Source organism: Pipistrellus kuhlii, unplaced genomic scaffold (assembly GCF_014108245.1).
Source record: "Pipistrellus kuhlii isolate mPipKuh1 unplaced genomic scaffold, mPipKuh1.p scaffold_m20_p_2, whole genome shotgun sequence".
Taxonomy (NCBI): domain Eukaryota; kingdom Metazoa; phylum Chordata; class Mammalia; order Chiroptera; family Vespertilionidae; genus Pipistrellus; species Pipistrellus kuhlii.
The window spans coordinates 3,205,420-3,274,783 of record NW_023425515.1 but is presented as its reverse complement, the minus strand read 5'-3'; the positions used below and the strand labels follow the sequence as shown (position 1 = coordinate 3,274,783).

General features: G+C 56.8%; 1 protein-coding gene and 1 long non-coding RNA gene across 3 annotated transcripts; one reads left to right on the top strand and one right to left on the bottom strand.

The window, feature by feature from the left end:
• Positions 1 to 9,316: 9,316 nt before the first annotated feature.
• Positions 9,317 to 11,149, bottom strand: LOC123652808. Its single transcript, XR_006742301.1, has 2 exons — positions 11,009 to 11,149; positions 9,317 to 9,500 (listed from the first exon to the last, which is right to left on the bottom strand). It is a non-coding gene; the product is annotated as an uncharacterized LOC123652808 (long non-coding RNA).
• RIPK4 (receptor interacting serine/threonine kinase 4) lies at positions 11,019 to 36,713 on the top strand. 2 transcript variants are annotated; one of them, XM_036444333.2, is made up of 9 exons: positions 11,123 to 11,253; positions 21,355 to 21,531; positions 21,657 to 21,948; positions 26,392 to 26,540; positions 28,418 to 28,467; positions 30,571 to 30,729; positions 31,467 to 31,570; positions 33,043 to 33,304; positions 34,321 to 36,713. In XM_036444333.2, the coding sequence occupies exons 3-9, from the start codon at positions 21,691 to 21,693 to the stop codon at positions 35,478 to 35,480; spliced, it is 2,142 nt and encodes a 713-aa protein (XP_036300226.1). In that variant the 5' UTR covers positions 11,123 to 11,253; positions 21,355 to 21,531; positions 21,657 to 21,690; the 3' UTR covers positions 35,481 to 36,713. The 2 variants fall into 2 exon arrangements, with proteins under 2 accessions (XP_036300224.1, XP_036300226.1); XM_036444331.2 differs by lacking the exon at positions 21,355 to 21,531 and having other exon boundaries at positions 11,019 to 11,253.
• Positions 36,714 to 69,364: the final 32,651 nt, after the last annotated feature.

Sequence of the window (69,364 nt, the reverse complement as noted above, 5' to 3'; positions counted from 1 at the left end):
CCAGGCCACCCCCTAGACACACATTTGGTTCTTTTGTTTTGTTTTATTTCTGGTGTTTAGGGGTTGTTTTTTAAAGTCAATATGTTTTATACCATACTAGAGGCCTGTTGCACGATATTTGTGTAAGAATAGGCCTTCCTTCCTCTGGTTTCACTCACAGCCACCCACCCGGGAGCTGGCATGTCCCTGTTCCCGGGAGTCGGCAAACTCCTTAGTCAACAGAGCCCCAGAGCTGGCACCTCCTCGCTCCTGGGCCACCCAGAGCCGGCAAGTCCTTGTTCTGTCTGAAGCACCACTCCAGTGGCTCCCTCTGACGCGCCCCTTCCCCTCATAGCAGGCTTCACTCAGCTCCACACCTGCATATGCAAATTAACCTCCTTCTTTGGTGGGTTAATTTGCATACTCACTCTGATTGGCTGTGGGCATAACGAAGTGATGGTTAATTTGCATGCTTCTCTTTTATTAGGTAAGATTTGCATGGTTCCAGTCTATAAAACGAAGGCGTGTTTCTATTCCAGGTCCTTCTACTCTCCATTCTCATAGTATCCTTCAAAATACTGATGGCTGCCCTAGCTGGTTTTGCTCAGTGGATAGAGCATTGGACTGTGGACTGAAGGTCCCAGATTCCATTCCAGTCAAGGGCACATGCTCAGGTTACAGGCTCCATCCCCAGTAGGAAGCATGCAGGAGGCAGCCAATCAATGATACTCTCATCATTGATGCTTCTATCTCTCTCTCCCTCTCGCTTCCTCTCTAAAATCAATAAAAAAATATTTTTTAAAAAACCACCAAAATACTTATGGCTTAGTCTCTGAATATTTACTTTTCAAATAGAAGCAGCCTAGATAGATGGATAGATAGATAGACAGATAGACAGATGGATAAAAATATACTGATAGATGAGAAATAGTATATAGATGATAGACAGACAGACAGAGAGAGAGCTGGCTGCCTTCCCAGTTCTCTGTCTTGGATAAACAATAATGTACACTTGGGCTTTCCTCCACCTTCCTCTGTTCACAGGGACCTCTTGATTATGGCAGGGATTGTTCTCTTTTTCATGGCTGCGTAGTATTCCTTCGTGTTGGTAGATGATGCTGATTTACTCGGTGCCCCACAAATTTTGGCTGCTTCCCATCTTCTGCTTTTACAAGTTTGTGTAATATTTTAACAGAAATGGGGCTCATTGTGTACTTGCCCACAACTTGCTCCTTTTTTGAATATAATGTGATATTATTATATTTGCCCACAGTGGGAGGAAACTGCAGCAGATGGGATTCATGGCGGATCAGCTGTGTTCAGTGCCTCTCTGGGAGCCCCTGACAGTAGCTCAGACCGAAAGGAGAAGACAGTCAGAGCGGGCACGCACGCAGGACACACGCAGGCACTGCTCTGAGGACACGGGACCTTATCCCCGTGGCTCTGTGAGGCAGAACTCCCTTCCTCAACAGGGGGAAACTGAGGCAGGAGAGCCCAGGAGTGCCCCGGGCGGCCCTGGCTGCTGCACCCTGCTGCCTGCTCCGTCAGGCTGAGCGCCTGGGATTGCACCGAGGCCTGGACTGAGAGACCCAGGGGGGCAGGGCCGTCTGGGACGAGGGCTGTGCCTGGCACAGAGCAGGTGCACCACAAATATTCGTCACGTGGCCACGTGGGGGGACTTGACCCTGCAGCCGGCTCACTCGCAGGGCCATCCTGCTTCCCCCGTGGCCACGGCTGCTGTTTCCACCCTCAGCCCACGGATGGCAGGTGGCCACCTGGTGGGGCCGCTCCCTTGAGAATCTGGCAGCGCCGCCAGGGTGTGTGTGAGAAGTACCCAGCGAGAATTCCTTTCCAAAGAGACATCTTGGGAAGAAAAGTCTTGGCTGGCGATGTGAGATCTGGAGCAGCGATAAGAGGGACCCCCCCGCTGGCAGAGCCACAGGCAGGCAAGGCTCCCAGCCTGAGATGGGCGTGGCGGCCTGTGGGGGGACAGGGAGGAGGGGGCCAACCTTGTGGGGAGGGGAAAGGGGAGCCTGGGGAGGGGAGAATAGGAAGCAGGGAAAGCTGAGCCCTCCACCCCCCCCACCCCCCCACCGACCTTCACACGCTGTGTTTTAAGATTCTTTTCATCCAGCCCATTCGGCTGCGAAGAGAGGAAACCTCGTTTCTCTGCTTGTTTCTGTCGGAGGACCTGTCCAGACAGGGCAGGCTCCTGCCCTTACTGTGCGCTCACTGACCTTGAACATCAGCGTCAGCCCTCGTTGCAGTGGCTTAGAAATGGCTTTTAAAAGAGAAAGCAAAATACAATGTAAACTACGGAACGGCCTGCACAGAGTCGAGTGTACAATAAAAGGACTGGCTGCTTTCGGACAGGGGTGAGGGGAAGCAGGGAGCATGCAGGCCTGAGCCAGCCAGGGTTCTCCCGAGAAACAGAACTGATAGCACATGCGTGTGCTTGCTTATTTGCTTGCTTATTATGAGGAATTAACTCATGTGGTTTGGAGGCTGACAAGTCAGACCAGCGGCCCCGAGGGCCAGCGTGTCCGTGGGAAGGCCATCAGGAGGCGACACAGGAAGTTAACAGCACAGACCCCTCAGGAGCTCATGGATAAGGTGACCAGATGTCCCGCTTTTGGCGGGACAGTCCCAATTTTTAACAATTTGTCCCGATTTTTAAAAATCAGGACCTTTTAAAAACTCCACGGGACGCGGGACAAATTGTGAAAAATCAGGACCGTCCCACCAAAAGCGGGACGTCTGGTCACCTTACTCATGGATCAGCTGTAGTCAGCAGGCCAGCGGGCCGAGCAGATCCTGAGAAAACCAGCCTCCTGCTTTTGGATAAAATAAGGGGCCTCCTCACCATGACAGAGACTGGCCTAGGCCAGTGGTCGGCAAACTCATTCATCAGCAGAGCCAAATGTCAACAGCACAACGACTGAAATTTCTCTGGAGAGCCACATTGTTTAAACTTAAACTTCTTCTAACGCCACTTCTTCAACATAGACTCACCCAGGCCGTGGTATTTTGTGGAAGAACCACACTCCGGGGGCCAAAGAGCCGCATGTGGCTCGCGAGCCGCCGTTTGCCGACCATGGGTCTAGGTAGGTATACTCGTTTCCTGGGCTGATGTAGCAAAGTGCACTAATCGGGTGGCTTACCACAAGCAGAATGTGATGTCCCACAACCCTGGAGGTCGGAAGTGTGAGGTGCAGGTGTGAGGTGCTCCCTCTGGAGCTTCAGGGAGAGCCCTGCCTGCCTCTCCCAGCTTCTGGCTGCCTCAGTCCTGGCAGTTCTGTGCTTTGTAGCTGCCTCACTCCAGAGCTTGGGGGGTGGGAGTCTGCCAGGACCACCACTCACCTCCGGGCCAGGGAGGCAGCCAGCTGTTCCCAGTGGGCACTTCGAATGGCCAGATCTTCTCCAGATGTTCTGTGAAAATAAGCCAGGCCTTAGACAGTTAGGCTCAGGGGACAGAGCAGCGGTCTGCAGACTGAGGGGTCCCAGGTTCGATTCCTGGTCAGGGCACATGCCTGGGTTGTGGGCTTGATCCCCAGTATGGGATCCAGCTTGCATCTCTCTCTCCCTTTCTCTCTGAAATCAATAAAAACATATTTAAAACAAGATAAACCAGGGCTGTGGTCCCTTTCCGGTCCCTGTAACCCTCTGCTGCCAGGCTCGCCAACAGGCGTTGTGACTTCAGCTCTGTCTCTCCTTCCTGGGCTCCCAGGTGCTGAAGGAGCTGCTGAGCTCTGTCCCAGAACCTTCCCCCCGTGGTGGGTACGATGGTCCAGTCGCCCTTTACCTGAGACCACCATTAATGCACGGGTCCTGAGTCTGCTCCTGATAACCCCGAGTAGACAGCCTCATCGTCACGCTGCAGGCCCACGCCCACCCCCGGGAGGTGCATGCCTCCCCGGACCTGCCTGGGAGTGAGGCAAGGCTCTCCCAGCTCCGCTGCCCGGGACCCTTGTAAAGCACCCGGGCACCCACTCACTGCTCCCCTCTTTCGCTGTCTGCTTTCAAGCCCTTGGGTGTATACCTGTGAGGGAAATTGCTAGAGCATCTCTGATAATAAAAGGGCAATATGCTAATTAGACAGGATGTCTGCTGGATGTCATTCCAGATGTCCTTCCTGATGAAGTCGGGGCCTAAGGGAAGTCAGCCTGGGTCCTGGGTGCGTGCAGATGGCCAGAGGAGGGAAGCCTGGGTCCCAGAGGAAAGCTGGTGCCAGCAGCTGGGGAAAGGAAGGCCTACTCTTGCATGAATTTTATATATATATATATAGAGAGAGAGAGAGAGAGAGGGGGCTAATATGCAAATTGTCCCCATGGGAATTTAATCAGTAGACCAATTGCTTGCTATGACATGTGCTGACCACCAGGGGTGGCACAGAGTGAAGGAAGGCCTGCAGCTGGCAGCTGGGGAAGGGAGGAGCGGGCTGGCAGCTAAAGGCCCTGATTGGCCCTGATTGCTGGCCAGACAAAGGGACCCTACCTGTGCACAAATTTCATGCACCAGGCCTCTACTCTATAGTAATAAAAGTGTAATATGCTAATCAGACCGGATGTCCTTCCAGACGACCTTCTGGGTGAAGCTGGGGCTGTGAGGGAAGCCCGGTCCCGGGTGCCAGAGGGAAGCCAGTGCCTGCAGCCGGGGAAGGAAGGCCTATTCCTGCATGGATTTTGTGCATCAGGCCTCTAGGATGGTAACACTATGCTTAACTTTTTGAGGAACTGCCGACTGTTTTCCCATAAACACTTTTTAAGCTGTTTAATCCTAACTAACTCAACAGAGGAAGCTGTTGAGCATTCCTTTGGGCCTAGGCACACTGTGGGAAGATTACTGACATTCCCATAGTGCCCTGTGTGTGTGTGGGGGGGGGGGGGCGCTTTGGAAACCGCTTAGGGATCACTTGCTGTACCACCCAGGCACCACGTGGGGGCGCTCTGGAGGCAATGCAAGCAGGCCTCTCCCTGGCGTGACTGAACCCCCAGTGTTCTGAGGTGTCAGCAGAGAGGGGGTGGCTTGGAGGTGGAGTGGATCAGTGCTGCTTTAGACAAGTCACCTGGGAAGCCGAGGTGTGGCAGTGACATTGAACAGAAAGAGAGAGAGACAGGTGGGACCTGCAGAGGAGTAGGGCCAGAGTCCCAGGAGAAAGAGCCGCACATGCGGAGGGTCTGAGAAGGAATGTGCTTGGGTTTTGGAAGAACAAAAAGACCACTGTGGCTGGAACAGGGAAGGGGGTGGTTATTGATGGAGCTGGACAGGTGGGTGGGGCCCAGAGTGGAGGAGCCAGGTATAGGTCAGCAGCCGCCCAATGAACCCAATAATACAACAAGCACATGCTCCTGAGCCTGTAAAAGAGAAATCTGACTGAGCCTGAGACTTCGGGGGGAGACAGGGAGATGGGCTGAGTGGGAGTAAGCTGATTGTCAGCTGAACTTTCCAGAAAGACAGGACAGCTTGTGCAAAGGCCCTGGGGAGCCTGAGTCAGAGGGCCTGCGAGAAGCAGGGTGGGAGGGGCAGCCGGGAAACCTGGAGCAGCAGAGAGGAGAGGATGAAGATAGAGAGACAGGCCTATTCATCCTGAACGCGGTCAGATCTGCGTTTGACCCAGGCTGGAAATGACAATGACTTAGGCCAGGGGCAGGCACGTGAGATGGAGTCCAGCGAGAGAGAGGTTCCAAGGAAGGAAGAGCTAGTGTCTCAGAGACCAGACTGGTGACATTTCCGCCGGGGAAGGGTACAAACTGAGGCCAACGTGCCACATGTCTAAACCGTTGAAAGTTCTAAATCAAGCTGACACAATCCTATGTGATAAAAGCGTAGTGTGCAAATTGTCCCCTTGTCCAGGAGGTAGACTGGAAGTTCAACCAGGAGGTGGGGCCAGTTGGGGAAGGGAGGGAGGCCCCAGCTGGCAGCCAGCAGCTTCTAGAGACCCTGCCAGTGCACAAATGTCGTGCACTGAGCCTCTAGTTTTAAATATTATAAAATGCACTGTCCTCCTGTTTTGACAAACACAACCTCACAACAACTTGGGAGCCAGATTCCAACTGGAATTCTCGGACTCCAGGTCCACTGGTGGGCATCCCAGCTCCAGGTGGCAGCTACATCCACGTCCCCTGCAAACGGCTTCCTCTAGCCACACCTTGGGCCTTGGGGTACTCACTCCAGCAGTGGGGTCACTCTTTGGATGACAAACCCAGGAGGGCTTGGAATTGGGGCTAGGAGTTCCAAGGTCACAGGTACCTAGAGCTTCATCCCGGACAGTGAGCACCTCTTGGCCCTGTGTGGGTGGGGAGGACCAGACTGGAGCCGCCTCTTGTCCAGGTCAGGGGGAGAGGGGCTGTTGGCTGTAGACTGGATGATCTCACAGGATGGAGTGTTGATGAGGTACTGCAGGTGCTTTGGGGTTCCCGGCCTTCAGCATGGAAGATGGCTTATGCACAAAGATGAGCGGTGGGAGATCTCTGGAAAGAACTAGTTTGGGGGTAAAAAGCACAGGCCCCTCTCTAACGTGCTAAGGGGCCGTTGAGACATCCGTGTTGGATTTTGAGGTCAGGTGCTCAGAGGAGAGACCTGGCCTGGAGGTATAAACGTGGAGTCTTTGTTGAGTAGATTGATACGGAGGCAGAGGCGTGGACAAGGTGACCCAGGGACAGAGAGGAAAGCTGCACGAGGGAGCAGGGGGCCTGGATTAAACACTCCCAGAGCAGGGCCTGCAGATGAGGGGCAGAGGACCATAGAGCCAAGTGCCACTCAGCAAGCATCTGCTCCGCTCCATGCTCCTGCACAGCCATACTGGAAAAGTAACTCAGCAAGCACTGCTCCATGCTCCTGCACAGCCATATGTAAAAGTAATTCAGCGAGCACTGCTCTGTGCTCCTGCACAGCCATATGTAAAAGTAATTCAGCGAGCACTGCTCTGTGCTTCTGTACAGCCATACTGTAAAAATAACTCAACAAGCATCTGCTCCATGCACACAGCTGCAGGAGACCAGAGCTTCCAGACTTGTCTCCAGGGCAGGGAACAAATGACACCCAGGGAGGGCAGATAGGGGACCCCTGGGGCCCGAGAAGCATCTCTGAAAAGGGAGGTTTGTGTTAACTATTTGCTTGAGAAAAGCAGAAGGTGAAGCTAGTGCTTCCAACCTTCCCCTCCTCCCCTCACCCTCACTCCCCCAGTACCAGGGGTGTTTCTGGAAAGCCCTGCCAGGGACCAAGTCACATTTCTCAGAATTAATGAGTGCAGACTCGCAGCACTGAACAAGGTATGTCCTTTGAGCAAGTAACATTCAAATCAGGCAGGAATTTCTCAAAAGCAGCCTTGCGAGTTGCAGTTGGGACAGTCCTTCCAGGAGAGGGCTGGACCTGGAGGAGTGCCGGCGGGGCAGGGCCTGACGAGGGGCGGGGCTTGAGGGGCGGGGCGCGCGCAGGCCGGGCCTCCCCGGCGCAGTCGGATGGGGCTGATCTGGTGCAGGACCTGGAGGCACCGGGCTATGACAGCCCGGACGGTCGGTCAGTCCTGGATGGCTGCAGACCTACGTGACCACCCCCCCGGAGGGCTGTGCCAGGACCCGCTGCTCGGGGACCCCGAAGGGGACAGACGGTTCCCCTGCACGCAGCAGCGCCCCAGAAGTGACCGATAACCGGCGCTGTCATCCCCGGGCACGCCGAGCAAGCCATCTCCTGGGAGCCCACGCCATCCTGTGCGGTGGACCCCAGCCCCCTCCTCTCCCGATTTCAAGGACCCGCAAACTCGCCCATGGTCATGGTGCTGGGACCCCACCACCTCCTCCCCAGGAGGGTCCTCGCACGCGCCTCCTCCGGGGCCTGCGGGTCGGTCCGGTGGACATGGAACACCCGCCCGCAGCCGGCGCGCCCGGAGCCGCGGACAGCAGAGGCGCCGATGGGGATGGCGATGCGCTGTCCAGGGCGCCAGGCAGGAGGAAGCGGGTTTAGATATTTTTAGGGAAAATGCCCGCAGAAGCCCAGGGGCTGGCATCCCCCCTACCGGCCTCCCCTCCTCGCCCGCGCACCCCGCGGGGTAGCGGCCTCTGGTCTGAGCGTCTGGCTCCAACTCACCTGGCCTGCAGCCTGTCTGGGTCCCCATCCGTCCTGACTCCCTGGCACCGCACACCTGGCACTGGGCATTCATTCATCCTCACCATGGCCACTTCCCCCATCCGAGATTCAGAACCTGCACTATTATTCACCTAATATTGTTCACCAACTATTTTCCTTTAACTGGGCCAACTTTTGTTTTTACCTAAAAGGCATTAAAAGTGAAAATATGCTTTGATGAAGGCTTTCCATTAACACTGTAGTGAGCTCAATTATTTCAGAGACTGTGAATGCTTACAAAGCGACATATACGTTTTCTTAAGAAAACTGCTACAGTTCATTCAGATGGAAAATTCAATCTAATGTCCAGTTTGTTTTATTTAGTATTCTGATAAGATTTATTGTATCTTACAGGTAACATTGAAAACGTTAAATTTTAATTTGGATGGGCATAATCTCAGACATAAACTGCTGCTAAGATTTATTTTTTTTAAGCTGATGTTTATTTTTTTAAATATATTTTATTGATTTTGTTCAGAGAGGAAGGGAGAGAGATAGAAAGCTAGAAACATCGATGAGAGTCATCGATCAGCTGCCTCTTGCACACCCCCTACTGGGGATATGCCCGCAACCAAGGTACATGCCCTTGACCGGAATCGAACCCGGGTCCCTTCAGTCCCCAAGCCGACGCTCTATCCATTGAGCCAAACCGGTCTCGGTGATTTATTTTTTTTTAAAAGGTTACAAATAGTGAAATCTCTTCACTTCAAAAAGGACAGATCTTTATATTTTGTGTCTTTTAAATTATTTCAGCTAAGCTATTTGCTGTGTCCATTTTAAATCTTTCCCCCTACTTTGTCATTGTTGCTTGCTATGCTTGAACTATGTTACATGTTTGCACAACAAAATAAGACTAAATCTTTTCTTCTCCTTTGACACTTTAATCTCATAAATTAATGTAATACCAAGTGTTCTCTGTCAACCACGGGCAGACATCTTCTATTTATCCCTTGAGGGTTCTTAGGTGGCCATAGAGAACTAACCATGAAGATGTAACCCCTGGAGTTATAAAATAAATAATACTAAAACAGCCATTAAAATATTACCACCGGGAGTTACTTTCAGACTTGGGAAATACACCTTACCCGCCAATGACCAGTGACCATTAGCTTAACTAACAAGGACTCTGCTATAATCCCAGAGGGTTTAGAACCCTGTCTGTCTTCACAGTCCCGGCAAGGACTTCCTTTTCCTGTGAGAGATTAGGAAACGGACCTTCACGGTGAGTGGACTGAGTGGTCCAGGTGAGGAACAAGGCCAAGTCTACAGGAGGGGCCTGGCCAGTCCATCCAGCTCTGACCGTGATCATTGTCCGGGGACCTTTGTCCCCTCTCTGACTGCAGTTCAGGCCTCTGTAGGCATATCCAGTTCCCTGACCTCGGAGCCCAACGCTGAGCCTACAGCAGATAGTTCATAAATATTTGTCAAGTGAAGCAGGCAGATGGTTAATAAGAGAAATCGGTGTGTCTTACCAGGCAGGCGTGCTCTGTTAGTCACCTGTGCTGCTGAGACTGAGTCTACAGAACGTCTAGGGAAAAGTGCCCTGAGCTGAATCCAGGAAACAGCTCAACTGACTCATTTTCTAGTCCATTCATTTCCCCGCACTGAAATAATGACGTTTACTGCCAAGTTATTTTTATACATTCAAAATCCCAATGATTTTTAAAATTTTGGTTTACATTTTGGCCCCATTTGCTACAAACAATCTTGAAAGAACCACTGGGCACTACCGTCTCCAGGAGGTCCGTTTTGATACCAAGATGATGTGGAAAAGGATGTGGCAGCGCGGGAACAAGCCCCGCCCTGTTCCCACCAACGAGTCCTCCCCAAAGGGAAGCCCCGTGGGGGTGGGGAGGTCCCCGCTGTTTACAAAGCAGAAATGGGACTCCCTTATTGGCTGTGAAATGAGATTCTCATGTGCCCAGTGGAAGGTAAGGGCTGGGATCGGGTGACTAACGCAAAACTACAGTTCATGTCATTAACACGCTCCCTCTTCTATCTCCCCATCCTGCCCTCGTTATTCACCTCTGACGGCTAAGAATAAGCCTTTGCTCACCGCACAGACCTACAGGAATGAGTGGTTTTCAGCTGTGAACGTTTGCAATCACACTTCTCCACCTCTGACCCAGGTGTCTTTTCAAGAGTGGGGTGTGTTCAGGCTGAGGTGCCCCCTCCCCTGCCCACCACCAAAGGTGGAAAAACATCTTTCCTTCTCAAGCGATTTGTTCTATGTTAAAAAGACACTGTTTTCTGGGAAAGAATGGGGAACTAACTCCTGCTATCTGTGGAACATTAGATTTGCTGTTGGGATAATTAAAAAAAAAGAAAGTTACTTCCAAAGGGAAAACTTGGGCGTAAAAATAAAGCAACACGCGAGTCCCCACGAATTATGCTGAGTGGAAAAAAGCCAATTCCCAAAGCTCCCACACTGGATGACTTCCGTGTGCAAACACAACGTATTTTAAAATATCACATTTTTAGACATAGAGGAAAGACTAGTGAGAGCTGGGGCTTGGGAGTTCGGTTACGAAGGGACCACCGGGGGGTCCTTGCCCAATGGAATAATGTTCTATGTGAAGACACGAACCTACGCAGGCGATCACATTGCATAGATGTTAATACACGCAAAGGAGGACGGGTCAATTTGGGGAAATTTTAATAGGATCCGTGGATTTTACAGAAGTCAATATCTTGGTTATAATGTACTTTTCCCTCTTTTTTTGCAGTTTTGGGGGAAAACGGAATGAGTTCCTGCCTCTGCCTGAATGATCTAAAAACTCCCAGCTTCTGCGCACCCAGCCTTTTCCGAGGTCCCCCGTTGGGGCTGCAGGGGCGGGACCTGCGGGGGCGGGGCTTCAGGGGGCGGGGCCTGAGACGGAAATGACGTCCGGGGCGGGGCGCGCACCTGGGCACCTGGGCTGCGGCCGGGGCTCGGGCGGCGCAGGTCGGAGGCGGGCGGCGAGCGGCGATGGAGGGCGACAGCGAGGGCCCCTGGGCGCTGGGGCTGCTGCGCACCTTCGACGCGGGCGAGTTCGCGGGCTGGGAGAAGGTGGGCTCGGGCGGCTTCGGGCAGGTGTACAAGGTGCGCCATGTCCACTGGAAGACCTGGCTCGCCATCAAGTGCTCGCCGAGCCTGCACGTCGACGACAGGTGAGCGGCCCGGGCGGGGGCGCCGCGGCGCCGGGGCGGGCCTGGGGCTGGGGTTGGGGTGCTCGGGCGGGTTCCAGGGGTCCCCTTCTCTCCACCTGAGTCGCTTACGGAGCAGCCTCGGGGGGAAGGGGGGGGCCGAGGCGGGGGGACCGAGCGCCGGGCGAAGCCGGAAAGCCCCGCGGTGCCCAAAGCGGGCAGGTTTGGGTGTGGGGAGCCCGGGTCCGAGGACGCGCGCTGGCCCCCGAGCTGCGGCTCCCGGGAGCGGCTTCGCGAGCCCGCATTTGCCCGAAACGTTGTAAAGTGCCCGGGGGTGCCCCCTGGCTTCCCGGGAAGCCCCGGGTTTTGGGGGTTCGGGGCCGGGAGCTCCCCCGGAGGCGCGCCCGGCCCCCCCGGCCCCCGCCCGGCGCTGCGGTCCGCGCCCGGCTTAGCCAAATTGCCGTGTGGGGATCGGGGCTTTGTGAGCGAGCGAGGCTCCGTTTGACTCACTCACTAATTTACGCCGGAGCACAAATTGGTGTAAGACGGTAATTATTTCGGTCGGAAGCACCGGCTCGGCTGGGTCCCTGGCGGGGCCGGGCTTCCCGGGCGCCTGGGCCTGGCGGTGCGGCCGCCCCGGTTCCATTTGGTGTGTCCATGGCGGTCTGAGGGATTTGGGGGCGTAGGGGTGGGAGAGGGGGGTCTTGAGAAGCAGCTCGTTTGTTTTATGTTCTTCTTCTCCAGTTGCGTTTGCATTTTAATGATTTATATGCAGGCTTCCGCTGAGTCCATTTAAATAAATGACTTCACCTTGGGCTGCCAGTCCCTTTGTGGTGGCGAGGTTGCATTCTCTGTGGACGTTGTGTGTGTATTGTGTGTGGAGATCCCCCTTCTACAGTAAGCGGGGGACCAGCAGGCTCAGAAAAGCAGGTCCGTGTAACCCGCACCTGGCCTTTGCTGGCTCAGAGGCCTGGCTTCTGATCCTCCGCTGCTTACGGGGCGATGAGGCCTCTTTTCACCCTAGGGTGGTGGTGATGCCACTAAAGGGACACAGAAAGGCTGCAGTGTGTGCTTCCCCAGGCCCAGTGCCCTCGCAGGCTTTGTGTTTTCGTCCCGGCCTAGGAGAGAGAGAATACAGCAGATCGGTAGCCAAAACCGGTTTGGCTCAGTGGATAGAGCATCGGCCTGCGGATTGAAGGGTCCTAGGTTTGATTCCGGTCAAGGGCATGTACCTTGCTTGGTTAAGGGCACATCCCCGGTGGAGGGTGTGCAGGAGGCAGCTGGTCGATGTTTCTCTCTCATGGATGTTTCTAGCTCTCTATCCCTCTCCCTTCCTCTCTGTGAAAAATTAATAAGATATATTTTAAAAAATACAGTAGATCGGTGGCCTTCTGCTGAACCCGGTGCTTCCCGGGAACATAAAGCTGTGGAGACATAAAGCTGTCTAACTGGGAGGGCCAGGGCCAGGGCCTTGTGAGGCTGTACAGTTCTTTCCCCCTCACCGCGCTGCAGCCCTGGGAACTGCTCAGGCCGGGAGGGGCGCTGTGGCTATTTTGAAATGCAAACCTCACTTCGAATGCCAGCCAATGGTTAGACCCCCGCAAGGCAAGACCCTCTCCCTCAGGGTGTCTGTAGGCTCTTGGGGGCCTTTGTCCAATGGCGTCTTCTGGCCCCAGTGTTTCGCTCAGCAGAGGCCGTTTTGCCACCAACTCCTTGTGTTGGAGGAGGAACGTAAACAAGCCCGTGGGTCCCCGGGCCGATGAGTCAGCCCGCGTCCCGGGATCTGTTACTTCCAGCCACTTCCAGCCACCGGCCCCTGTTTCTCCGCTGGAAGCGGGTCGCGTAGGCTCTCGCACAGCCTGGTGGGAAAGGGTTCTGCCTTTTAACTGGAAGCCTTTCCTGCCCTGCCCTCGCCAGGCAGGTGGTGGCATGTCGAGGTCAGCATCGCCCAGCAGGAAGCATGCACCGCCTGCTCTTCGCCGCTCCGAGCGGGCTGCCTCGCTGTCTCTGCAGCAGAGGCCGAGTTCTCCAGCTGAGAGGATGCTCAAAGCCTTGCTCTGGGCCAGGAAAGTTCTGGCTGAACGTACTGGCTTCCGTGTGAGCTTCTCCTTGGGATTTGTGTCTCTCACGCTGCAGGGCAGCGCCCAGGGTCCAGAGCCTGTTTTCTGCCATTTGGATGTGTATGACATCATTCGTGAGCCGAACAAAATGATCAACTTAAAAATGAGCCTGCTACCCTTGGTCAAACTTTTAATTAACTCACCCCGAATGCCTTGGCAGGGCCAGACCCAGTGATATACGGCGGACAGGCCAGACGTTCCCCACCCGTGAGCTAGACCTTCCATTGTTTATTAATAGTGAGGATTGGCAGGCTGCCCTCGCTGCTTTTTAAAAATATTTATTTATTTATTTTTGGTTAGTCCTCGCCTTAGGGTATTTTCCCTTTAATTTTTAGGAGTGGAAAGGAGGGAGAGAGACAGAGAGAAACATCGATGTGTGAGAGACACATTGATTGTTTGCCTTCCACTCATACCCCCATCGGGATTGAGGATTGAGCCTGCAATCGAGGTACATGCCCTTGACCAGGAATTAAACCCTCAACCCTTCAGTCTTCAGATCTTATTGCCTTTATTTAAATATATATATATATATATATATATATATATATATATATATATATATATATATATATTTCAGAGAGGAAGGGAGGAGAGAGCTATAAAACATCATTTTAAAAATATATATATTTTATTGATTTTTTACAGAGGAAGGGAGAGGGATAGAAAGTTAGAAACATTGATGAGAGACATCGATCAGCTGCCTCCTGCACACCCCCCACTGGGAATGTACCCACAACCAAGGTACATGCCCTTAACCGGAATCGAACCCGAGACCCTTCAGTCCTGCTCTATTCACTGAGCCAAACTGGTTTTGGCTAAAACATCATTGGTGAGAGAGAATCATTGATCGGCTATCTGCTGCATGCCCTCCACCTGCATGGGGGATTGAACCCACAACTGGGGCATGTGCTTTCATTGGGAATAGAACCATGGCCTCCTGGTTCTATTCCCAATGGGGAGTCCATGCTCAACCATTGAGCCACACCGGCCGGGCCTCCTTGCCTGTTTGACGAGCTGCCTCCCATCCGCACCCTGTTATGTGCGAGCTGGTCCCTCGTAGGAAATAGGGTTTTCCTGGGGGCAGCCCCGGCCCTGGATTCCTGGGCTACGTCTTGACTCCCCTGTTTGAAGGGCACCCCCAACTCCTGCCAAGCCCCCTCAGGAGCTTCCCACGTATAATCTAAGATGGGCCCCCTACGCTGAGGGCAGGGAGAGGCTGGAGGGACAAGGGAGACCACTCCAGAGGGGCAGGGGCAGGTGTAACAAACAAGGGACATGGCAGCTTGTCTCGGTGACTCTAAGACACCTGCCCACCAGGTCTTAAACGTGAATGCAGAGGCCGTGCTGGAGGCAGTCTACAGCCTGGTCTTCTCGACGGCCTCCCCTCGCTCTGGGCCTTCCCCTCCCGCTGCACGTCTTACATCAGGACCCTCTCACGGGCACAGGTGTGGGCCAGGCTGGTTCTCACTGGCTGCTTCTTCCTGCAGGCAGGCTGGGGCCTCCTGGCTGCAGCCTTCCAACCACCCCTTGCCCTTAGCCCCCGCAGGGCCTGATCCCCAGCAGCGCCCTGGGCTCCAGGGAGCACAGAGCCCCAGCCCTGGGAGCCTGCACTTCGTTACAGGAAGGTGGGGGCTGCCCAGACCCAGACACCCCACGGCGGGGGAGGACTGGAGCGGGGAGGGGGCAGGTGGTGCATCCTTGATCTGTGTTCCCTGCTCCTTAGGGCTGGCTGTCTTTAGGGAGGCGGGGGGGCCTGGGCAGAGTCTGGGGAGGGGGGTGTTTCCATTAGACCAGAACTGGTGACTGCAGGGGCCCCCTTCCTGCAGCCCAGCCCTCGGGCTAAGAGGAAGCCCTGGGTGAGGGAGCGCCGGCTGGGCACCGGCCCAGCAGCTAATGCTCGCTGGGCACCGGCTCGTCGGGGCGAGCCCGAGCAGCCCGGGTCTGTAAGCACAGGGCCGGAGCCGGCAAGCCCGTTCCTTGTCGTGTTAAAAATAGCAGTGTGGGAACCCTGGCAGGCGCCCTGGGAAAGTAATGGGCTGGTGAGAGGGGAGAAAGCCGTGCTGGGAGCGTCAGCTAACGAGGGATGACACCCTCTTCCCGCTGCCTGTTCCCAAACCTGGTTCCAGGGCTCCTCGGAGGAGCGCTTTGTTAGGGAACACTTCCACCTCCCCCTCCCGGCCCCTCTTCACCTCCCCCCTCCTGGCCCGTCTCCCCCTCCCCCCTCCCGGCCTGTCTTCATCTCCCCCCTCCCGGTCCGTCCCCACCTCCCCCCTCCCGGCCCCTCTCCACCTCCCCCCTCCCGGCCCCTCTCCACCTCCCCCCTCCCGGCCCCTCTCCACCTCCCCCCTCCCGGCCCTTCTCCCCCTCCCCCCTCCCGGCCTGTCTTCACCTCCCCCATCCTGGTCAGTCTGCCCGGAGCCTTTCCTGCTTCTCCGCCTGTGGGGGGCCCAGGGCCGCCCTGCCCCTTTCCAGGACTGGAGGGAAGCCGCAGGAGGCCTTTGGTCTAGGCCAGGAGTCGGCAAACTCTTCGGTCCACAGAGCCAACTATCAACAGGATGACGATTGAAATTTCTTTGGAGAGCCCAATTTTTTAGACTTAAACTTCTTCCAACGCCACTTCTTCAAAATAGACTATTTTGTGGAAGAGCCACACGCAAGGGGCCCAAGAGCCGCATGTGGCTCTGGAGCCGCAGTTTGCCAACCACGGGTCTTGGGGATTCCTGATTGCGGAGGGTTCCTGGCCAGCGTCTTAGAAATGATCCTCCTGATAGTACTGCTCTTTCTCCCCGCCCAGCTCCCTTCTTGGGACTGAAGGTGGTGCTGGCAGTGGTGGTGGGATAGGCTTTGACTGGCTCTAAATGAAAAAAAAAAAAAAGGAAAATGTAATGGCTGTTGAGAAAGGATCTTTAACCCCTTGAAGCTCAACTGGGTCCTGTTAATACCCAGAGTTTTCTTCCAGCACCAGGGGAAGGGCAGGGAGGGGGGAGGGGGGAGACGGGACCCTTTCTCCATTCCTGCTGGGAAAGGGAGGGGGAGACGCTTTGAAATGATTGCGGAGAGAAGCATGACGCCGGTCCCGGTCCCGGTCCCGCTGAGCGGTGCCTGACTGTAGCCGCACGTGTAGCGCAGTCCAGTTTGCAGGGGTTTTCAGTGAGAGGATGTCAGTGGACTCAGGTGGCACTGAACTTCACTCCCAACCGGGAAGAATGGGTGACCCTGACCGGGTCTCGGCACCCTGAAGGTTGGGGCACTCCTCGGCCCCACCCAGCTTTGGGGCCTAGGGACTGTTCTGAAAAACCCCTTGGGGCCCTAAAATAATAGTAATCATAACCATAGAGCGATGGTTCCTTTTGTGTTTGGAAGCAGTGTTTTGAGGGAAAGCGATTAAAAAATAATTGCTGTCCACAGGGAACAATTGGCGGTCACTTTTTCGGTCCTTCCCAGCGGCTCCCCGAGGCCCCTCTCAGGCTTATTGAATTGCAAATGTCGCTTAGACACCCGATGGGGTCCGAGCAGGGCTGTAGCTTCCCCAAGCTGGCGTGGTCCCAGGGGCTTCCCAGCAGGGGTGGGGTGCCCCCCCCCCCGCCCCCCCAGCAACTGAAGAAAGACCTAGAGCAATTTGGGTTTGGGTTTGGTAGTTACCGAAATATAAACGGGATGAACTTTTTGGGGTTGATCCTTTAGGGGGTGCTGGCCAGCCCTCCTCCCAGGCCTGTGCCAGCTGGCTGACCGCTGAGTCCCCTCGGACCCGCGGCTGGGCGGTCCCGGGCCCCTCTTCCCCTGCCGCCCCAGAAGGTGATCGGCGCCTGGAAGCTGGCTTGTCTCCAGGAGCCCTGGTTTTCTCCGCAGCAGTGTCCCGTGTCGTCTCTGCCTCGATTCCAAAGAGGACACGGGCTCTCTCAGAACCGCCTGGCTTTGCCAGCCTTCTGGAGCCAACCAGCAGGAGCTCTTTCTATTTGCGTTTGTCAAACTGCGGTACACGGGCTTTCTGTTTGGTGGAAGGGGGCCCAGGGCCGGGGCGAGAGCAATGACCTGGCTGAACTCGAGGTGGGAGGGGAGGAGCGATGTGCTAATGAGCTCAGCGATCAGCAGTCACCCCGGTTTTGTGTTTTAAGCCCTTTGGGCAAATGGAAGAAATGGTTATTTGCAGAGTGGCTGGGAGCTTTGGCTTCGGAAGATCTTCAGGCTCTGGATCAGGGGTCCTCAAACTTTTTAAAGTGGAGGCCAGATCACGGTCCCTCAGAGAGCTGGAGGGCAGGACTATATGAACTACTAATTCCTACTGTAACACCTCGGCTGCGCTCACTGCCCAAAACACCTGGCGGGCCGTATCAGACTCCTCTGCGGGCCGCATGTGGCCCGCAGGCCGTAGTTTGAAGACCCCTCTGGATAGTGGGCTTTACCCTCATGCGGGTTTGTGCTCAGTCGGGTTTGGCATAGAGGACTCATTTAAGAATGTCTGGCCAAAACCGGTTTGGCTCAGTGGACAGAGCATAGGCCTGCGGACTGAAAAGTCCCAGATTTGATTCCGGTTAAGGGCATGTGCCGTGGTTGGGGGCACATCCCCAGTTGGGGGTGTGCAAGAGGCAGATGATCGATGATTCTCTCTCATCGATGTTTCTAACTCTCTATCCCTCTCTCTTCCTCTCTGTGAAAAAAAAAATCAATAAAATATATTAAAAAAAAAAAGAATGTCTGTGATAGTGGGAAAGGGTCCTCCTCAGAGCCACTTCAGGCTTATGGAATTGCAAATGTCACAGACACCTGTGCCTGAGCGAGACCCGGGCACCTGCCCTGGAAGCGGGTTTCCGCATCCTGCAGCGGGACCCGTGCCAGTGCCTGTGGGCACGGGGCCCCAGGGAGGGCACACCAGTACATAGGAGCAGACAGGTCACAGGCCGGTTCTTAACCGAGGCGGGAGGGAGCAGCAGCGTGTGCAGACCCCAGCTGCACGGCAGGCAGTGCGTGTCCTTAGCGGTGCCCTGGGGCTGGTGGTGCAGATAACAAACCCGGCCTCCGGAGAACGGAGCCGGCCCAGGGGTGTCGTCTTCCCTCTCCTTCTTAAGTGACCAGCCTCGTTTTAAACGCTGCTTGCCCTTTGCACCAGTCCTTTCTCCTTTCAGATGGCACAGGGTTTGGGGTGGGTGTCTGTGTCACCCCCAAGCCTGGCTCTGTGCTAGGCCCCAGGGAGGGGCTGGCCGGCCTGAGCCCTGCCAAATGGGGGAGCAGCTCACAGCCCTCCCCCCGCCTCCCCCCGCAAGCTGGCAGGGCCCTCTGTGGACGTCTTGCTTTCCGTGACCTGGCCGGGTCCGTGAGCACAGCGCTAAGGAAGCAAGTCAGGCTGAATGCTGCTCTGTTCTGCAGCGATGTCACGGTTCACCCCGATTCGTGCTGCACCTGTCTCTGAGGCCAGCGGGGTTCTGCTCCGCTCCAGAGCCTGTCCAACTCCAAACTCTTAACCCCTTCCCCCTCCTCTCCTCCCCGCTGGGCTGCTGCATCAGACATGGGGACCCCAGGAGATCAGGGTGGTCCTTGCTGCCTCCCTCCCCCACATCTGGTCAGTCATGGAGTCTGGAGGATTCTCCCCTGCTGGGACTCTGGCAGGCCTCCGCCCGTCTGCGAGTCCCTCATGAGCCCTCGCTGCCCTTCCCCGCTCTGGTCAGGGGCCACCTTTGTGAATTCTCCCCCTGGCCCCGCACCTCCTCCTCGCTGTGCTCCGATCTCAGCTGCGTTTCTCCATCCGGTGTACTTTCCCATCTCCCCCCTGGAAGGCGGACCTGGTGAAGGCAGGCGGGAAGGCTCTCTCTGTCATCAATGCTAACGCAGAGGAGGCGCTCAGCAGTCACTAGGCAGCGAGTGACTAGGTGCGGATTAGCACTCAGGGAAATGCCGGGCATGATTAAGTGGGTGATTCCAGACGAGTGGTTCATTTTAAATTGGGCTGGAAAAGCACTGGCTTGGCCTGTGCCGGGGCTGCTCAGGCTGGGCACCGTGGGCACTTGTGTCTTGGGGGCTGTCCTGTGCCCTGCGGGGTGTTGAGCAGCCTTCCTGGCCTTGCACCCACTGGGTGCCAGGAACAGCCCCCGTTGGTGACAGCCAGATGTCTCCAGAGAGTGCCCACAGACCCCGGCGGGCGAGGCCGCCCCTGGGTGAGCGTCCCTGGTCTGCACACGGGACCCTTCCCCAGACCCCTCACGCGGCCCCTTGGCGTGTGCTCCCAGTGGGTTGGGCAGGTGGGCGGGCAGAGGGGCTGATGGGAGTGAGAGCTGAGTGCAGGCTGAGCTCGGTGCTGCAGCCTTTGGTAAACAGTGTGATTCTGGCCCCTCCCTGCTGGCCAGCCCTGGGCAGTATTTCCATAACTGTCGGGGGCGCCTGGGACCGTGTTGTGATCCCAAACGGGGGCAGACCCATGAGAAACAGACTCTCGGGCAGGACCCTGTAGTCGGCCCGGGGGTGGGAGCGGGTGCAAGCGGCGGGCAGGTGCAGCCACGCTCTGGAAGAGCCTGTGGTGGGAAGTAGCTGTTTTGGGTTAGGGGCAGGGCCACTGGAATTGGAGTCTGCATTCGGGGGGGTCTCGAGGCTGCCCCAGCCGGCTGCCTACGTGCTCCCAGCTCCACGTGGCACGTCTGGACTTTTCCCTTAGGACTATCGGGAAGGCAGACTCCCCAGCACCCACCCAGGACCCATTCTCCAGGAGCTGGGCTTGGGAATCACCGACCTGCACCACCTGTGGTCAAGCCCTGTCCTCAGAGGATTTGGCCTTTCTCCTGGGCGCGCTCTGAGCCTTTGACCTAAGATGCCAACACCGACCAAGGCCCGGGGAGCTGGTCTGAAACCCCACAGGCTGCTCCGGGCCGTGGCCTCAGACCAGGGCTTGCACGCCTTCTGGAAGGGCCGGAGAGTGAGTATTTCGGGCTGTGTATGCCGCAGGGTCCGTGTTGCAACTGCCCGCCTCTGCCCGGGGTGCGAGTGCAGCCACAGCTGCATGAATGGCGAGGCTGCCTTCCGGGAAGACGGGCTGGCTGCGGACAGCTGTTTGGCAGATTCTCAAAAGGCTAAACATAGAACTCTATCACATGACCCAGCAGTGCACTCCTAGATGAGATGTGTATCCGAAGTGAAAGCCGGCACTCAAACAGATACTTGTCCACCTCCCTTCCCGGCAGCATTAGTCACTGTGGCCCGGGGCGGGGAGCCTTTTCCTGCCAAGGGCCATGGGGATATTTATAGCATCCTTCCCAGGCCATACAGAATTACCAGCTTCACAACGAGCCTGCTGTGTTTGGTCAGACATCTCATTAACTCACCCTCAGTGCCTTGGGAGGGCGGGACCAATCGATCTCACAGGCCCCCGGGCCTGATGTTCCCCATCCCTGCAATAGCCCAGAGGGGGGCACAGCACAGGGGTCCATCGGTAGGGGAATGGATAAACGCGATGTGGTGTGTTCCTGCGATGGGATGTCATGCAGCCGTGAAAAGAGTGAAGCTTAGGCATTGTGCCCCAACACAGGGGGACCTCGGTTGAAAGCCCTGTGATTAGTGAAACAGCCCCGGTCACTGAAATACTGTATAATCCCACTGCGGTGAGGTCCCTAGAGGAGGCAAACTCCTAGAGACAGGAAGCAGGGGACTGGCTGGTAGGGTGGGTGCTGGAGGAAGTGTGACGTTGAATGGGTGCAGAACGTCGTTCGGGGATGCTACCGAAGTTTTGCATGTAGATAGTGGTGATAGTTGTACAACATTGCTACTGTTTGCAGTGCCTTTGTATGTATGCATATGAATGGTTAAAACGACGCGGAGCATATGATGTATTTTTTACTATAAATTAAAACATGGTTTAAAAAAAGTGGTTCTTGGGCAGCATTCTGCAGCCCCTGCTTTAGACGGATGTGCCCTGATTTAAGTTTGGGGTTGGACGTAGGAATAACGGGGCCACCTACACTGCTGGCCTCAACAAATAAGGTGGGATGGATGCTTCATGTGGATAGTTTGTGACAGCTTTCAGTGGAACCTCAGCTTCTCCTCCCTCATCCCCCGGAAGGGATTCCCAGCGTCCGCCTCCTCCCTCGGTCCCTGAGCGGGCCTTGGCTCCGTGCTGCCTGCGGCTTTTCCGATAACCATTGGGTGTGCCGGGATAGCTGAAGGTCTTGGGCAGCCCGGCATTTAAGCACGCCGCATTAAAGTGAGCGACTGTGCGTGCGCTAGTCATCTTGTCAGCGCCGTGCACCTGCTTATCTCTCTGGCCCGGTGCTTGGTGTGGGGGCCCGGTGACCAGGGTGCGTTTCTCATGCCATTGACTCCTTTCAGGGAGCGCCTGGAGCTCTTGGAGGAAGCCAAGAAGATGGAGATGGCCAAGTTCCGGTACATCCTGCCCGTGTACGGCATTTGCCGCGACCCCGTCGGCCTGGTCATGGAGTTTATGGAGACGGGCTCCCTGGAGAAGCTGCTGGCCTCGGAGCCGCTGCCCTGGGACCTGCGCTTCCGCATCATCCATGAGACGGCGGTGGGCATGAACTTCCTGCACTGCATGTCCCCGCCGCTGCTGCACCTGGACCTCAAGCCCGCCAACATCCTGCTGGACGCGCACTACCACGTCAAGGTAGGGCCTCCGGGGCTGGGTGAGGCGCTGAGTGCCGAGGCGCGCGGGGGACTCGGGGTTCCGGGAACCTTTGGGCAGTGTGAGGGCGGACCAGGACGTGGTCCTCGGGGAAGAGAGCTTGAGCAGAGAGACCTCTCTCAGCCTGAGGGTGTCTGGGATCCCCTGTCTCGTCATGGCTGGTGTGAGTGGACTCTGAACACAGGGCACACCCCCAAATCCTGGGACTGGCTCTGAGTTCTGCACACCCCGGCAAAAGAGAGTGTGGATTTGCGGGTCGGGTCTTAGTGGGTGTCCTCCAGGAAACGGGGTGAGAGATCAGGCAGGGGGGGAGCGGGGAGGTTGGCCGTCCTCCTGTGAGACGTAGTTTCAGGCTGGTTGCAGGAGCTGGCGGAGGCTGAGATGGAGGTGCAGTCCTGGCACGGGGCTCAGATGGGGCTCATTCTGTTCCAGTGAGGTGGGGCCTGTGAGGGCTGCTCTTTCTTATCTGTTTCTGGTTAAAAACAAAAGTGGGAAGAAGAACAGAACTAAAGCCCAGAGGCCAGCCCCCTGGAGTTGGTAGTCAGGTACGTTGTCGGGTTGTGTGTCTGTGACTGTCTCTGACAGGCCTCCGTGTGCTGGGTTCTTCGTGGCTTTCCCCACGCAGGGAGCTCACCTCCTCTGGAGGCCCTTCCCCTCATCCTGCCTGAGTGAGAAGGATTCCCCCACAGCGGCTGTGTCCTCTGGTTCCCGCTGGGGCCGGGCGAAGGGACTCACTCGTGTGCTCTCTGCTGCCCTCGCAGGCCCCCCTGCCTGTTGGCCTGGGGAGGAGGGACCCCATTCAGTCCCGCCCTGCCCCTGGCTCCCTCACCTTTCTCACCGGTGGCAGGTCAGGGGCTCTGGGTGGCCCGCACACAGCAGGCACCTCTCCGGGCTGAGCCAGCCCGAGGCCGGGGGCAGTGCTGTTTTCACTCTGCACACTAATTACAAGCTTTCCCTTAAGGAGGTGTAGCTTGTAACAAGGTTTTAGCTGGGACGGAAGCAGGCCTGTCCGGTCTCCTGTGGTCAGTGTAGCTGCCTGCACATACGGACATGACAGTTCTCACTGGCGTGTGCGGTCCCGTGGGGGCCAGTGCGGGTGAAACCTTAGCTCGCAAACGTGACTGCGTACAGGAAAGGGAAGGTGGGGACAGGCCCCCCTGTGTGCCTGCGGCCTGCCTGCAGGAGCTGCCCGATGGGCAAAGCGGGGGACCGAGCGGGCGGTGGCCCCCAGCTCCCGCTGAGCTGAGGGTTAGGGTTTTGGGGGAACAGGAGGAGTAGGGGGGTCAGAGAGGCCTTTCCCTCACGCGGCTTTCAAGACTGCTGAGCGGGGTTGCGCTAGAGGCTGCTGGGAGCATGCTTTATTTTATTATTAAATATATCTCTTCATTGATTTCAAAGAGGAAGGGAGAAAGAGATAAAAAACATTGATGAGAGAGGATCACCGATCGGCTGCCTCCTGCACGCCCCCATTGAGGACCGAGCCCGCAACCCAGGCATGTGCCCTTGGCTGGAATCGAACCTGGGACCCTTCAGACCACAGGCGAATGCTCTGTCCACTGAGCCAAGCCGGCTAGGACTGGAACATGCTATTCTTAGGGCTGGTGGGTGGGCACCAGGTACTCGGACAGGTGTGTCTGCAGCATGTGCCTTTGAGGTGGCCCCACAGTCCCAGGCCCTAATGGGCCTGGCTGGGCTTTCATATCAACCCGTTCCCTCCCCCTCTCCTAACAGTCCTGTGGGCATCCCTGGACAGCCCCTGGGACCCCTTCCTTCCGAGAGCCCTCAGCACAGCCCTCCTCCCGGGCTGGCCCCTGACGGGTGGGCTCCGCCCTCCCTGTTGTTGTGAGGGGTCAGTGCAAACCAAGAGCTTGGCCCATGGCAGTGCTCATGAGGGTTGGTGTCATTGGTGTCGGCATTTTGGGGGCCGATCGATAGTCATCTTCCCACGACTGGGACGCTGACATATATCTAGGGAGGGTCCCACCCCGGTCTGCGGCAGGTACCTCATACTGGCTCGTAAGGAGCTGAGTGTGGTGTCGGCTGCCGGGACCGTGGCCTTGCTGGCTCTCCCGAGGCCTGTGTGACCTCTCCTCTCACTCCTTATAGCACCTGGCGTGGTCTGCCCGTTTAGAGGGTGAGTGAGGATCCCTTCAAGAGTGGGGCCTTGTTAGGAGCCTAGGATGGCTGAGCCGGGAGTGGGGTGGACTTGTCTGCCTGACAGGGAGCGAGGTGTCGCTGCTGCTTCCACGCCCAAGGCCTGAGTGGCAGCTGTTCTGTGCGTCCTGCTTAAGCAGGCGCATTCGTCACCTCGCACAGCCCCAAACAAACAGCTGTGCTTACCTAACTCGCATCTTGCATTCTCAGGAATCGATAACAGGGTGTGGGAGGGCACGGGGCCTTGTTTGAGGTTCTAAGTCATTGCCTGGCCAATTGGGCACTTGGCAATGGTGGTAATTTGAAGCAATAAACCTTTATTCTAGAATCCTGAGATGAGATAAGGTGTCAGCCTGCCCTTGGGCCCCGAAGGCGACCTTTTGTCCACTGATAGGGTGATCCGAGCGGAGATCTCACAGCAGCCTTCTGCCTCGCAGAGTGTGTTAGAGGCGATCTTCAATTAAGACTTGGTAGTAATGTTAATTAAATAATTAAATAACATTAAATAATATTAAAACGCTATTTTTACCGTATGAGTAGACCCATTTCAGGCTGAAGATGAAATAACTTGGTTTAAAATCTCAGGCTCACCACTGCCCCACTTTGCCTAGACGAGGCTGTATTCCGGGAGATTCCGAGGGGCCTGGTCCCCTCAGTCTCAGGGCCTTTCTCAGGCAGCACAGCTCTGGCCCTGCCCCACATTGGTCCGGCCCAGCTGGATGGTGCTTGCCATTCACAGGGGTGGCCCCTGCCCGCTGTTGAGGAAGCAGGGGGCGTGGGGGAGCACAGGCCAGGCAGGCCCTGCACGGCAGGTGGGGAAGGGCAGGGGGCTGGGGGGAAAACTCTGCAGGCGGAGGGTCAGCAGCCATCAGGGAATTCTGATTTCTGAGGCTGAATTTGGTGTCAGAGCTTTTAACATAGAATTTATGCTAGCTTTCCTTCACCGAGTATTTATGCTAGCTTTCCTTAAAGCTGTTGGCTGTGTCGGAAAGTGGCAGAAATGAAGGGAAGAGGCTGCCCAGGAGGTGGGCATGGCCGTGAGCTGCTTTATGGCTCTGCAGGGTCGGGGTGAAGGGTTCATTCTGGGGAACTGGCGCTGTCCTCCAGAGTGGCACTTTCTTGAAGGCCAGAGAACGGACCCAGGCCCGGCCCAGCCGGCCACAGGAACAGGGCAGGTCCACTCCTGCAGGCTTTCTTCCCACCGCTCCCTGCAGAGGCGGTCAGGAGCCCCTGAGGGGTCGGCCGCCAGGCCTGGCGTCTCCTGCCGTCCGCGGCGATGATGACATCGGGACACTGGCCCGCCGTGAGCTGGCACAGCGAGCCCAGCGTGAAGTCCTGGCTCAGCCCCAGTGCCTGTCGCTCCACAGGCGTGTTTGAGGAGGAGCCTGGAGCTGACTGGGAGGCTTAAAGGAATCCATACGCCTCGAAGGAGAACATAAAGGGCTGTTTTCCATGCAGATTCTGAGCCCCTTCATGCCAGCGCCTGTGGCCTGGTCCCACACACAGCGCTCAGCGGCTTCCGAGGATGTGGGGGGCGTGAGGGGCAGTGAGGATCCCCCCAGGGGTCTGTGTGGCTTCACTTCCTCCAGTGGGGAGTCTGGGAGCTGTCGGGACACCTTAGTGCAAAGGAGACGAGGAGGTGGAGGTGGGCCCAGTGACTGGGCCCCTCCATGCTGGTGGCCCTGGGAGGGAGAAGACGTGCCTCCATCCGTGATTTGGGCCACGTTTGGTGGAGGAGTTGATCACAGAATGCTCAGGCGGAGGACGGGTTGTGGTGTGTGCTTTGCTCGCTTTAAAGGGTTCTGAGGGCGCAGCTCCTGTGAAGAGCCTGCTGCCACTTGCCCGCCTGCCCAGCCGGCTGCCGAACCGGATTGCTGAGCACCAGGCTGGTCAGTCTCGCTTTCATGTGTCGTCTGGAAACCGGAAACGCAAGGCGTTGCCTTCTGCCCTCATGCCGACGTGGGCTGCCGACCACTGCGGCAGCATGCTGCCTGGCAGAGGCAGGCGACGGTGCTCCTGGTTTCTGGCTCCCGGTGAATTCCTTCCTTAAAGCGTCATTTCCCCCCATCCATCAGCTGCTGATGGCTTCAGACCTGCTCCTCCTAATAAGCCTCCGTGGCTCACTGGTCATGGCTCGCTCCCAGCGTGTCGGGGACCCGGAAGGTCAGACATGGCGGGGATGTTAACCAGGCCTTCGAAGTGGCAGCCGCAGTGCAGCGCCCTGCCCAGCGCCCGGCGCCTGCTGAGCCACCTCTGCCCTCTCTGTTGCAGATTTCCGACTTCGGGCTGGCCAAGTGCAACGGGCTGTCCCACTCCCATGACCTCAGCATGGACGGCCTGTTCGGGACCATCGCCTACCTGCCTCCGGAGCGCATCCGGGAGAAGAGCCGGCTCTTCGACACCAAGCACGACGTGTACAGGTGTGTACAGCTGGGCAGCCTCAGGCCCCTGCGTGTCAGGCCCGCGGGGTCTTCATGCTCTGCAGGGCCGTTTTGCCAGAGACTCCTACCTGCCATCAGATACGAGTTGATCCGAATGGAAGGGTTTGGGGTTGTTAGCCGGGGGGTGTAGGCGGCCCCAGGTACACAGACTGACTCTCCTAGGAACGCAGGATGTGCCTGCTGCTGGCCTAGGGTGGAGGGTGTGAAGGGCTGATGCCATTGGGGCCAGTTACATAACAGACCCACAACTTCCGCCCTGGAGACTCGCTCTAAACCGTGGGCTGTGTATCTTGTCCGTGGACAGAACCTGCTGCTCTGAGTGTCTGTGATGCAGGCTCTCCTACACCCAGCCCAGCCGCCTGCCCCTCCCAGTGTCACTCACCTTCCACAGGGACACAGGCAGCCACAGCCTGTGGATAGGCGAGGTCAGCCTTTCTCCCCTGGGGGCACAGACACTAATTACTAAAATTCTGCGACACGCCCCAAAATAGATGTTTTTTGCCAATCTGACAAAAAAAAAAAAAAAAAAAAAAGTATAATTTCGATCCGTTCACACCGTATGGCTATTGGAGCATTGGCTGTGGTTGTTTTTTTAACTTGACGGTCGAAGGGAGAAGAGGTCCGTGTCTCTGACTCAATAGGCAGGTGATGCAGGAGTTAAACGTTCTTGTGCACACAGGTCCCGAGTGGTTCGGGCCTTCCCTTTCCCAAATTGTAAAGGCCCGGATGGCAGAGGTTCTGGGAGGAGAAAAGAGGGAGGGAGGCTGCACGCAGGCGCTTAAGCCCCTCATTGTGGCTGTTGTCTGACGCAAGGTGACTGTGGCCCTAGCCCCGAGCTCTCCCCTTTGTCCCTGTCCCTGCGAGTCCTGGCCGACTGGTTTGACAATCAAACCATTGTGGTGTGCGGAGCAGGCTTGGCCCTGCAGGCTGCTGGCGAATGGCACGGGGAGCTTGCCACGGCTTGCAGGGTTCAGGGAAGCCGATTATTTATTTTAGAGCGGAGAGCTTCCAAGTCTGAGTGCATCGGTTTTCATTAATATTCAGTGGAGACTTCTCGTCAGCAGCTGCTGTCCACTCCGGGCAGGTCGGGGCTCAGGGTTTGGACCCCTGTTTTTTTCACACACACATTTTTTTTAATATATTTTTTATTAAATTATTATTTTTGTACATATACCAATGCCCCCCCCCCTCCCGTACCTACCCTCCCTCCCCAGAGCATACACACATTTTGTTAAGTTGATCAGATTGAGCTTATTTGTTGAAAAAGAATACTTTTTAAAATGATGTATACAGGGTGGGGCAAAAATAGGCTTACTGTTGTTTGTATAAAAAAAAATAACACAGTGATTAATAAATAACAATACAAGAATAAGCTGTTCTGCCGACTCACAGCTGTGAGCCTGTGGCCACACCCGTGTATAATTTCCAGCAGCCAAGAAGGGCTCATGGTTGCTGGCGTGTCTTCCGTGCACCTTCTCGGACCTTGACGGCCTCTCCGTGGGCAAGCTCCGCCCGGCCCAGAGCCAGAGCTGCAGGCGGCACGGGGCGCCCAGCGTGGCAGGAAGGTCGTGGTGAATTCAGCCGGCACCGCCCCTCTGGCCCCGAGCTGGCGGGGGCAGTGTTTTGGGGGCTCCCGTGCTGTTGGGATGTACAGCTTCGCTGGCTGGGTGTGTTTCTTTGCTTAACATCTGAGCCGCCGAAGGGCCGTGTGCCCCGGCCGTGTGCCTGTTTAGAATAAATCACGGGAGCGTCTTGTGTCATCTCCTCCTGTGGAGGCCGGAGGCGCTCTCCTCACGCACTGCTCTGTGCCAGCACTTTGCCGTACTCACAGACACTGACCTCCGGTTTCCCCGCAGCTTCGCCATCGTGGTCTGGGGTGTGCTGACGCAGAAGAAGCCGTTTGCAGGTGAGTGGACGTACTTTTGGGGGCGGTGCCTCTGCCCCAGCCGGGCCTGGGGTCCACATGCCCAGGGTGGGGCCGCCCCGAGGGAGCAGGGCTGCTCTGTCCTGCCCATCGTGTTGGCACGAGACCTGTGGCAGGTGGTCCGGCGTGCCCACAAAGGGTTCCGGAGGTGTCATTCGGAAGAGGCACAGACCGAAGGGCTGTGCTCAGTGGGGTTTTAGGTGCCAGCGAATTCTTTGCGTGTGTGATGTAATGCACAGACATAAAGCTGATCATCTTAACCATTTAAAGGGTACAGTTCAGTGGCATTTATTGGCCCATTCAGTGTTGTACAGTCACCACTACTATCCAGTTCCAGAACATTCTCATCCCCCAGAGGAACCCTGTGCCCATTAAGCATTCACTCTGCCTCCCCCACCCCAGCCCCCAGCAACTGTCAATCTGCTTTCTGCCTGTGCATTGGCCTGTTGTGATTCTTTCTAGCCAGTTCTTTTCCTTCTTTAAATTTTCTAAGTTTTAATTGTGATAAAATACACATAACATGAAGTTGACCACCTTAACCATGTTGAAGTGTACGGTTTGCTCATGTGAAGCCCATTCATAGTGCTGGGCCCACTGTGCCAGGATCACTGGGTGATTTTGACACAAATGGGTGATCCGGGTCACCAGCACCCGCTCCAGAGCTGAAGTGCTTTCCCCCCTTTAGTCAATGCTGTTCTGCTTTCTGTCCTCAGAGTTTTAGCTCCTTGATGTGGTACCACACTGTCAAAGTCAGGCCCTCTTTTGCCTTGTTGGAGTTTCTTTTCCTCTGTAAGCGATCCGGGCCACTCCTAATATTGTGGCCTGACCAATAACACCCAAAATGCAGGTCCCAGTCACCCTGGGGCCCTGGTCCCGGAGCCTTTGCCGGTTGAGACAGGATCCTGTCCATATTGTCCTTCCACCCAGCACCCAGAATGCTCCTCTCTGGAAGGTCCATGGTCTGGATCACTTATGGGTGGCAGCGAGCTCATGTGGCATGGCATTATCTGGTGGAGGCGACACCCAAGGCCAGGTGCTGATGCTCACCTCGGAGGCCAGGCTCCGTGCTCCACTGCGTGGTCGATAGGCGGGTCCAAGGTGCGGGGGCAGGAGGCGTCGGGTGGACTTTCCCCTCTGCGTGGGAGCAGGACATCCTCCGGGTGTTTGGTTTACGCTGGGGTTTTGGAAGTCTGAGTTCTTTGGAATAATGTGTAGGAGCCTGCGAGAGCGGTTGCACAAGATGTAACGGGGATGTGGCACAGAATGTCAGAGCCGGATCCCAGCAGCGGTCGGGGACGCTGGGCCAATTTTCCACGCCTGCCGATGTGCCCGGGCCAGACTCCTGCGCTCGTGGGAAAGCAGAGGGCGTGGGGGCGGGAGGTGTGGTGGGAGCAAGACTCCCGGAATCCAGCTTCACGGCCAGTGTGGTGTAGGCTGAGCAGAGAAAGGAATCTGACCCGCCTGTGACCAGAGTGATGATGATGATGATGATGATGATATGCTAATGAGCCCAGGTGTGTCTCTGGAGGATGTTGGAAAGGAGGACAGGTGGGCCCCATGTTAGGAATTTTGGGGGGAAAGGCCCCTATTTGCACACCCCAGGCCTGAGCACTGCAGAGACCAGCCGGGGGCCTGCACTCAGGGATAGGACTTGGAATTCAGGAAGGCCCATGTCATCCCAGGGGGACGTGGGTGCACCTGGGGGCTGGCCGTGCCGCCCCGGGATGGATACGGTGCCTCCCTTGGTGGGCACGGCCACTCGGAACATGTCGTGTCAGATATTCTTCTCCTTTGAACCCGGCTTCCTTTGCGTTTGCTGCTGGGAAGATTTCCCTGTGATACAGCGTGAGGGTTCCCCTGGGAGCTGCGAGGGCGTTTCTGAGTGCTGGAAGGGGAGAGCAGACGTGCCCGTGAACATAGGTTAACGGAAGCCTGGTGCTCTCCGAAGAATCGAGTGTTCTCCAGGCCACGGGCCCGAGGAGGTGCAGGGACAGGCCCCAGACATGCCCCTGGCACTTCCCCACAGCCGTGCTTCCTCCAGAGATAAGGGCCAGCTCTGCCCTGACGCGCGTCTTTCCCTTGCAGACGAGAAGAACATCCTGCACATCATGGTGAAGGTGGTGAAGGGCCACCGCCCGGAGCTGCCACCCGTCTGCAGGGTCCGGCCGCGGGCCTGCAGCCACCTGCTGCGCCTCATGCAGAGATGCTGGCACGGGGACCCCCGCGAGCGTCCCACCTTCCAAGGTGAGTCCAGAGACGGCGCCGGTGCAGTGCTTCCAGATGTGGCTGCTCGTCCAGCTGCTGGTGTCCCAGGAGAGAGGACCGGGTGGGGCTGGGGAGAGGGCCAGAGGAGGAGGCCGTGCAGAGATGGTGTTCCCAGCAAGCCCTGCAGCATCGGCGTGGCCGTGGCACCTGCCCCTGGCCCTCTGTGCCAGGGCTGGGATGGGCAGCTTGAACGTCAGCTCGAGCCGCCCACCCCGCTGCAGCCCAGGGCGGGGCCTGCTGCCCAGAGGAGCCTGTGTTCGGTATTTCCGGTTCACATACAGAGTTGCCTCTCTCGGGGATGGTGTGATCTCCGGCCTTTGCCTTTTCCTCGGGGTCTTGTCCCCATGGAACGAACGGGTGAGATCCTGATGGGATGGAAACTGACCATGGCATGGAAAGCACAGGGGGGCACACGAGTGGGAGGTGGGGGGCTCATGTGCTGGGTGCAGGAGGACTTGCACTCTCCCCTCCACACCCTTGAAGGCTCCTGTGAGAATCTGGAGTCAGGTGAGACCTGCAGAAGTTGCTGACGGAGGCCCCGGTTTGGTCTGTGTGGAGGCCCTGGGCCAGCAGTGGAGAGACCAGTGCTGCCCGGGTCCCCGAGTTATGGATGCTCTGGGGTGTCACCTCTTACCCCCGTTCCTTCCTTGAGGGGGCACGTTCGTATGGAAGTCACTGTCCGAGTGACGAGCCCTTCTTTCTTTTCTCCCCAAAAGAAATCACGTCGGAGACCGAGGACCTGTGTGAGAAGCCCGACGAAGAGGTGAAGGAGGCGACACAGGACCTGGACGTGAAAGACCCTCCGGAGCCCAAGACTGAGGTGCGGGGACTCCCGGGGGCCTGTGTGCTGCGTGGGGACCGGCTTTCCCAACCCACGGCCTCTCGTCCTCAAACTCCCTGCAGCCTGGTCCCGCGTGCTCTCATCCTGCGGCTCGGCCGCCCTGGGAGTCCCACTCACGTCAGCCGGTCCCAGAGTCCTGTGCCCAGTGGCAGGACGGCGGGTCCCTGGCAGGCTCGGCGCCCCAGACCGAGTTTCCTGCCTGACCGTGTCCCGTCCCCACACCTGTCTGGTTACGGGGTTACGGGTGGACTGTGCCACGGGAAAGCGAATGCCGCCAGGAGGATGGCCTTAGGACCAGCCCGGCTGGGCCCTGTGGGCTGGGGTGGTGGCCCACCGGGGCTCGGGTCTGCCTGTCTTGCAGCCCTGGCTTTGGGACCTTCTCACGAACGAATGATTTGTTCTGTGAGTGCCACACGGTGATATAAGGGGTGATAGGAAACTCCAAGGCTGGGTCACTCTGAGGGCGCTCAGGCACTAGGCTTGTGAGGCGAGGCCTGGTAATAACTAACCTCACGGCGTTATCTGCTGCTGGGCAGCGCCCCAGGCCATTGGTGTGAGCTGGGGTGTAGTGAGCGTGTATGGTGTGCGTTTGCACCGTCGGAACAGCCTGTGCGTGAGGTTGGGGAGCAAAGGTGTCCCGGGAGGCAGCCCGGCCCTCCCCAGCCCCCAGGCCCTCCCCATCCCCCAAGGAAAAGAAAAGCGTCCAGCAGGTGGGCGTGACTCCGTGCTCCACACACCAACTCAGAGCAGATTAACAGTTCTCAGAAGAGGGAGGGTGTGGGGCCACATGGGCCTGGTGTGGGAAGAGTCCTGAGTCACCTGGACTCTGATCACCACCAGAAGTCTGCCTCCATCCCTGTCAGAGGAGGCCCCGGAGAACAGCAGCCGCCAGCCGGTGATGGGCGGGCCCCTGGTGGTCCGTGAGGTCCAAAAGGCTGGCCACCGCTGCAGTGGAGGGTGGGTCACAGCGTTGTCTCTGTAGCCGGCCCCGCCCCGCCCTTGTCCAAACCAGGCCCAAGCCAGTGTGCAGCTCAAAAAAGAGGCCGCAGGTTGCACACAGTGTGGGGAGAGCTGGGGGAGCCCCAGTCCCAGTCCACCTCTTTCCTGTTTCTTACCAGCACTGACCGGTTCTGAGGGACACGGCCCGGCAACCCGCTTCATGCTTTTGCAGCCTGTCCGCATGCCCACGCTCCACCTGTGTCCCAGGAGTGCCGTGTGCCATGCCCTGTGCGGACGGGGTCCAGGGCAGCCTGGTGCTGGGCTGCCCGTGTTTTGGTCCAGCCGGTCTTTCCTTACCAGCTCTTCCCACCCAGTGGCCAGTGCGGTGCCATGCGTGTGACAGCGGGAGTCACGTTCCCCGCGTGACAAACCAGGACCGCGTTTCCCCTCCCTGCCCCTGCCTCCCCCTGGCGTGGCGGGCGGAGCCTCACCCCCTGTGCTCCTCCTCGCAGGCGCCCGTGTCCACGCCGCTCAAGCGAGCCTCGGCGCCCGCCTTCGACAAGGACTACAGCCTCTCGGAGCTGCTGTCCCAGCTGGACTCCGGCATCTCGCAGACGCTCGAGGGCCCGGACGAGCTCAGCCGCAGCTCCTCCGAGTCCAAGCTGCCCTCGGCCAACAGCGGCAAGCGGCTGTCCGGCGTGTCCTCGGTGGACTCCGCCTTCTCCTCCCGAGGGTCCTTGTCCCTGTCCTTCGAGCGGGAGCCTTCCACGGGCGGTGAGTGGGGCCCTGAGCCCTGGGGGATGGTGAGCGTGATCAGGGGGCTGGCGGTGGGCTGGGTGTGGGGATGTCCCTGGACAGCAACAAGGACGAGGCGTGCTGATTCTTGACAGTGATTCCTTTTCTCTATCCGCCACCGATCGGTTCTGGGTGTCCGTGGCATGGTTGGCTCACTGAGCCCTAACCCAGAGCGGGTGCTGGCCCAGCTGGTGCCCTTAGTGTTTTTGATGGGCCACACGCCTGGCTGTGCAGGAGGTCTTACCTGGGCGGCACGGTGCAGGGGCGGACCTCAGGTTTCCACATGGAAACCCCCGAGTTGCATCCAGCGGGACCAGCAGACAAATCGAACCCCACACGCTGGGTCTCTCTTGTGGAGGCCAGTCCTAAGCCCCCGTTCCTGGTGCTGGGTGAACACCCCCATATTCTTGTTCACGGGCTCCCAGTCACTGTGGCCACACATTGTAATGAGGAGTTATCCTTGGAGGTTATAACACCTGCCTGTTGGAGGGGCGCGTCTCAGCTCATCTTACCTTTGATGTGAATTTTGATGGGTTTTTGTTTAGAAGGCGCTTTTCCCTGCCCCTGCCCCTGCCCCTGCCCCAGGTGCTGGTTTGTGGGTGTCGAGGCTGGTGTGTTCCTCCCTCACTGTTCCCAGCCTCCTTTCTTCCCTCCCTCTCTCCCTCCCTCGCTCCCTCCCATTAGCAATCACTGCCATTTCTGACAGCCAGCAAGGGCCCGAGTTTTGCATCCTTTGTCTAAGCAGCATGGCTAGAAGGATTTTTATTTTGCAAATGGACACGAGTTCCTTGGGGTCTTTCATTGGCCTGCGCGGGGTCTGCCCACTAGATCTAACATTAAGCCGGCAGGGACAACACGACACCTAAGCAGTTTCCGGTAACAAGCGGCCCGGAGGCCGTGGGGAGGAGTGGGCAGCGTCAGGACCCCGGCCTGGCTTCGAGAAGGAAGCCCTCGGGCGGCGGCCCCGTCTGACCCCGGCCCCGCTCTCCCCGCAGATCTCGGCACAACCGACGTCCAGAAGAGGAAGCTGGTGGAGGCCATCGTGAGCGGGGACACCAGCCGGCTGATGAAGATCCTGCAGCCGCAGGACGTGGACCTGGTGCTGGAGGGCGGCGCCAGCCTGCTGCACGTGGCCGTGGAGGCCGGGCAGGAGGAGTGCGTCAAGTGGCTGCTGCTCAACAACGCCAACCCCAACCTGACCAACCGGAAGGGCTCCACGCCACTGCACCTTGCCGTGGAGAAGCGGGTGCGCGGCGTCGTGGAGCTCCTGCTGGCCCGCAAGATCAGCGTCAACGCCGCGGATGAGGACCAGTGGACGGCCCTGCACTTCGCGGCCCAGAACGGGGACGAGGGCAGCACGCGGCTGCTGCTGGAGAAGCACGCCTCCATCAACGAGGCGGACTGTGAGGGCCGCACGCCCATGCACGTGGCCTGCCAGCACGGCCAGGAGAGCGTGGTGCGCATCCTGCTGCGCCGGGGCGTGGACGTGGGCCTGCAGGGGAAGGACGCCTGGCTGCCGCTGCACTACGCCGCCTGGCAGGGCCACCTGCCCATCGTCAAGCTGCTGGCCAAGCAGCCGGGCGTGAGCGTCAACGCCCAGACGCTGGACGGCAGGACACCGCTGCACCTGGCCGCCCAGCGCGGGCACTACCGCGTGGCCCGCATCCTCATCGACCTGCGCTCCGACGTCCACCTCTGCAGCCAGCTGGAGCAGACGCCCCTGCACGTGGCCGCCGAGACCGGGCACACAAGCACCGCCCGGCTGCTCCTGCACCGGGGGGCCAGCCGGGAGGCGGTGACGGCGGAGGGCTGCACCGCCCTGCACCTGGCCGCCCGGAACGGCCACCTGGCCACCGTGAAGCTGCTGGTGGAGGAGAAGGCCAACGTGCTGGCGCGGGGGCCCCGGAACCAGACGGCGCTGCACCTGGCGGCGGCCGGCGGGCACTCGGAGGTGGTGGAGGAGCTGGTCAGCGCCGACGTGCTCAACCTGCCCGACGAGCAGGGGCTCAGCGCGCTGCACCTGGCCGCCCGCGGCCGGCACGCCAAGACGGTGGAGACGCTGCTCAAGCACGGGGCGCACGTCAACCTGCAGAGCCTCAAGTTCCAGGGCGGCCACAGCCCCGCCGCCACGCTGCTCCGCCGGAGCAAGACCTAGGGCGCCGGCCCCGGAGCCCGGGCCGGGCGGGGTTCCGTCCCGTTGGCGTGCTCCGTGGCCGGGACAGGCCCATGCCGTGCCGGTCCGCAGCCCTCACCTCGCTGACGGGCTAGCGGCACTTGGACCGAACAGGCCGTCGAGGAGCGGCTGACTCTTGATTCGTGCCCGAGTCGGTGTGGGCGGGTTCCCCTCCCGATGGAGGCGTTAGAAGGTGCTGATCCGTCCGCCCGTCGTGTGCCGGCGTCAGAGGGACGATGGGTTGGAATCATTTCGCTGTAACTCCTGCTCCCGCGGTCGGTTCCTGGAGCCGGCCCGCCTCGGGCCCAGGGGAGGGAGGAGCCGTGTCTTCCGTCTTCATCTGCAGCGGCAAGATGAACACGGAAGGTTTCCGAGGAGCCCTCGTGTTATGGGACATCGACACCGTCTCTAGGTGACCACAGTGTCGACCGTGGCTTTAAACCTTTGGAAAAAACGCTCATGTCCTTCGGGGGTCCGGTCTGTGAGCAGTGCGTTGGAAGCGGTAAGGTGGGTGTCACACGGCGCCGTGGCGTGCCCGCTCTGCCGGGCCCAGCATGCTCTCTGCCGGCCTCGTGGCGGCCACGGGCCTCCCAGCAGCTGACTGCTCTCATGCATTTCCTGTTGCATATGATGTGTTTTGAACTCTAGAGCCACCGATGCAAGAGTCATTTACAAACTCACTGCAACTAACCTCAGTTTCGGGCTCTAAGCAGTATTACCTGGTTGGATGGACCACGAGCCCATTGGCCCCGTTCCAGCTCCGGTGTCCGGTCAGGAGGCCGTCTGAGAGGAGCGCTGCTGTTTGGGGGTCTCAGAGGGGCCTTCGGACCCTTTACCAACCTCTGAGCTGTGGAGCCCCCAGGGCGGCCCCGAGAGATCCCCGGGCGCTCATGGCTGTAAAAGATGAGGTGATCTGGCCCTCTCAGTCACTGCCCTGTGTGTGCCCCGTGGTGCCCCCTCCCCAGGACTGTTATTAGAGTGAATTTGCTGCAGGAGGTGGTCCTGTGTGCGAACGTGCCTGTGGTGTATGAATCAGAGATTGATGTTAATATACCGTGTATGTTAATGTGAGTCTGTGGGCTGGGTATTTCCTTTCTGTGACAGGGACTACCCAGACGGCTGCCAGCTGGCTATGTTTTAATAGGCCTCGTGCTTTTACTGTACTGTGTGCGCTGCTGTCCTGCTGATGTAAATAAAGCTGTGTTCTTTTCTGCTCTTGTTGAAGTCGGCGAGGCTGCTTTCTCTTATGCACAAGCTGGAATAGTCTGGTTTCTGAAAACCAGAGGTTGAGGCGGTCATGGGTGTGGGGCGGGGGAGGGAGGGTGGAGGGGGAGGTGGGGAGGGGGCAGGCACTGAATTAGGCAGGGACACGCAGGACGAAGGAGGGGGAGGGGACCAGGCTCCCTCCTCCGAGCTGGGCCCTGCCAGCTGTGTGTGAACCGGCAGCAGATGACCTGGTCTTGATCGCCAACACCAACGTGTGTATCTCCTTTCCAGCGTTTAGATCCGTTTCCATTTGTCCACTTGACGTCCTGAAATAAATTTTAAGTATAGGAAAGGTAGGAGACTGGAACGCGGTTGTACTCTTCACCTAGATTCTCCATCCCTGTACATTTCAGCTCATCTGCTCCGTCTGTCCATCCATCCACCCACCCACCTACCAGTCCACCCATCTGCTTAGATTGTAGACACTGTGCCCGTGACCGCAAACACGTGTATGTATTTCCTAAAACAAGGACGTTCTACTGTATAGCCATAGTGCCCCCATCAGAATCAGGAAATTAACAGAGGTACCATCGGATCCACAAATCCATTTTAAGTTTTACTGTCCAAAATGTCCTTTATGGGGAAAAACCACCAGCAGCAGTAACAACTGACTTCCTGTCCCCCTGCCTGGTCCAGGACCTACTGTGCGCAGTGGTGAGGCGTCTCGGCCTCTGTCCCTCCATCTTCTCCTTCATGACCTTGCCTCATTTAAGGACGTGCTGGCAGTTATTTTGCAGCGTGCCCTTGAGATGTGTCTTAATTCCACCCAAGAATTGGTTTAGGTTAACGTACTTTGGGCAGAAATACCACAGGCATTAAAAACTCAGCTCTCCCTTCTCCCCTTCAAAGTTGTTTGTTTTATGTGCCTGGTTTTATAGCGCTTCACGGGAGGAGAGTGTGAGTCCCCTCCCATGTTGCCCTGTGGCCCCAGAGCAAGAAGGGGGTGGAGGGAGGGCCTCACACCCTTAGCCCTCCCAGGAAGTTCTGCCAGCACGTCCTTAAAAAGGCAGGGTCATGAGGAAGAAGAGGGAGGGACAGAGGCTGAGATTCCTGACAGCACATCAAGTGTAAGCCTCACTTTTACCTCCTCCCAGGGAGAAAGAGACAGTTTGGACCTGAAGTGGAAGGTCCTTAAGCCAGAAGGTGCCCTTGAGCGAGAAAGCGTGGCACAGGGGCCAGTGGGAAAAGAGGAAATGCAGGTTTTCTGGGGAGTGAAGAAAAACCATCCTGGTGCTAGCCTATTGCTCTCTAAGGCAGACAGGGAAATGATGGAGGGGCCCAATGAGAAGGGGAGACTTTCAGCCGAAGGGCAGAGCTTCAGTGAGAAAAGGGCCGTAGGTCTTGATTCCTGGCACAAAAGGCTTTTATTTAAAAGGAAGGAAAAGCTAACCTGTGTCCTTTCACAGGCCAGGGAACTCACCTGGCACAGAGCCAGGCACCAGGCTGGCGCAGGTGTGTGAGGGATGCTGGCTGAGGCCACCCGTGGGGCAGGGGGTTCCTCGTTCACACGGGGGTGGATCCGTTGTGCACACGTGGGGGTGATGGGGACCAACCTCCTGGCAGAGGAAGTGGACACAGTATGGATCAGCTGGCATCGCCCTGGGGAGTGAGTCTGTGACAGAAGGCATTGGTACGAAGCTGTGTCCTTAATGGAAGGTGGGCATGTCCACCCTCTGGGTTATACGCTTCCTAGGCCTGTCTGCTGGGGGGCCTGGACGCAGAGGCCCTGGGAACAATGTGCACCCACCGCCAGGGTTGCACGGCTCCGGGTGCTGCCCAGCGTAGGGTTTGGGTGCAGCATGTTCCGAAGTCCCCGTGGCGCAGAGGGCAGCCTCCTGGCTCTCGCCGTGACGATGGGCAGCATGCGGGCATGTACTCCAGGCTTCCTCGCAGACAGCGGGTTCACCACGAGGCCGCTCCTCTCCCCGCCGACGAGCCAAGAGCTGCCATCTTCTTCCAGGTCACTGAACCCGGTTCCGGTTCTCTGGGCCTTTGTCTGCCACTGGCATTTCGCGGTGCCAAGCATGAGCTCCTTCCTTCAGCAGCGTGGGTGTGGTGGGCGGTGCTGCCAAGGCGGCCTGCTGGCACCGCAGCCGAGGGAGCAGGCATTTCCGAGTTGCCATTCAGAGGAGAGAGGCCTTGGTCCTGAGTTCCCGTCGTGGTGGCTGCTTCTGGAGGCCTCAGTCCCTCATCCGGGACTTTTCCTCTCCCTGCTGTGTCTGCGCACCAACGTGTGGCCGGGGGCAGTGGCATCGGTGACTGAGCGAGGAGGGAGCTAGATGAGCAGCCTGTCCCATGCAGGGACACTAGTCACTGCTGTAGGCCCCGTGGCCCAGAAAAAGGGACGGTGTCAGGAACGGCTAGGTCTAGGCGCTCACACATCATCCGTCCTCGGTGATGGCTTCACTCATGGACAGACCCCTTGGACAATGGCCTTGACATCTCCCAACTTAACTAGCCTCCGCGGGAGGGTCACGTGGGAAGAGCGCTCCCCCCCCTTTCCGAAACCCCAAATTAGATATAATTCATAAATCCTTAGGCTCTTTTTCCTTCCTGTGGTCTTAGAGCTGAGTCATGGCTTCTTCCCATCGAAATGGGCACCGTGGTTTCGCTCCTGAAGGTGCTTTAGGTAACAATGCATTTCCTGATTCATGGCGGCTCTGAATGGAGGCAGGAGGGTTGCCTGTCAGCCCAGCTGTGGGAGGAGAATGTCCTGGTCGACCAGGCTGGGGAGGCCAGTGGATTCACCCTGGAAGTGGAGGTGGTGGTTCCTAAAGGAGCATCAGGATGCTCCTCCTGGAAAGGGGGAGGAGCGGAGGATGGAGCGGGGGAGGTAAGAGCCACGGCTGTTCTCACACGGAGAGCCCACCGGGGAGCTGGGACAACGGAAGCGACTGGAGTTGTGTGTGGACCACATGTCCACCTTTTCTCCTCTCGGGCCCTGGGAGAAGGGCGTGGTGTCTGGAAGGACCACCTGTCAGCCCAGCCTGGAGACATCCAGTGGCTTTGAAGCCACAGTGGCGGGTCAGAGAGAGACTCCGGAGGCCTCTGCTACAGGCAGCAGCACGGGGAGAGCCCTGCTCCAGGGCTAGGGAAGCCCCAGACCAGCTCTGGAGCAAGGAAGCGAGTCATGTCCCGTCACTGAGTGACCCCTGGAAGAGGAGGCACAGAGCCAGGGTTCCCACAGAGACAGGGTGTCTACCAGGAAGAGCGGGGGCACCTGTGTGTTCCTAAGCCACGAGGGACCTAAGACAGCGCCCACCAATGGAGGGGATGAAGCACTGATCCTGGGAAAACGCTCGCCGAACAGTCCCCTTGCTGGGTGGCCACTCAACTGACTGCAGGCGGGGAAGGTTCTGGAGCTGCCCAGGTAACTGGGATGAAGAAAGAGGCCAGCGAAGAGGGCGTGGTCTCCCTGGCTCATGGAAAGTGCTAGAATCTTTAGTTCAGATGTTTGCACTGAAAGAAGCAAGCTTAGTGCTTAAAGAATGTGCTCGGGCGCTGGATTCAGCACGGAACTCTGCAGCAGGAGGTGAGCAGCCCGCAGGCTGGGGACCTCGGCCGCTCCTCCCCACGCGGGACTGTGCGTGGGCCGAGGCTGAGGACCCAGGGCGTGGAGCTCTTCGGTAAGACGCTCCCAGGAGTGGTGCTGCCCGGGGCCCGGGGTGCTGGGGGACCTCCTTTTCCTATAACAACATCGGGGTTGGCTGTTGCTCGGAACGGAGCCTGGAGGTTTCCACAAGCCTCCGACCCTCTGTGGCAACTACAAAGAATTCGGTCTCCCTGCGGAGTCTTGCCTGCTTGAGTCACTGCCTGGATCCAGCGGTGCCACCGGAAAAACAAGACCCGGGCGAGGTGGCCTGGCTCTGGAGAAAGCTGACCGGGGGCGGCAGCTGCCTCCTCCCAGGTGGCACAGACTGCCTCTGTCCCACCGTCTTTCCTAAAAGGCTGAGGGGAATGAGCCACACAGTGGCTGTCTGGGGATGGATGGAGGCCCGCCTGCTGCCCGGAAGGAGGCTTCTCCTGCCTCTTCCTCTCCTGTGCCTCCCAGGACACAGCCCAAGACTGGCCACGGGAGGGCCGCCCTGGGGGCACGGAGAGGGGCACAGAGCAACTGAGACCCCATTGTGGCCTTTGGGGGGTAGGGGAGGGGAGAGACAAATGATGTTGGATGGCACCAGAGGACCCCGTGTTGGTGGCGTGCCCAACACGAGGTGCCCATCCAGGAGGCGTGGTCCCAGCTGGTCTTCCCAGGGCGGACGGGAAGGTCCATAGAGGAGCAAAGGCCTCCGTCCTGAAGGAGGGTCTGGGGAGGGAGGAGAGAGGGCGGGCACAGAGGACGTGGCCCAAGGAGGGACTTGCAAACACCCCTCACAGTCACGGCAGAGGTGGGCGTCCGGGGCTCCCTTCACCCTGTGACCCAGGTGCCATCTGGCCCGGGTCTCACATGTTGTGAGGAGGTCACCTGGCCCACGTGCTGAGGCGGCTCTCCGCTTGTTGGACAGTTTCTGGAAGTTGTCACCCACGGGCCAGCCGGGCCTGGCTGACACATACGTGGAGAGACGTGTGCGGCCACGTGGTGGGTGAACTCTTTGTCTCTGGTCCCCAATGAGAGAAGCACAGAACCTGAGAGCAAGCACTTGGAACATGGATGGCCATTTGATAGAGGAATGTATGATGGCTCTATCATGTATGATGTATGATGGCTGTATGTACAATGTATGATGGCTGAGTCTGACAATAATGATGTGGCTCTTTGGGGTGAAGGCACCAGACTTTGAAGGGAGAAGAGAAGATGGGAGAGAAATGGGACCGCTGACCATCTCCACCAGAAACAGGGAGACCAGGCCTCCCCCGCTGCCCAGCTGCCTCCCGCGCCCTGCCCCCGCCCCATCAGAGCAGGTCAGGTTTGAATCGGCTGTGCCTGGGCTTGATGACTGCAGGCATGGGGTGGAGAAGGAGCTCAGGAGGAGGAATTAGGGTGATTCCATGTACTTGAAGGTGAGAACTGAGCCACCTGCCTATCCCCCTGCAGCCTCTCTCCCTTCTCTCAGCAACCAGCACCTCCAAGTAGGAAGACGCCTGCAGCCCCGACACTTACAGGTCCCGCCCCCAGCATCCTGCAGTAACACCCGTTGATGAGCCTCACCCATGCACACGGGATTTCCAAACGTCTGCTGCTAACGCGTGGCTAGAAAATGAACAGTGAGCCCACTAGACACGGAGAAGGCCCCTCCCGTGAAAGACCAAGACCCTGAACCCAACCAACCCAATGAGCAGAGGAAACAAATCAGAGAAAGCAAAGTATGCGTATGGTCAGGAGGAAATTTAAAAATTGGCAATTATTTCAGAAAACAAAAGGAGATTTTAAATAAATGGGAACACGTGTGTGTGTGTGTGTGTGTGTGTGTGTGTGTGTGTTTAACATTTAGAGAATAGAAATTGAAAAAAAATATTAATATAAGAGAAATAAAACTTTTGAAAGATGGGAAGAAGGTCAGAATCATTCCAGGAGGCCCAATCCCAATGCTGGGAGTTCCGGGAACAGAGAAAGAAGGCATCCTCAAACGAAAGGACACCAGTCTCAGCTGTGTGCGATGATGGGAGGACGGTGCCCCAGATGTCAGGCCTGGGACAGAGATGCGGCCCTGGAACATCAGAACGGGTATGGAGAGGTGACCTTAGAGCCTCAGGGGGTAGAGGGGGACACTCTGAGGCCTCAGACTCAGCACAGCCGAAGAGAAGCTGGAAGACCGGAGAGTGACGCCATCAGCACTCAGAGAAAGTGATTTTTCTCTCTAGAACTCCTTTCATCTTCTCTTTCAGTTCTCAGCTTTCTGTAGATTCCCATCTTTTTACCTTCCCGGGCTACTTCCTGCATAGCTGACTTGCAACAGGAGCTATGTCTTCTGGTTGCTGAATGGAGCTGACTGTGGAACATCAAGGCTGCTTCTAATTTCATTCACATAATGTACCGTCCAGATTGGTACTTCACTCGCCATTGTTTTTATTTGTAAAGTCTGCGCTTCATTGCTTCTGCATCGGCCCATTTGCCCCCAGCAGTGTCTGTGTTCAATTCCTGGTTTTACATCTACACTAATAAAAGAAAAAGATGCAAATTGAGCAAATTGACAGTACCTTTGTGACAACCACCAGCCAATCAGGAGTGAGTATGCAAATTTTCCCAACAGAGATGGCAAGCCAGGGAAAAAAGGAAGGCCCGTTCTTGCACGAATATTTGTGCATTGGGCTCCTAGTCTATAATAATTTTAGACATGCCTGTTTAAGCCATAACCTAGTAGTGCTGATGCCTGAGGTTCTTTGGGGCCTCGTTTCTCTGTTTATTGGGTCTGCTGGGGGATTGTTTCCTTGTGTTCTATAGTTTTGGATTGCGAGCTCATTTCCAGCAGGATTCTACCTGTGGGAATCTTTCATGTCTGGGCTGAGGATATGCCTCTACCGTGAGAGTCTGGGTTTGGAAGATTCTCGGCTGCATTGCCAGCCTGCCACACTTTCATGCTGGTTTCTGGGTTGTGTGGTGCTGGACTACAGACTAAGTAGGTGGTATCCATTATAATCCCAACTCCTCAAAGTTTTTTGTGTTGTTTCTTTTTTCTTTTTCCCCAGCCATGGCTCAGGCTGAGAGAGACAGCATTGTGGGACTTCTCTTTTTTGCTGGTAGGTGGCTATATTCCCTCTGGGGACCCTTCAGGGGTGTCACATAGCTACAGCCTTATGTCCTGCCCCGGGACATTCAACCCAAGCTCCGCTGGTAGGGACCAGTGCAGAGACCTCACGGTCTGAAGGCTGGTCTTCCTTTCCCTCTTCTCCGTTGGCCCCTGGAGATTTCTTTCTTTCTTTCTTTATTATTTATTTATTTATTTATTTATTTATTTATTTATTTATTTTAAAGTACTCTCGTGTATATTCTCATTTGATCTTTTTTTAAATATATATTTTATTGATTTTTTTTTTTTTTTTACAGAGGAAGGGAGAGGGATAGATAGTTAGAAACATTGATAAGAGAGAAACATCCATCAGCTGACTCCTGCACACCCCCCACTGGGGATGTGCCCACAACCAAGGTACGTGCCCTTGACCAGAATCGAACCCGGGACCCTTTAGTCCACAGGCTGACGCTCTATCCACTGAGCCAAACCGGTTTGGGTGGCCCCTGGAGATGATTTTCTTCCCACCCTTCCTGGTGTGTTTAGCTAGCCACATAAAAGAATTCTCACGCTTTACGTGACATTTCTAGCTGTGTCATAAAGGAAAGTTTTCTGTGCACACAGGCACGGGGAGGGTCTGATCATGCTGACCTAGTCAGTGATGTCGATGATAAATAGTGAATTTTTATTTCGTTGTCAACGATGGCATAACCCTGCTGGTGGCTGTGGGCATGGGTGCGGTCATGGTGAAAGACCTCCATCTCCACCTTCCGCTGCCGGAACGCAATACCTGCCGCAGGCCGGCCACGGTGCAGGCACGTGCTGGGTGGACACCAGGGGCCAGGGCTGCCAGTTCTGAGTGCCGCTGCCCTGCGGGGTGGGAGCTGGATGAGGGCGGTGGGCAACCAGGTCTGTTTTCTTGATTTTTTTTTGTCTTTTTACACGGCGTGTCCTCGCCGATGTAACTAAACAGCAAGCACATTCCTGCAAGAGAGACTGAAAATGCTGCCGACACTTGTTTGGCAGCTGACGGGATGCAAAAGGAGGGACAGGGAGGGTGTGATGGCGGGAGACCCTTTGCTCTGACGGATCCCAAGCTTTAAGAATCAGGGGGCACTGCCTTGGCCTTTTAGGGCAGCTGCCTTCAGTTTCAACATCAGCTCACCATTCTATGGCAGGTGACTGGGCCGGGTGCTGAGAACTTGATACACAGCTTCCCGGACCCCAAAGACCTGCTTCGTTGGTGTAGAATAGAAGGGCTGGCTTAGGAGTGACTCCACACCACCTTCTCTCTCCACGCCGATCGACATCCGAGGCCCATGGTGGCTTCTTGGGAAGGCAGCGTACCCAGGGAACGTTGCTTCTCCTTCCTTTAGCCCCGAGTGGGAATAATCAATGTTTGCTTGGCCCTGAGTAACCGGGTGGGGCCTCCCTAATGAGCTTGTTCCTCCTGCTCGCTGCCCTCCACCCAGACTCCGGATTAGCCTTCCAAGGAAGAGGCACAGGCCTCCGCCTCTGACCGCAGGAGGCTTGCATCCTGACCTCTCTCTCTGAGGCCCTGACCAGTTCCCTCCAGCTGCCCCCATGTAACCAGGCAAACCTGGCTGTTTCTGGTGGCCGTGCTGGGCGGTGGGCGGCGATGGGCCCCACCTCTGACAATGCCGCCTGAGGTCTGGCCTGGTGGGTGGTGCCCCACCTGCCAAGGTGAACGGGCCACACCTCCCATTTCCTGCCATGGGGCCTTTATCATGATAGAGATCTGAGCCTCAGGTCTGCCTGTTTGCACATCCTCCCAGGACTGTCTGACACCCAGGGGCCACGTGAGCCCTGACTTTCCAGGCTGGGGCCTCTGGGCCTTCTCCCTTTCACTCTCCTTGAGGCTGGTTCCCTCTATCACCCATCATCCTTCACAGAGGGGCAGAGAAGGCAGTGGACCTGGGGGCACTGTCCTCTATAAACAAGAGGACAGGAAATGACCAACATGCTTGGCGGGAACATGGCCCTGTGCAATAAACATCATTCAAAATACTGAGGAGATGAATGAATGAATGAGTGAATGAATGAATGAATGCTTTAGTCTGACTCCTTTGAACCACATAGCTGTGTTCCATGAGTTTATCCACAGGAGTAACTGGCAAGCTCTGGCTGGTGTGGCTCGGTTGGTTGGGTGACATCCCGTACACTGAGATGTTGCTCGTTCAATTCCTGGTCAGGGCACATGCCCAGGGCTGGGGCTCAACCCCCCGGAGAGGGTGTGCAGGAGGCAGCCAATTGAGGGATTGCTTTCACACAGATGTTTCTCTCCCTCTCCCTTCCTCTCTCTAAAAACCCAATAAAAATATTTAAAAAAACAAAACACTGGCAAATCAAAACACAAGGAAAACTCAGTGTGCAAAGTGGGAGCCTGTGGGCTGGTGTCCCAGGGTGAGCCGCTTTGCGGGGGGCTGTTTCTCTATTTTCTTCATCCATCTCCATCACGGAAAAGGAAACAGTCAGGTTGCTGAGTGGAGGAGCTGGGGATTAAGAAATTAAAGGAAGAAAGAGAGAAAGAGCAGAAATAGATTCATCCAGCTGGGCGCTAGGTGGGCGCCATTCTCTCTGATGGAGAGGCAGCGAGCCCCCAAACCATGCAGCAGGTTTATTTATAGGGTCAAAGGAGCTTATTTGCATTCTTAACTAGGCCCTAGCATCCCTGGATTTACATATCTAGACCCGCCCCTGCTGACACCTGGACAAAGGTAAGTCAGAAATTGAATAACACCCCCAGCCTTCTTGGGGGCGTGTAACCGGGACACGGACTCTGCCAGTGCCTCGGGCTCAGCTGACAATTTAAAGGATGTCCTTGTGCTTTCCTAGAAGGGCCTCTACACCACTTACCCCTGCCCCCTTTTGTCGGTGGGACTGTGAGAGTGAACAAGCAGCTGTTTGCTGTGTTCCCTCAGGTCCTGGCAGCCGTAGGACTTGCCTCTGTTGGGGAATCAATGAAAAAAAAACACACACAAAAAAACAAACAAACACGTACTGAGGAGAAACGCACACCATATGAAATAAACCATTGTGAGAGCACAGCCAGAGCACTGAGTGCATTTGCAAAGCAGTGCGACCACCTCTATCTCATTCCACAGCATTTCCACTGCCCACCCTCCGTCCCCCAACCCCTCACGCTGCAACCAGTCGGCCTCATGGATGTGCCTGCCCTGGCATTCCCTGGAAATGAAGCCATACAGTGGGTGACCGTTTGTGTGTGTCGTCTTTCACTGAGCACAGCGACACACAGGTTCTCCCACGCTGTAGGAGGCACCCGTGCTGCCTGGACCACACTTTGTGTGTCCATCCGTGCAGTGATGGCCCTTGGATTGCTTTCCCTCTGGGCTGTTGCGGCTGGTGCCGCTATGAGCATGGGGTCCATGTACTTAGGCCAACCCCTGGGTGCACATCTTTGGGGTATACATCGAGTGACCAGATTATATGATCTCTGGACACATAATAATCGGGCCACTCAGTGTACTTCTCTTGAATATCTCATGTATTTGATATCAAAGATACTATAAATCATGCACCTGATCCGTTTTCCCCTTGGCACTGGCTGATAGAAAGCTCAGGGCAAATAGGTGGTTGACCTCCAGCAAAAGTCTAGAATGCTTTTGGAACCCACTGGAGACACAAATACACCGATTATTATGCGTTCAGAGATCATCATCATCATCTGGCCACTCAGTGTATACCACCGGTACTTTTTATAGTTCATAAAACTTTGGACTTCATCCATTTTCGGGCATCCTGACTTGATCAAAGGAACTGCTTTACTTGGAGTCCGATGTTTTAAGAGTTGATCTCATCCCAAGCACCCACATAGAACATCAGAATAGGGTCTGACAGCCGAAACCGGTTTGGCTCAGTGGTAGAGCGTCGGTCTGCGGACTAAAGGGTCCCAGGTTCGATTCCAGTCAGGGGCATGTACGTTGGTTGCGGGCACATCCCTGGTAGGGGGTGTGCAAGAGGCAGCTGGTCAATGTTTCTCTCCCATCGATGTTTCTAGCTCTCTATCTCTCTCCCTTCCTCTCTGTAAAAAATCAATAAAATATATTTAAAAAAGAAAGAAAGAAATAAAAGAATAGGGTCTGACGAAGGTCTGGGTGCTGAGGCTGGCAGAGCTGACACACAATTAACCACCGCCTTGCCCTTCCCTGACCAAAGGCCATGGGTGCTGGGGACCCCCAGGGTCACTAAGTTACCCCCCCCCCCCAGGCTCCCCTTGAACTCCACTTGCTGTTGGGGTCAGTGCCATTGACCCACGTAGCGTCCAGGTAAGCTCAGAGGACCAGCTTCCCCGGGACACAGGGTTGGGTGGGGCCCCTTGGGTGCTGGCCGGGCTCCTGCTCCGGAAAGGAGACACTGGGAGGGACGGAGTGAACGCAGCCGTGCTGAGGCTGCCTCGTCACCAGACCGCTTCTACTTCTCCGGGCACATTTTTCCTTCATTCATCAAAGCCAGTGGCAGCCTGTTGGGACCTGCCACCGGAAACCGTCACCCCGGCCGACCCGAGCGCGGCCTTCCTGGGCCTGGAGGCCTCCACCTTGCAGGTGGCCTCCTTCTGCCTTTGCAGCTGCCTCTCCCTCCACCTTCCGCCCGGGGGAAGGGCGGCCTGTGTCCCACCGCCCTGGATGGGAGCTCCCGGGCCTGCTGGAGGCCCCGATGTGCCCTGACCTTGTTCCTGAGCTGAGCCAATGCCGCCACTCCCGGGGGATCAGGAGGAGGTGGGCATCCGTCCGTGTTTGCTGGAGAGCAGGGGAGGGCTGGGCGCTGGGCCTTGGCTTCTTCCCGCGCATGAGCAGAGGCATTCATCACCTCGTAGGGCTGCTCAGAGTCTGAAATGGCCTCGCCGGGGTGGATCCAGGGTGCCAGCGCGGCTGGTTCCCCCGGAGTCTAAGGATGAATTCTTTCCTTGCGTTTCCCAGCTTCAGGGGCCTCGCACATTCCTTGGCTTTCGGCCCCTTCCTCCATCTTCAAAGCCAGCAATGGCATCATTGCTTTCTTTAAAATATATTTTATTGATTTTTTTACAGAGAGGAAGGGAGAGGGACAGAGAGCTAGAAACATGGATCAGCCGCCTCCTGCACACCCCCTACTGGGGATGTGCCTGCAACCAAAGTACATGCTGTTGACTGGTATCGAACCCAGGACCCTTCAGTCTGCAGGCCGACGCTCTATCCACTGAGCCAAACCGGTTTCGACAATTGCATCATTTTGACCTCTGCTTTCATGTGGTCACCTCTCTCCTTCTCTGACTCCCTCCCTCTTTCTAATAAGGACCCTGTGAGGACATCAGCCCCACGGGGATAGCAAAGGATAATCTTGCCAGCTCAAGAGCCTTCACCGAACCATGTAAAGTAACACACAAGTTCCCAGTGTTGAGGGGTCACCATCCCTGGGGCCCCTGTTCTGCCCACCACGTGGGAGCAGGGAAATGGCACATGGAAGACGCTCGATGGATCCGTGTTGAGCGTCAGGACGAGTGGCTGCTGAAGCCCAGTCTAGGCTCCATGGTCCATCCAGGATCGGTGACGAGAGCTCTGCCTCTGAGGAGGGGGAGACAGTGCCTCCTGGGGGTGCCTCCTGGGCGTTCCCGCCCAACGGCCTGCTGCGTTGCATGGAGTCAGCAGGTCGGAGAGTTCTAGAAATGGACCTTGTTTTGTGCACCTCTGGCCCCGCTGCCCAGGTCCAATCGCATGGGGTGGGGGAGCTAAGTACCACCTTGTGCTCCCAGAGTGCTGTGTGTGCCTCGCCTCTCCCCTGGGGCCTCCCAGCCAGGTGTGCAGGCTGAGGCACACCCAGGGGCCAGGGAAAACCTGGGAGATAAGGAAGGTAGCCCCAGGCAGGCCCGTCTCCCAGCCATTAGGTGAAAAGTATGCAGCCATATAAGCATAACCAATGGACGCAGGGCACTGGGTGTGTGTGTGTGTGTGTGTGTGTGTTAGGACTTGTGCAGGGGGGGGGGGGGGGGGGTTAGGGAGTAGAGGAGGCTAGGTGTGCTGAGCATAACCGATGGACACAAGAAGTTGGAGGGAGGGTGGAAGGAGACATATGTACTACTATTTGTAATACTTTAAACAATAAAATTTAAGAAAAAAGTTACTGACTGGACTGCTGTGTGTGAATGATAACAATTAGGCCATTAAAGAGAAGGCCCTGTGAGTCTGCCTCCCCACCCCCTACCCCCAGGACCGAACCTTGAACCCCACAGAAAGCTCCGCCTCCACTGCAGGTGTCCTGGTCTCTGTGGAAACCAGGACTCGTTTCATAAACAGAAGGTTATGGCCCCGGGAACGGGGTGATGAGGACATCTCAAGGGGCAAAGTTTTCGTTTATAGCAGCTCGGTCTGCAGGTGTCAGGTCGGGTCCCAGAGCCGAATCCTACCAGAATGACTAAAGCAGAGGGCGAGAGCACACAGTCTGGCCTCCGGGCCCTCTGCCATCAGCAGAAAGGCCCTGGTCACAGAGTGCTGTGGTCAGGATGTTTTTGGCCACAAATAGAATTTTTTTTCTCTCAGAGGTTGAAAAAGTATCACATATATAACTGATGAGAAAGAGAGAGAGAGAGAGAGAGAGAGAACACATCAATGTGAGAGGGAAACATTGATCAGTTGCTCCAGCATGCATCCCGAAAGGAGACTGAACAAGCAGCTTGGCTATGTGCCTGGCTGGGAATTGAACCCCCCACTATCGGAATTGAACCCCCCACTATCGGAGTGCAGGACAATGCTCCAACCAGCTGAGCCACGACGGCCAGGACTGAAACAGTGTTCTCATTTCCTCATAAAGTCTGGAGGCAGGGCATGGAGTCGGTGAGGTTTTCGTGGCTTCCCCCACGGTGACAACACAGCTGCAGGCAGCACATTCTTCCAGGACAACCCGATGCAGGGAGAAGGGGCAGGTGGCCAAGGGACTTCCCTATCGCAGCTCCTCGTCACAGAAAGCTGCCTTGTCCAGAAGCCCTGAGCGCCGTACCCTTAGTTCTGATCGGCCGGGCTGAGTCTCACAGCCACTCCTGGACACCCACCTCCCAGATGAAGGGAAGGGTCTTGGCAAGGACCGAGAGCCAGGATACCCTCTGCCCACACATTCCAAAAAGACGGAACGAGGCCTGTTGGGTGGGGGCGGAGCTCCAGGCCATGGCGCAGTGACCGCAGTGCTGTAGGTAGATGCCGGCCCGCCAGACAGCTTCTCCCTCTGCCCCCAGCTGGCCAGCGCCTCCCCTGTCCCAGCTCGGCCACAGCCGGCCGACGGGCTGCCCAGGAGACGCGAGGCGCAGGGCTCAGCCCCTGTGATGAGCGGCAAGGGCGGCTTCGAGGACAGACACAGCGCAAACCTGCAGCCGGCAGCCAAGCTCACGTGCCGCGGGCCGCACATGTTCTGTGAGCTGCAGCGTTTAGATGGTGCACAGGACTGCGGAGGATATGGACTGGAGAGCCCTCAGCCATTCCCGGAGCGTGTGCTCAGAACCCTCTCCTGGGGATGGCTTTGGTGGGTTTGTTTGTTTGTTTGTTTGTTTATCTATTTATTTTTTATCCAACAGTTACACATCACTTTAATTAGTCATTTCAAGTAATAGGACACAAATGAGTTTGTTCTATATCCATGCTAGAAGTGATAGTTATTTTTCAAAATATCAAATCTTTGAAATAATTTTCAAGATACATAGTCAATGTGTGCTTTATTCACACCTATCATAATGTGTTCAACTTGTACTTTTTAATGCATCAAGCATATTGAAGCTCATAGTATTTCTTTTTTTCCCCCCCTCATTTTTTTATTATGGTATTATATGTGTACATACCTTACCAATCCCCGCCCCCCCGCTCCCATACATGCCCTCCCTCCCCAGAGTTTTGTGTCCATTGGTTATGCTTATATGCATGCATATGAGTCCTTCGGTTGATCTCTTATCTCCCCCAGATCTCCCTATCCTCCTCGCTGTAATGTGACAGTCTGTTTGTTTCTTTACTGTCTCTGTATCTATCTTTTTGTTCAGCCAGCGCTGAGAGCTTCCCTCTGCCCTCGGAAGGCTGCGTGGGGAGATCACGGCAGTCAATGAGTCCATTGTCCACCTGTGCTGACACCTGGTGTGGAAAGTGTGATGCTATTGATTCTGGCTGCGGGCCGGCCGGAACTATTTTTAGCAGCGGCACTGGCCAGCCCCAGCCCTCGGGGCTGTCTCCGTGCAGAGTGGGGGAGGTGCAGGGTCTCCCCTGGAGGACTCCGGTGAGGAAAGAGCACTCATTCCTTGGCAGCTGGAACGCCTGTGAGCATTTCCCGTGGCGGCTGAGTCACCCCTAACTGTGCTTGGAAGGGCATTGAAGTGGGATGTGAACATGGCTGATACCACTGAGCAAGTGGTCCAAACCCTGGGAGGGATGGTTCTGTCCTCTCTGGTCCTGGTCCTTGACTCTGCCCTTGGCCGAAGGGAGTATGTTGGAATCCTGGCTTTGCCACCTCACTCTGCATGGAGATGACACCACAGCTCCTGCAGGGGGGCCCTTATAATGCAGACACATGCTACTTAGCCCACGAGTAAGTGACCAACCTGTGTTCCTTCACGCTGGTGACGGGGGTCCCTGGCTGGCATCCGGCTCTGAGGGCAGGGCCGGCCCTGTTCCCAGGGGCTCCGTGTCCCTCCCCTGAGGGAGAGCAGCCCTTTCCCAGTGGGTGTGGTCCCACCTGCGGCCTGCCCTCCTTCCCCGAGTCCCGGGCTGGGGAAGACTGAGTCGGTAGGTGGAAGTGGTAGAGGGGCGGCCTCCACAAGGACACTGGAGTACCAAGGCCAATAGCCACCTCCAGAGACAGCCACTCCAGACACAGACAGAGCCCAGGGCTCCGGAACGGAATCTGTCCATGGGAAAATAAGCAACAACGGAACCAAGGGAAAATGAAGGCTGACTTGGTGTGTCCGGCTTTTGATGAATTTTCCAGCTTTGTCAGATGATTGGGGGAAGAATTGCTCAGTGGTATATCAAAAATTGAAGGGTATGAAAAAGTGAGGCAATTGTTGACTCCAGGAAAAAACAGAAGGTTGCACAAGAAAGGAAAGATAATCTTAGTGCCCTGAGTGGCTCAGTTGCAGGAACATTGAAGGAGTCATAATGATGTCAACATGAAGCATTGATTTGGCCAAAGAGTTGATGCGAGTCAGTTGTGAAAATGGGGGGTAGACTGAAAGAGGCTGGGCGTGGGAATACAGGAGCTAAGAAAACACACACACACACACACACACACACACACAAAACAAACAAAAAACAACAACAAAAACAAACCCAGAAACAATAGGATAATTACATTAGTTTAAGTAAGGAGGTAATGATTAAAAAAATAAGTGCCGAGGCCCGTTTGGCTCAGTGGATAGAGTGTCGGCCTGAGGACTGAAGGGTCCCAGGTTCGATTCCGGTCAAGGGCATGTACCTTGGTTGCGGGCACATCCCCAGTGGGGGGTGTGCAGGAGGCAGCTGATCAATGTTTCTCTCATCGATGTTTCTGACTCTCTAACCCTCTACCTTCCGCTCTGTAAAAAAAATCAATAAAAATATTAAAAAAATAAAATAAAATAAAAACAAATAAAAAACAAATGAGGACTTGAAAGGAGGGGGCGGCAGGGAGAGGGAATTGGAGGTAGGAAGGGGTGCAGTGATAACCGCTTTATCACAAGCCTTGCAGCACTATTTGACTTTTTAAGCGATATTATGGCATTAGATTTAGGAAGGGAGAAATGACAGTCTGAAGGTGACCTTCCCTCCTGTCCGGAGGAATTCAGCCAAGCACTGGCGGGCACTGTGCCGAGCTGATTGGAGAAAGGCAAACCGGTGTGCGCACCCCGGAGGCCGAGCTCCCTGCCGCCATGTCCATGGCTCCTGCCCTGGTCACAGAGCTCACGTCTGGGCACAGCGGCCGTGAAGGCAGAGTCACCTCCTGCCTTTGGCGGGTTTCTGAGTCGGCACAGGTGGAATTATGGCCGCACAGCCAGCTGCCCCTTAACAAGCGAAGGGTTCCAGCAGGCCGGCCTGGCGACAGCCAGGGGGGGATGGAGACTGGTCATCTGGCCCCGATCGCTCCCTGCTGCCTTCTTCCCACTCTCCTCTTCTTCCCCAGGGGAACCAAATGCTGGCGTGTAAGCAGCAAAGGAGCTTGGGCGCTTTCTCCTGCCCTAAGCTGGGTCCCGCCCCTCACTTCCTGTCCTGTTCACACACCGCAGCATGCCTCCTTTGGGCGTGGGATGGGGATCTCCTGCAGCCAGGCCTGCACAGGGCCCCTCAGGGCCCCGCTGCTCCGGGGGGGAAGGGGGCGCGTGGAGGGAAGGGGGGCTGCTCTCAGGCAGACTCATCCCTCGGCTCAACCACAGACACGTCTCTTGTGTGTCCAGCTCCAAGAGATTGGAAGTGAGCTATGGCCTTTGTCTTGGCGCACTGCGGCTGTCACAGCCAATGCTACCCCCCAGGAGGCTTCACCGATGGACGTGTTCTTCTCTCCTGGGCTGGGGCCAGAAATAAAAGCTGAGGAGTGGGCAGGGCCGCGCTCCTTCTGAAGGGTCTGGGGGAACTTTCCTGACTCCCCCCCAGTGTCTGTGTCGCTGGTGCTCCTTGGCTCACAGCTGGCTCAGCACCTCAGTCCCCTCTCCACCCGCCTTCTCCCGGGATGTCTCCTCACGTCGTCCCCCCTGTGTGTGTGTCTGTGTCACATCTCCCCTTCACTTACGGCCGCCAGGCGTGCTGGGTGACACACCAATCCCAACCTGATGGCATCTGTGGAGACTCAAGTGGCACTCAGGGCGCTGGAGGTCGGGAGATGGGCAGGTATTGGGGGGGGGACACAAGTTAATACCCTCCTGGCTGGCCCTGCCCTCAGGCTGGAAGAGGTCCGCCTGAAAGACCCCTTCCTTCACATGCGGTCCTGGAAGCCGTGCCCCTGCCATTGTCCCTTCTGGCCACCAAACACGTCTCTGAGCTCCCATCAGCACCATCACCCCATCCTCCTCGTCCCCGGCTTTGCTAAACCCCTGCACCCCGCCCTGCACACTGCTCCCCACTCAGGTGGCCCCGCCTCCTGCTGGTGGCCTTCTTCCAGGCAGGCAGCTCTGTGTCCCCCCCAGTGCTCAGCCAGGGGCGGGACAGACCTCAGGGAACCCAGTGCTCCGGAGCCATGGTTTGGGGTGTGTGTGTGTGGTGTGTGTGTGTGCATGTCTGAATCCTCACTTAAGGATATCTTTTCCATTTAAGTTTTAGAGAGAGTGGAAGGTATGGGGGAGGTGGGAGAGAGTGAAACATCAATGTGAGAGAGACACATCGATTGGTTGCCTCCCACATGCACCCCGACTGGGCTGGGGATTGAACCTGCAACCCAGTACGCGTCCTTGACTGGAATCAAGACCACAACCCTCTGGTGTATGGGCGGACGCTCTAACCTAGGGGTGTCGAACTCAATCAGAGAAGGGGCCAAAATCTAAAATCCAGCCTAAATCGCGGGCCGAATGGTTTACTGAACTGTCATAAACTGTCATTGGGATGGAAACGCAGCGGAGTGCAGTGATGACAGCGCGGTGCAGGCCACATTGCAAGGCCTGGCGGGACGGATTTGGCCCGCGGGCCTTGTGTTTGACACATGTGCTCTAACCCCTGGGAAATGCTGGCCAGGGCACATCTCACTCTTTTTATTTTTTATTTTTTATTTATTTATTTTTTTTTAAATATATTTTATTGATTTTGTACAGAGAGGAAGGGAGAGAGATAGAGAGTTAGAAACATCGATGAGAGAGAGTCATCGATCAGCTGCCTCTTGCACACCCCCTACTGGGGATATGCCCGCAACCAAGGTACATGCCCTTGACCGGAATCGAACCCGGGACCTTTCAATCCCCAAGCCGACGCTTTATCCATTGAGCCAAACCGGTCCCGGCTCTCACTCTTTTTAGTTGTGCTTTTGAACGCATAACACTTTCATGACTCTGGATCACCCGTCTGCCTTGGCTCGGAACAGCTTTTGAGTACTTCCAAAGGGCAGAGGTCAAACCGCGTGTTAGAGACTGAGGAGGGGCCCGCAGTGGGGAGGCTTTCCCACCAACTGACTGAGGCTGGGGGGTCACGTGACCTCTGGGAAGCGGGGGAGGGGGTGTCCTCCTCACCAGAGGCTGAGTGAACTATCCCAGGGAGAGCCCATGCCGTGCAGACACCTAGCAGGAGCTCAGTAAACAATACCCAGGGTGATTCATTACGGTCTGTTTTGCAGGGAGCAGGGGAGCTCGGTGGCGTTTGTTCTGGGTCAGCTCCCCGGCTGGCAGGCACACCTCGATGACTCACGCTCGGCAGGGCTATTTCAGGAACCGCGTGTAAGTGGAACCACACAGGATTGTTTTATTTCACTCAGCGCGACGTCCTCCAGGCTCACTCGTGTTGCAGCCTGTGCCAGGACGTCCTTCCCCTGACGGCGGGATAATACCGCATTGTGTGTGGATGCCACACGCTGCTGACCTACTCGCCTGCTCCTGGCACCTGGGCTGCTTCCACCTTCCGGCTGCTGTGAATAACGCTGCTAGGATGGTGGGTGTGCAAGGACCTGTCCCAGGCTCCGCGTTCAGCTGTTGAGTGTGTCCGCAGAGGGGACAGTCCCCCCGTGGGGGACCCCGTGTTTAATTTCTTCGAGGAATGAGGAATGGTGTATCTTCAACCAAGGGTTTAAGAAGACAGTGTCAAAAGTAAGCCCAGTCAGGCAGAAGGGAAGCAGTGCCCGATCTGATCAACCGAGGCTGACGGTGCCTGGAATCCTTGCTGTTTGTGATGACCACCGAGTTATTCCGCTTCTCAGAGCTTTGGTGTTCTTGCCTGTGAAATGGGGGTGATACCATCCAGCTCACATCTGCAGGGCTTGGGGACGATGTGAGTTGATTCGGAAAGTGCCAAAGCTGGTGGCTTAGAGCCAGCAAATGTCACCTCTGTGCCTGGTTTAGAGACGACATTTAAAAAAACATTTTCTTTTATTGATTTCAGAGAGAAAGGAGCGATGAGAGAGAATCATTGATCTGCTGCCTCCTGCATGCCCCACTCTGGGGATCGAGCCTGCAACCTGGGCATGTGCCCTGACTGGGAACCGAACCAGTGACCTCCTGGTTCATGGGTGGATGTTCAACCACTGAGCCACGCTGGTCAGGCCAGACACCATTTTTATATTTTCCAAGGGCATGGATGGCAGAGGCGTGTGTGGCTGCGGAGCCCAGTCCTTCATGGGAAGATGCTTGCGAGGCCTCTTCGCCCGTATGGGCGGTGGGCCCTGTGGTCAGAATACTCGGGCACAGTGAGCCTGGTGACCTGGGCACATCTGTGCCTCGGCCTCCCCATCTGTAAAGTGGGATAATACCTGCTGTGGCTCATGGTCTAACCGCCCTGAGCTTCTGCTCATCAAGACCACATGGGGCTGCTTCTAGCACATTCCACAGGGGCAGGGATTTTACATGCTTCGTTTGCCGCTGTTTCCCGTGTGCTTGGAACCGAACTTGGCAGAGAGCAGGCACTCAGCACACACCTGCTGTCACTGGGTTAGGTGAGAACCAAACGAGTTGATACAGGAAATTCACCGAGCCGGTGCCAGGACGGGGGAGCGCCGTGTGCAGCGGCTGCCGAGGGGCCAGGAGGCCCACCGGGCAGGTTCTCGAGGGCATCTGTGCCCAATGGAACATGTGGGTAAAATGGTCGGAGACTCAGCAGAACAGGCCGGAGAGCCTCCCGGAGGCTGGCACTCGGGGTGTGGTGCCAGCGGGCTGGGGACCAGCTGGTGATCCAAGGCAGACAGTCAGCTTCCTAGGGACCTGCCTGACTGGTCCCCACACCTCCCTGAGCATCCCCGGCAGGTGGCCACAGGCGTGGAGTGGGCAGGCCCTGCGTGGTGCAGAGTGTTCTGGGAACCGAGCCACCTTCTGCGGAGCGGAAGCCATTTCCTCATCAAGACCACTCTGCCCCGTGGCCCCGAGGGCAACGCCCAGGGAGGAGTCCTCCCCGCTTCACAGCGAAGGCCGAGGCGCTCACTCAGCTCGCTGTTACCGTGGAGCCCGGCCAGGACCTGCCCCAGGCAGAATGGGGGCCTTGAAGATGCTGGAGGGCCCAAGGATGGGGGTTCTTTTCGAGCTGAGGCCCCAGGGGGAGGTGGGGCAGGGCTAGGAGGCGGGGCCTGGCTTTCTGCTGTGGAGGCGGCTCTGCTCTGCTCTCTGCACAGTGGGTGCCCCTGTCCCTGCCCCTAACCCTGCCCCTGCTCCTCCCCTGCCCCTGCCCCTGCCCCTCCCCTGCCCCTGCCCCAGGGATAGAGGGCTTCAGATGTCACACCCCAAAGCTTTAAGAGCTTGTTTACTGAGCTCCACAAATCGCCAGGGCCTTCCCTCTGGGCCACTCAGGGGCCGGCTCCACCTCGCAAATGTGCTGACCTGATTTCTGTCCACGTGTCCCACCCCGCGCCTGCAGCGGGGCTGCAGGGCGGAGGGGAGGGCGGTGTGGCTGGAGGAGCAGGTATGCGTGGCTCTGTTGACAGGAAAGTGAAATGATGTCATGGGACAAGTGTCTTCCTCAACAGGAAACGCAAGTTGAGCGGCATGCCCGGAGCGCAAGCCCTGCCAGCAGCCCGCTAAGAGGCGAGAGGCTAACAGAAAGGTGTGTGTGAGAGAGAGAGAGGCATCAATGATGAGAGAGAATCATTGATCAGCTGCCTCCTGCACACCCTTACCCTCCCCCCAACCCCCACTGGAGATGGAGCCCACAACCCAGGTATATACTCTGACCGGGAATTGAACCGTGACCTCCTGGTTCATAGGCCGATGCTCAACCCCTGAGCCACGCCAGCCTGGCTTGTGGCCTAATTAGACAGAGGGAGTAGAGGACACAGAAGAAGCGGGTCCATGTGTGGCAGTGAGAAGCAGACGGGGAGCCCGCCTCCGCCTGCCTGAAGCCAGAGCTGCTTTCCACGCTGTTCAGAGAGGCTGAAGCATTTGCTTCTGGCTTCTGAGACCTGGCGCCCGTGGTGCTGAAAGGGGGTGGCAGGTCGTGGAGATGAGCCCGCAGCCCCTAGCTGTTGAAAGTCTCCTTCCTCCGCGGGGAAGGCTCAGGGTGGGGATCTGAGCCCACCCATTACTAACCGACCTGCCGTGGCTGCTGGAGGACATGGCCAGTGACAGCAGCCTCAGGTCCCCCTCAGGCCACCTTCCAGGAACCCCAGCTAGTGAGAGGCCTTTGCAGCGTGGAGACCCTGGGCCACCTTGGGAGTAAGCGGAAGGCCCAGGTACGGCAGGTGTGCGTGCCTCTTGGGTGCTCCCTCTGGGGGGGCCAAGGCCAAAGGGGGCTTTGTACAAGGAACAGGGGGACCCGGAGAGAAGAGGAAGGGGCATGTGGGAGGGCTTTTGGTGAAAGAGAAAGGGCAGCCCACCCTGGCCAAGAACAATGACTGCGGTGTTCGGAAAGAATTCAGATTGCATTGCCTTTGTGCAGCCCCGGTGAGCCGGGAGCAGTGACGAGGAAGGAGTACTTGTGTGGAGTATGTAGTCAGCACCATGGGTTCTTCAACTCTGAGCCCCCCTATGGGGCCCCCGTGCGTGGTTGACTGTCAGATCCCTGGCTCATTTCTTACGTTGGCACTAGTCTGCCTCTCCTCTCCTCTCCTCTCCTCTCCTCTCTTCTTTTCTACTCTCCTCTCCCTACTGCTGTCTAGGTTGGCACATCCACCTTGGATCCGGCCCTTGCTTTGGCTAAGCTGGTCTCCTCAGCCTTCAGCTGGACTTCATGGCGGCTCTGACCTTGGGCGAGTTACTTAGACTCCAGCGTATGCGTCAGTTTCCTCGTTGGGTGGGGATGAGGCTCCGATGAGTCAGCACGTGCTGAGGGCTTTGACCAGAGCCCCACACGCAGTAAACACCACGCACAGATTGGCCATTTTTATGGTCCTGTTCTCCTTCCTGCCAGCGAAGCTCCTTAGAAACATACCTTGTCGTGTCATCTCCTGCTTTTAAATCCATAAAGAAGGATTATTAGCCAAGTGCTGTTGCGAACAGATTGGGTTAGATCCTCTCTACCAACTGAAACCAAAATAGTCTGGCTCTGAATATAAGAGATAAACCTAAGAATCAAAATTAGTTTTTAAACATGGAGAGAAAAGTTTTTAATTGCTCTCAGTTCTGGGAAGGAATTGCTGGCATAAAATTACTGGAAGGAATCATAAACATAGGAATATGTTTGTCCACATAAAATAAAAATCTCCTGGAGTAAAAATAATGCAAGGTAAAAATATTAAGTGGTAAATGTAAAAAAACAAACAAACCACAAAACAACTGCATAAGTATGGGCAAGCAAAGGGATGACCATCTTAATATATAAAAGAGCTCTTATAAAGTAACGCGAAGAATACACTCCAGTAGAAAATTGGCCAAAAAGGACACTTAGCTGCCCACTGTTTATGGAGCTCCCGGGTTCCAGGGCGTCCTCGCAAGGGCTCCCCGAGGTGGGCCCCAGCTGACTCCCCATTTGCAGATGGACACAGGGGTTCAGGTGGGTTATGGATCTTCCGCAAGACTCCAGGTTCTGATCCACAGCAAAGCCTTTCACCACTGCGCTGTCTGAATAAACTTAGAAAAATAAGCTAACTTTCTCCTGCTGGTGTGGCTCAGTGGTTGAGTATTGACCTAGGAACCAGAAGGTCACGGTTCAATTCCTAGTCAGGTCTCATGCCTGGATTGTAGGCTGGATCCCCAGTGTGGGGTGTGTAGGAGACAGCTGATCAATGCTTCTCTCTCTTCATTGATGTTTCTATCTCTCTCCCTCTCTAAAATAAAATTTTTAAAAAGCTAAATTTCATAAGCTCAATCTTCCTGTCAAAGAAATGCCAACGAGAACAGTGAAGAATAATCTCCTCGCTGGCCATCAAACCACGCGTACCCTTTGGAACATTGACGATGCTCCATTTCTGTGAGGCTGGGGGTGGGACAGGCACGCTCACACGCTGGTGCGGAGGGCAAGTTGTGCCCCCTGTTTGGAAAGCAATTCTGAAAAATGTAGGAAGAGCCTTAAAACCGCTCTCTGGCCTCGTGATTTTATGTCTAGAAGGTGTTAATGTAAAAACATTCGAACCGGTAAAGAATTTTTGTGAGTTTATTTGAGCCAAGCTGTGGACAATTGCCAGAAAGCAGAATCTCAACGGATTGGGACAACGCTCCAGAGAATAGCGGTTTTTCACCCATTTTTATACATTGCAAGCAAAGGAGGAGACGTAGGTGGGTTACATGAAATCCACTGGTGATAGGTTAAGAAGACGGGAGAAAGCAAAGCGGGGGTGGAGGTGGGGAACCTCTGGGATTGGATAAACAGTAAAATGATGGACACATTACGGAGGTGGGTGCAGGATAGCTAACAGTCAACAACTGACATGATAACAATAATAATGAAGGAGTGTGTGTCTCCTTCCTGGCACAAATGGCATTCAGTTGTGTCCCAGGGGCTCCAGAGAAAGGGAAGTGACAAGTTACCCTGCCATTTCAATGATATGCTATGGTAGATGCAAAAAGACAGTACGCTCAGTTCAGGTAAAGGTTGACCTTGTCAGGGAAGACACCGGCCTAGGAGCTGACTACCCACCCTCTCTGCGTTTAGTTAAAGTTTAATTTCAGACCATCATCCTCTGCGGGGACTTTAGGTCTCTGAGTTTGCAAGACCGCCATGGAGGCCTCCCCTGAGCTTGTCAGGTCAGTGTGTGGCCCCTTACACCCCCAAAGCTACTGTCAGGAAGCAGAGATACGATCAAAGATGGTGAATGAGAAGGCTTATGACAGCATCATTTACAACATAATGCCAACGGCGGACACGTACATCGTGGCCAGAGCATACACGGCGAGAGCATGACCCGCAACCTCTGCCACTTACAGTGGCAGGGACTTGGTCAGTGAGTGCCAGCTTGGCTGGTTTTTATCCTCTCTGCCGAGGACTCACCAGAGGCAGCCCTGAACCAATGACAGAGGACGACCCACGTCCGGGAGCCTGCCCCGGCTTCCCGGGAGGATGCCTCTGCCAGGGCATGCCGGCAGCCTCCTGGTTTTCCCCTACGAAGCTTTCCCAGCCTCTGAGTTTGCACCAGCACTGAAGGGGCGACTCCCCTTGTAGGGCAAACTCAGGGACACAGCCCTGGCTTGTTTTCGTTTGCCTGGTCCTCGTTCATTCCCGCAGCAGGGAGATCAGTCTCTTCCGTCTTTGTCTGTTAGGCTCTGCATGTCACCACTGTCCTGCGTTGGAGCCAGAGGCTTATCAGAGGCCCCTCCTCCGCCCTGAAGCAACTGGAGACCGTTTGGAGGATGTCAACATCCTTGTACACACCGTTTCCATCGGCGACCGCTCAGCGGAGACACGAGGAAGAGCTGGGCAAGGGCTTGCTGTGCCTGGGAGGGGAAGGAGCCAGCCGTTTGGCAGTGGGACACAGGGCAGCGTCCACAGGCTCTGGATTCGGAGCTGGGTCCAGTCCCAGCCGTGCCCATCCCCATCGGGCCTGGTGCCAGCGCCGGTCCCCCAGGACCCCTGTGGATGGGAAGGAGGCGCGAGCGGAGGCCCTGAGGGCTGAGGAAGGCAGGCAGCTGTCACTCGCTGTTCCTCTCGCCCATCCCCCTCCCTGGCAAGGCCATGGCTCCGGGCGAGGGCTGAGCCTGGGAAAGGCATTTCGAAAGTGGCTCCCGAGTGAAGTGGGCGCTCTGGGGAGTGAAGATCAATAGAGAATATGTGCCCACGTGGGGAAGGGAAGAGATAAGGGGGGAGTGGAAAGGGCTGGAAGGCTCCAGCCCTCCAGCCCCCAGCCTCACCTCCTGCTGCGTGTTAGCACGTGGTCCCTTGCGTCCACAGAGGCTCCTGGCACAGCCTGGGAGGGCCTGGGTGGCTGCGCCAGGACTGGGAGCTCCTGTGCTTTTGTGCCCTGAGGCTGCTCTGGGGTTCTGACACCTGTGCTTGGCCTGGCCACACACAGAGCTCGTCTGGACCCCTCTGCCCTCCCCTCTGTGAGAGGAGGGACCCTGCAGGCCTGCGCCCTCCAGTGAGCAGGTGGGTGGAGAGTGAGGGAAACAGGTGTGAAAATGGCATGGGGCTGTGAGATTCCTGTGGCCACCATGCAGGTCCTTTGCACCCAGGTGTGGTGAGGCTGGCAGAGGGTGAGGAAAGGCATTCTGCTGCCCCTTGGAGGGCTCACATGCACTCTGCCTAAGGTGACCAGTCTTCCCGCTTTTGGCGGGACAGTCCTGATTGTTGGAAAGAATCAGGGTTATTTTATGTGGACAATTCTTTTTTGGAAAGAATCGGGACTTTTTTTAAAAACGCCTTGGGACGCGGACAAATTGTTAAAAATCGGGACTGTCCCACCAAAAGCGGGGATATCTGGTCACCTTAACTCTGCCCCCTCTTTGTTCCCCTTGCTTTTAGCAAAACTCCCCTTGGGGAAGGCATCTGTTTAGCCCTGAGCAGGTACCCTCCAGCTACTGTGTGAATTTTCTTCCTGCCAGATGCCCCTGAGCAGGTGCAGCATCATAGGTGAGGGTCCCCAGGTGGGGACTTTGCTGTCACCAGATGGAAGGATGGCTCCAAAGCTGATGGAGAGGCTGCATCTCCCACCAGCCCTCACTGGCCCGTGGATGAAACTCCCCAGCTGCCCCGGCTCAGCCTCCACGCCGGCCACAGCACATATGTATTCCCGTAAGACAGCATTTATTCCCTTAGAGTTCTGGCAGCCGGAAGGCCAACATGGCCTTCACAGCTGCTGCTGGGGTGTGAGGCTGGTCCCCCCGGAAGTGCCAGGGAGAGAGCCTGTTCCGGCTTCCGGAGGCGGGTGGCTGCACCACCCCAGTCCCTCTCCGGCTGTCCCTCTGCCTTCTTGAAGCCCAGGAATGGGTCCCGGTTTGGCCCTTGGGCTGGTGTGCAGACACGAGGACCCACGGACTGGGAATCTGTTCAATGATGGATGGCACCGAGTGCACTTGTCCTCCCCTCTGGGAAGCAGCCATGACTGCTGGCCGACAAGGCGGTGGTTAGGTTCAGGGAAGTGGCTGCACCTGTGGCAGCAATGGAACGTCCGAAGCAGCCTCCCGCCTGCCAGCTGCTAATTACAGAGGAGAGGAGCCAGACAGTTAACCCGGGCCCGCTCCGGGCTCTGCCGGCCTGTGGCGCGGTGCCCAGGTGTGGCTCTCACTGGGAAGACCCTGTCCTGGGCCGAGGCGGGTCCCTGCAGATGAGCGAGTAGCCGGCTGGCAGATACTCCCCACAGTCTTCCGGTCCACGAGCCTCCCTCACATCGTGGGCCCACGAGCCCACAGCTTCCATCACCATCTCCCCTCCCGCTCCGAGGTGAGCCTGGCCAGGACTGTGTGTTGGCCCGTGGGTGGATCCCAGGTCCCACCGAGACGCCGGGTGTGTGAGGGGTGCCCAGGTGCAGAAGAGAAGACGATGCTGGCGCAGCCCTGTGGTTGGCAAAGTGGGGTCTCAGGGAGCTGTTGGGGGGCCAGCTGGTGGAGGGCTGGGGGGAGACGTGGGGGGGCAGGCAGGGAGGAGTTGTTGTCTGGGAGGGGTGCGGGGAAGTGGGGAAAATTCCACAGGTGCTCATGCCGGCCCCACTGTCTAGAAAGGCTTAAAGCACCGGTGAGTATTGGGGAACCAGAGGGTCTAGGTCTGGACCAGCAGCGGTTCCTGGCGGGGTTACAGGCATGGGGAACATCTGTGGGGGTGCGTGCTAGGTCATGTGTCAGATGGGGCTTCTTAAGAAGAAGGGGGTTCATAACTGAATGCTGAGAAGAGACAAAATGGTGGAAGACTAGATGGACGGGCTCTGAGCCTTGTCCCAAAGCAGAAAGAGAGAGCAGCTGAGGGTCGCGCGAGGAGGGTTTGTTAGCAAGCTAAGAGACAGGCGAACTCCAGGAGAAGGCAAGGGCTGCTGATCAGGGTGCCCCTGACAGGGAAGCACCCACAGAGGGGCTGGGTCCCCTCCCAGAGCAACCTACTGGCTTGGACGGGGAAATCTCGCCATCTTTAAAGGTAAAGTGGATCTTGTCGGAGGCCCAAATATCCACAGCCGCAGCGACCACCGAGCAGCTGTGAGCCCCAGAACGCTGGTCCCAGGCAGCGCTCCACCACACCACGAAAAGGAGAGAACTACATAACCAGACATCCTGAAAAGAGAGATCATGGGGAGACAAAGAAACAGAACTGATGCTCAGTTGATGTGGCACTGCTGGGCTGAGCCGAGGAGCCCTTAACTACACCCCCTTCTCCCAACTCAGGGGGGGTCCCTGTGTCCGGCTGAGCAATGGCCCCCAAAGACAACCTCATCACAACTTTCGGAGCCTGTGACTATGACCTTTATGGCAAAAGAGGACTTTGCACATTGAAGATGAGGCAGCCGTGTGACCAGGGAGGCAAAGGCTGGCGTGATGTGGCTACAAGCCAAGGAGCTGGCCACCACCAGAAGCTGGATGAGGCACAAAGGATGCTCTCTTAGTATCTCCAGAAGGAGCCGTCCCCGCTGTCACTCTGGTTTTAGCGCCTTAAGACGCATTTTGCGCTTCTGGTCTCTAAAACTGCAAGAGAGCACTAAGTGCGTGATATTTGTTACAGCAGCCACAGGAGACCCATACAGTCCCAGGCAGAGAGCGGTGGGCTCCCGGAGGGGCTTGGGGACCCCAAGTTGCTGTCAGAGTGACTGGAGCCGAAAGTCAGGCCTGTGGCCCCCTGTTATCATCTCAGAGCGGAGACTATGTGGGCAACATGGAGGAGCTGGGGCAGGGAGCGTGTCTCCCTTCCTTTTGTACCTTCCTGTTCTGCTCGTCTTCTGCCACTGAATGTCTTCCTTTTTTAAAATGCCATTAGAGTTATCCGTGAGGGGAGATGTTGTGTTTCCTTGTTTGTACTTGTCTAAGGTGGAAGGAAAACTCTTGCACCCACCACCTAGGATATATTCTGGATTTGGTTCCTCTCTCCTGGGGGTCTGCCTCGTAGCCCCTCCCGGCTGCTCCCTCCCCTTCCTCTCCTCTCTCTCTCCCCTCCGCTCCTCTTACCAGTTCTCCTTGTCCACGGGCATTCAGATCCTCAGGTGCCTTTTTAAGGGTGTATTTTCCTAAATAAAGGTGATCCAGCCCGGCTGGCGTGGCTCAGTGGTTTAGCGTGGACCTATGAACCAGGAGGTCATGGTTCGATTCCCGGGCAGGGCATATGCCCAGGTTACAGGCTTGATTCCCCAGTTTGGGGTGTACAGGAGGCAGCAGATCAATGGTTCTCTCTCATCATTGATGCTTCTATCTCTCTCTCCCTCCCTCTCTGACATCAATAATAATAATAATAATAATAATAATAATAATAATTATATATATATGAATGATTCGTTTCTTACCTGAGGGTCCTGTCCTGGCCGCTTGGTGTATTTTCACCTCATTGCCCACATTGGTTGCACACTTATTTCACACCATGCCATGTGTTCAGGGCTTAGCTATTATCCTGTCTTCATGGTCATTTCATAAAGTGGCTGGTAGTTCCCGTTTTAAAGATGAGAGAACGGACTGTGGGAGTTTGGAGACGGGCCCGAATCCACACAGCCAGCTCTGGCCGACCGGGCTGCTCTCAAGGTCACCACACCCCGCGGACACTGCCTGCTGAGGAAGGTGGCCCTGGCCCGACACTCCTGGGGCTCTGGGGTGGCAGAAACATGCCAGGGGGACTCCCTCTCCTCCTCCCCCATCCCCTCAGCGGGGCACAGACCGAGGCCAGAGCCATCTCTGGGAAGGCACTAGCTGGTTCTGACGGGCCCGGCGTATGCACAGGATTTGGGTGCGTGTCCTGTTTTAGAAACTGACCTTGGGCTAGGACAGCTCCCATTTAGCCCCAGTTTTCACTCCCACTGCAGCTTAAGATCGTTTTTCTCTCTTGCCCTCAGAATCAGAGAGGGAGAGTACAGGGTCTCCTCCGTCACTGGGTTCTGTGGTTCGAGTGTAGGGGGAGCACGTGGACTTGTGCTCATGGGCACACGTATGGGCCGTGAGTTAACATCAGTCTTGCACTCCTGAGCCTGCACTAACCTCCGATGTGTGAAAACTTGAAGCAAAAAAAGACAAAACCTAGAGTGCTTGTGGTTTGGGATTATAACGTGTGTGTGTGTGTGTGTGGTGCGTGTTTGTGCATGTGAACATATGTGTTAGATGTGTGTCCGTGGGCTGTTTGATCTCTGCCCAGTGCAGTTCCTGAGCCTCACAGAGTGAGCGGGGCCCCAGCGGCCCTGGGGAGGCAGGCTGTCCCCTGTAACTCAGGTGAGCAGTCGGGTAGGTGGTTTCCGGTTTCCCCGTCTCCAATGGACCCATCTCTTTCCCAGCCCGCTGACAAGTATCGGATGCCGTCTGAAGAAAACACAGAGGAAGGAGGGTGACACGTGAGAGGTGCCCTGCCCACCCAGCCCTGGTCCCCAGGAAGAAACACAGACCCCTGTCAGCCACCCTCAGGTCAGACCACGGGACCCAGGCCTGTCTGAGTGGTACCTGCGTCCTCGGCAGCCTGGACATGTCAAACCTGAGGGGTGAGCACAGCCAAACCAAGAACAGCCTGATCTGGAGGGCAGGCCCAGGTGCCTCCTAATGAGAAGTCAAGAGAAAGGAATGTTCTAGAACGGATGCAGAAAGCACTGGCTGGGGAGGGGCCTGGGAGCCAGGACGGCTGCCCTCGGTTGTGGAAGCGCGTGGTCTGACCGCCCTCCCTGCGCTTTGGCTTCGGATAAGGTTCCTCCCTGTGGAAGGCGTGAATAGTCACCCTCTAGGTGGCTTTTCTAATTCTCCAGAGCTGCGCTCTCTTTACGCCCGGGTCTCTGGGGGCGGGTGGGCCTGTGCCTGGCTCCTCTTGCTCCTCTGAGTCAGAGGATGGACCCATTTTGCAGATAAGGGATCAGAGGCTCTGGGAGGTGAGCTCACTTGCCTCAGCTCGTTGGTGAAGCTGGATGGGGTGCAGGTGATCAGAGCCCAGAGCCCGTCTCGCAAGCAGTGAGCAGCGAGCAGCGTGTGAGCGAGTTGCCCACATCTGATGAGGCTCGGGTTTCGGGGCCGGGCGGGCAACAGAGGGCTCATTGTGGAGGCTTCTGCTCCCAGGGGCCCGGTGAGGGAGCCAGACATGTGAGCAGGGACCGTCCAAGCCAGGGCCCGGGTGCAGTTACATAAGCAGCAGTGGGCACAGCCCGGGGTGGACGCTGAGGGATGCATGTGACCATCAGGCTTCTTGGAAGCAGGCTCCCTGGGAGGCTGGCTGGGCGTTTGCAGGAGGACAGGTGCAGAAGGGGCAGCAGGTGTCAAGGCCTGGAAGTGGGCAACACCCGGATGCCTGATGCCCCCACAGGAGAGGGAGATGGGGACGGAGTGGTGTGGGAGGGTGGGGCGGGCTTATGAGGAGCGATGTGGGGAGCACTGAACACTGATGACGATGACTCCGGGGTCTCAGTTCCAGAGAGTTCTCCAGCAGCTCTGCTGGGGTTTTGAGGAGCAAGGAAGGATGAAGGGAGAGAGAGGTCCAGGGAAAGCTCTGGGCCCCAGGCTGGCGAGGAGCACCAAGCACACAGCCAGGAAGGGCTTCATTTCTGCAGGGGGATCCCCGGTCAGCAAAGTGGGTGCAGCTGTCCCGGGCCTTGCCTGGACCCTGCTCCTCAGAGCAGAGACCTCCGGGAGGGTGGCCGAGGGAGCGTGCAGGTGACGGGGGAAGGGGACAGGTGTGGGACCCTCAACTCCTTTGCAAACAGATCAAGTGTGCTCCGTGCCACCTCAGCTGCCCCGGGCTCGGCTCGGATTCCTCCCCTCCCCCTCTCCGGCCCCAGCATTCACCCCGCACCCAGAGGAACTGGCTCGCCCGGTTCTGTCAGTGCAGCTGAGTGAAGCCCTGGCCTCGGAGTCTCAACTTGACCTTGAGATCTTCCTCCTGGGGAAGCCAGAGCCTGTGCCCATGGGGAGTTCCTGGAGCAGGGCTGGGGCCCACGCCCTCCAGCCCGGCAGGTGAGGGACGGAAGGCGAGGAAGGACACACAGGGAGGTGGCCGGGTCCCGGGTCCTCTCTTCTCTCCCACGGTACTCCACTGCATTTCACATAACACACAGGTGGCGTTTGCCACGTGGGGGAGGCGTTATATTCTCGGTTTCACAGATGAGGAAACTGAGGCAGAGAGGCCAAATGGCTTGTCTCCCACTGTGAGCCCGGTGGGCGGGAGAGGCACACTGCACAGCCAGGCTTTCCTGCACTAAGCAGAGGTTCTCAAAGTGGGGTCCCCTGCCACCAGCATCAGCTGGAAACCCAAGGATACCTGTGCGGCAGGTGTCCCCAGACCAGAACTGAAGAGCGCTCTTCCCTTCCAGGGGACAGGCCCACGTGGGAGGAGTGGGTATGACCTTTGGCCTCGATGGTCCTGGACCTTGTGGGGATGAATGTTCTTGGTCCCCCTCTGAGCCCACCAACGGGGTGGGGCTCAGCAGTCAGCTCCGCCTGGGCGCTCTGAGCTTGCTCAGGGGTTTCCTCCATTAGCACCGCTCACTGCACAAGCCGCGGACTCTCCGCCTGGTCTGTGGACGTGCGATTTCCTGGTGTTCTTTGCAGAAGAGGGAGGGAGCAGGAGCCCTGCAGGCGGCCCACGTGAGCCCACAGAGCAGACGGGACCTGCAGGGACCCCGGGCGAAAGGGTCCCGGGCTGCTGAGGGGCCTGCGAACAGTCCGTTATGCTCTATTCAGGGGCCTGGTGGTGAAAGGTAAAGACACGGAGGAGATGCTCAGTAGTGGCTTGGTGGACTGTGTGCTTTTGCTTTTGACACCGACAGTGGTCGGCAAACGGCGGCTCGTGAGCCACGTGCGGCTCTTTGGCCCCTTGAGTGTGGCTCTTCCACAAAGTACCACGTGCG

Coding starts and splice junctions, on each gene's coding strand:
- RIPK4 (XM_036444331.2), top strand. CDS start 11,072: ATGGAGGGCGACAGCGAGGGCCCCTGGGCGCTGGGGCTGCTGCGCACC. Junction 11,254..21,656: donor AGCCTGCACGTCGACGACAG/GTGAGCGGCCCG, acceptor GACTCCTTTCAG/GGAGCGCCTGGAGCTCTTGG. Junction 31,571..33,042: donor CTCCGGAGCCCAAGACTGAG/GTGCGGGGACTC, acceptor TCCTCCTCGCAG/GCGCCCGTGTCCACGCCGCT.